General features: G+C 40.7%; 1 protein-coding gene across 1 annotated transcript; it reads left to right on the top strand.

Moving 5' to 3' along the window:
* Nucleotides 1–21683: 21683 nt before the first annotated feature.
* OTOL1 (otolin 1) lies at nt 21684–46506 on the top strand. Its single transcript, XM_067529847.1, has 6 exons — nt 21684–22173; nt 24324–24944; nt 39966–40337; nt 42199–42288; nt 43844–43915; nt 45608–46506. Exons 1-6 carry the CDS (start codon nt 21684–21686, stop codon nt 46504–46506), a joined length of 2544 nt encoding a protein of 847 aa, XP_067385948.1.
* The last annotated feature ends 12114 nt before the right edge of the window (nt 46507–58620 follow it).

The raw sequence follows: 58620 nt of genomic DNA, 5'->3' as shown, positions 1-58620 counted from the left end.
TTTGTTTTGTGAAGAGATAGAAGCCACCAAACTCATTTTCATTTGATACCCACCTCAGCCAGACTTGTACCTGGTCTCACAAGATAGAAAACTGGTATGCTAACCAGCTGTACCACATTGTACCTCTGAGCAGTCATTGATGTCTAAAGAAACAGAACTGCATGCTGTGTATAGGGCCAGCCTTAGCATTTTTGGTCAGACCTTTGAAATATTTTATCACCAAACCAGTCCCCCCATATTTTCCTTTCAGAAAAGGGACTAACTGTGACCACCATTTTGGAAACAGAAAATCCTAATGTCAGACACCCAAGTTTGAAAATGTTGAACTTGATGGCTTGATGAAGGCTGCAGAGGGAAGCAGTGTCAAAACTGGGATTAGTTCCTTGCTCTCAGTTCCTTATTTAATACCCCAGAAAGTCCTCCTTGGGTACATCTACAAGGCAATTAAATACCCATGGCTGGCCTAGATCTTCTGACATGGGCTCGTGAGGCTTGGGCTGCAGAGCCGTAAAATTGCTGTGTAGATGTTCAGGCTGGAGCTTGAGCTTGGGACCCCACAAGGTGGGAGGATCCCAGAGCCCAGGTTCCAGCCCAAGCCCAAATGTCTATACAGAAATTTTTAGCCCCACAGCCTGAGCCCTGGGAGCCTGAATCAGTTGACCAGGGCCAGCTGTGGCCATGCTGCGGATCTTTTATTCCAGTGTAGATGTACCCCTTGTGGCCAGACATCATGCTGGCTACTTATCAGAGGAGCTGTTCAGCAGCAGGCAGTCAGCTGATAGGGAGTTAACAGACCTCACTATAGCCAGCAGTGAGGGTAATTAACCATTAGAACAATTTACTAAGGTTGTAGGAGTTTCTCCATGTCACTGGCAATTTTTAAATCAAGACTGGATATTTTTCTAAAACATGTGCTCGAGGTCAAACAAGAATTAATTCAGGAAAGTCCTGTGGCCTGTGTTATACAGAAGGCCAGACTAGAATCAGTGGTGCATTCTGGCCTTATAATCTATGAATCTGTGAGTAGTAGCCTGGGAAGCACTGCCTTCTAGAAGTGTGAACTGACCGGAGCCTGTCAAAAAATCAAAGGCCCTTTGGCTATAGTTATTTCTGACTCCAAAGTCCACCTGGAATGGCTGAGAAGGGTTCATAATTAAATTATACTTATTAGAATAAGTCAGTGACAAGCTTTCAACTCCAAAGATCGATTTCATCTCTGACCACTCTGCAGGGATACCAGCAGTAAAAAGTAGTCATAAAAAATCTTTGTTTTTTGTCACTAAAGTCAGCAGTTATATTGCAGAATACACACAAGGGAGCAGGACTGTGGGGTAGGAAGGTGCTATTGTTATCCAGTAACTTTTCGGAATAGAACTATTCCTTACCTGTTAGCAGGAACAGTTAAAGAAAGAAAGGAAAAAAAAATAGGAAAAAATAGAATGTTATTTTAGAAAATAGTTTTGGCCAGTGTTCAATGCAACCAATTTCATTTTCAAATTCTGCTTTATTGCAGATTAAATACACCTTTACTGGAATTACTTGTATCAGTGTTTACAGCAGATTGTACAGGTATATGTAGTTAATGAGTCACATATTTAGCCATAATCTATGTATATGTACAGCGTGATGCTGATATATGTGGCAGTAGGTGGTTAGATGAACTTATAGAGTACCACACCCTTATGGTAATGTTAGAGACACTTCACTACTTTAAGTAGGTAATAAATCAAGAGTTACTGTAACAAACATACATTCATGGCTTTGTATGGAAACATTTGTTTTGGGCTAAATGCTAAAGTAAATTCTAGAGCTGGCTGAAATTTTTTTGACAGTATTTTTTTTGGTTTTTTTAATTGGAAAATGCTGTTTTGTCAAAATCTACTTTCTGAGGGAATGTGTTGTTTTTGACAAAATTTCATTTTAGAAAAAAAATTAAAACGAAGCATTTCAATAACGTCAAAATGTTCCATTTAAATATGTTCAGAATGGAATATTTTGATTTTTCAAACAACTTTTCCCTTCAAAATGTATTTTAAAATAAAAAAATTTAAAAAGTCACAGTCAAAATTAGATGTTTTAACTTAATTAAAATGAAATGCTTTGATTGATCCCAAACTATTTTTTTTGAAAATTTCATTTTCTGTAAGTATAATTGCTTTTGCTGGTATTAAAATGTCATACAAATTACACCCTAATTGGCATTATTATACTGGCTCTGCTTTTAAGTTTAGATCTGACCTAAGTATTTGCTGAATTGGGGCTTAACATATATTTTCCTAAAGGAATATACATGGTGCATTACCAACTTCCTTTGTAAGTATTCATTTCAAGAGGTATATGTGCAGTGATGTATGTATGTGGGAATTTTTCTCCTTACTAATTCTTTAGATTATTTAACCCTCAGTACACTGACAAGGCCTAAGGGACTTTATCCCTGCCCTCTTTAACTTGGGGAGGTCAGCAGGTCATGCATGTGTGGAGATGAAGGGAGGTCATGGTTGGAGGAAAAGTAAGGCACTCCTGAATGAAGTCAGGTTCTCTTCTCCATGCCTCTCAGATGCCAAATTTCTGTGTGTGGTGGTCTATGTAAATTAATAAATGAGCTAATTTGGATAGAAGTGTAAACTTCAGTGTATGGTCAACACAGCTTGCTCTGAATAGTGGAGGTGAACAAGCTTGGCAGTGGAGGGTGGCTAGGAGTGCTGGGTTTCTGAGAGAACCCAGGGCAAGTACTGGGCCCTTTTCTCTGTCTTTACTACTGAATCCACCAGCTGCTGCTGGCTCTGATACATCAGTGGGAGCAGCAAAATAGGAGACAGAGAGGCTGTCTGTCTGCTCAGGTGGCTCCTCCAAGGCCTCTGGTGGCTGGGAGCAGCAATTTCAGGCCATTGTTGCTGCCCAGCACAGTAGCCCTCTATTTTGAAACATTCCACTCCGTGATAATTCTGGATATTTTGCCAAATGTAATATTTTTCTTAGGGGGAATATAGGCATGAAAGGGTTTGATCCTCTTTGTTCAGAGAGTGAGATGGGATTATTTCCCCAGACTAGGTGCATACAGTGAAAACTGGGAAGCAATGGAGTACAGAATTGGCTAAGTATCATTGGTATATTGGCCTAATAGATTGAGGCTTTGGGCCACAACTAAAGATGGGCCCACATTAATCCTTCTGATCTAACCTCCTCCAAAACTTTGGAAAAATTCAGCTCTAGATGGAACTCTAATCTTTGAGCCCAGGACCATCTCTAGCCGCAGCTATTCACTCCCTGGCTGCTGCTGATATACTGTTCTACCTTGTGTTGTGGATTTGTTGTTTGCTTACGTGGAGCTATTTTCATTCCATACTCCCTTTTTGATGGTGAAACACTCTTTTTCGTTTTTGTCTTGGAATATACTCTGTCCTGTGGCCACATTCAGACATGGAAAATAAGATGGTGTAAATTAGATGTCAGTAAGTGAGAGTAAGGAAACTTAAACTGGTGTAAATTACATGCTGGGGCCTGATTTTTCACTGCCAGGTAAGTGGGTTCAGTGACCTTTACTGGGGTAAATTAGGTGTAGAATACTATCATTCTGATTAGGTATCATTGCATGCCCACTTTGCACTTAGTTTGTACAGGCATAAATGACCACATAAGGTGCAAGGCAGAGGAAGGTCAGGACCTGAGAGGCTAGAAGCAGGTGTAGGTTAAAGTGTATGTGGAAGGAAGGCTGCGAGGGTGCCCCACACTTACTTTACCTTGCACTTTTTGCAACTTCCAGTTAGTTGGTTTTCATGTTGAATCAGTGTATAGTTTACACTAATTTAGACTATCTTAGGCTTAGACTTCCACTTCTTTATATCTGCTTCATAATCAGAGACTCAGTTGTAGGGGGTGTTCCTCAATCCAAAAGCTATCCGTAACTTTACTATCTGTGAAATCAGAGAAATAAACCAAGGGAGATACAGCACCTCTGTCTGCTATGTGTTTGTCATAAATCACACAGAATCAAATGCTTTCACTTAAAACCTTCATTTTATTAGTCTCCAGCACTCTCACAAGAATGCCTTTACTCAAAGTCTCTACTTAATTTAGACTCAAGCACATACAAACACAATAGGTTATAGAGCACCCCAAACTAATAGTTATCCCCACAAGTTTGGAATGGTCTTCCGGTGATTCAGCAGCAGATTTCCGGTGGCCAGTCTTCCGTCTACTGCTGAAGTTCTTTCCAATGTGTCCATGAAGCGATTCACTTGACCTTAACTACAGTTCCCCTCTTATACTCAAAAAGGGGTATAGCTAGGTATCCTATTGGTAGGGAACGTGGAGCTAGGGTTACGGTTCCTATGGGTAGAGGACTTGGAGCTAGGATTCAGTTCCTAGAGTTAGGGGTCCCTGCCCTAGGGTTAGGGTTCCTATGGGTAGGTGACTTGGGGCTAGGGTTCGATTCCTAGAGTTAGGGGTCCCTGCCCTAGAGTTAGGGTTCCTATTTATAGGGGACTTGGAGCTAGGGTTAGGTTTCCTATGTGTAGGGGACTTGGAGCTAGGATTAGGGTTACTATGGTTAGTGGTTCCAGCCCTAGGGTTAGAGTTCCTATGTGTAGGAGACTTGGAGCTAGGGTTAGGGTTCCTATGGGTGGGGGATTTGGAGCGAGGGTTAGTATTCCTATAGGTAGGGGATTTAGAGCTAGGATTTGGGTTCCTATAAGTAGGGGACTTGGAGCTAGGGTTAGGGTTCCTATGAGTAGGGGTCCCTGCCATAGGGTTAGTGGCTTAGAGCTTGGGTTAGGGTTCCTATGGGTAGGGGGATTTGGAGCCAGGGTTCGGGTTCCTATGGGTAGTGGTCCCCGCCTTAGGGTTAGGGTGGGTATGGGTAGGGGACTTGGAGCTCTGGTTAGGGTTTCTATGGGTAGGGGTCTCCGGCCTAGGGTTAGAGTTACTGTGGTTTAGGGCACCTGGAACTAGGGTTAGTGTTCCAATGGGTAGGTGATTTGGAGCTAGGGTTAGGGTTCCTATGGGTAGGGGACTTGGAACTAGGGTTAGGGTTCCTATGTGTGGGGGACTTGGAGCTAGGGTTAGGGTTCCTGTGGTTAGGGGTCCCCTCCCTAGGCTTAGGGTTTCTATATTTAGGGGTCCCTGCCCTAGGGTTAGGGTTCCCATGGGTAGGGGATTTGGAGCTAGGGTCATGGTTCATATGGGTAGGGGACTTGGAGCTTGGGTTTCAGTTCCTATGGGTAGGGGTCCCCACCCTAGGGTTAGGGTTCCTATGGGTAGGGGACTTCGGGCTAGGGGTTAGGGTTCCTATTGGTAGGGTAGTTAGGGCTAGTTTAATGTTCCTATGAGTAGTTGTCCTCGACCTAGGTTTAGGGTTCTGATGGGTAGGGGGCTCTGGGGTAGGGTTAGGGTTCTTATGAGTATGGGAGTTGGGGCAAGGGTTATGGTTTCTATGGGTAGGGGACTTGGGGCTGGGGTTTAATTTCCTTTGAGGAGGGGTTTCCTGAGCTTGGGTTAGGGTTCCGATGGATAGGGCACATTGGGCTAGGATTAGGTTTCCTATGATTAGGGGACTTGGTGCTAGTGTTACAGTGTCTAAACGTAGGGTATTTGGGGCTAGGGTTAGGGTTTTTGTGGGTAGGGGACTTGGGGCTTGGGTTAGGGTACCTACAGGTAAGGGTGCACAGCGTAGAGTTAGGGTTCCTATAGGTATTGGACTTAGGGCTAGGTTTCGGGTTCCTATGGGGAAGTTTCCCTGCCTTAGGGTTAGGGTTCCTATGGATTGGTGTAGCCGCCCTATTGGTGGGGAACTTGGGGCTAGGGCTAGGCTTCCTTTAGGTAGGGATCTCTGCCCTAGGGTTACGGTTCCTATAGGTAAAAAACTTGGGGTTTGGTTAGGGTTGGTGTTGGTAACGGTCTCTGTCCTAGTGTTAGTGTTCTCATAGGGAGTGGACTTGGGTAGGTGTTCTGAAACGTTTTTTTTTGCTGGAACTGCCTTTGAAAATATTCCAGGTTGTGATTACTGCTCCACCAAAGGTGATGACCTCCCTTATATCGTGCCATCCATCTTGGCATGATCTGGGGCTGACAGCTCATTACAACCCGCTGCCTCGTAATTACCTCACAACTCTCTGGGGGCTCATGACTCCCAGTTTGAGAATCCTTGCCTTAGATTCTGCCCAATTACCTTGTTATCTCAGTGATTTTTACCCATGTGCTCACAGTCCCCCTCCAGAAAGTGTAGAATTGCCCTTAGCTGGGCCTGTAACCATCTCCAGGCTGTTAAGGTCGGTGATGTGGGTAATGCTGATAGCACCCCATCACATCTCTCTTTAGATATATATTTTGAAACTACTAAGCTTTATCAAGAAATAATAAGAAGCTTGTGTTTCACAGTCATTTGGAAACAATCATGCAATGAACAACAATGGCATTTAATTCTACAGCTCCTATGAATGCACCCATAGCCTGGGGAAGGTGTGAGCTTTCATCATAATGTCACATTTTCCATCCCATATATGTTTCATTTGTGTGTGCTCTTTTACAATCAGATGTATACAACCTCCTTTCTTTACCCATAGTATGGATTAATTAATCCTACTCATTCTGATGTGGGTGTATTTTGCATGAGGTGTTTGATATTTGTCCTTGTCAGCTCTAGCAATTTTCTATTCTTCTTTTTTTCCCCCTCCCTACTTCCTCTCATGCCCATTGCAGGATAAATCTGTATTTGTTCTTTCAGTTGAATCAACAAGGTTTGAAAGGCATATCCCTTTCTTGTTTAGTGAAATGTTCTTGAGAGAATCCTGATTTTTAAGAAGTGTTGTTCAGACAAATAATTTTTAGCTTACAAGTTGTTTACGAACTGTTTCTTCCAACGGTCTTTGTAATTGGTATTGTGTGATTGGTTATCTAATCACACGGTAGTGTTTCTGTTCCCTGACTAAAACTTTCTGAAGAGAAGGCAGCAAAATGTTCAGCAACTATGTGGGTGACTAGGGGTTGGTGGGGATGGAAAATGGCTAGATATTTGTGCTTAGAATTTGTTATAGATTTTATTGGCAGTATGCACACTTGGAAGAATATAATGTGGAGGGGGATGACCTTCGATGATCTCTGAGAGATTTGTTATGTGAAGACTCTTTCTCAGACTGGCTCTCTGAATTGTCTGATCTTTCTTGCAGCGGCTGCTCGAGGTTCTGCTTCAGTTTCTGGAGACTCTGATTTTTCCACAGCCACCATCTTCCAGTATGAAGATCTGCTTCTCTGCTCTATTAACAAACAAATGCGCACACACAATCTCTACTGATTTATCAGTTGGTAGGCATATTGCTGCTACTTTTGGGTCCAAAAGTGGGTTGCTGCTGCCATTTTTTTGGAGTCCACAGTAATGGCTACTACCTCACAAATCCTTTTCACAAAGGCCCACTTTCCTCTGTTTCTCCCCTTTAAGGAGCTGCCATGCAAGGAAGGACAATTATCCTGAGCCCAGCCTGATTGGGGTCCTCAAAAGAGATGGTGGTACAGATCACCACCACCATGCTATTCTTATTGGAGGCATATCAACTGTTCCAACCGTTCCCTGCAGACCCTGAGGGTCCCAATATACTCCTTCCCCCCACTTCTAGCAATAAGCTTATTGGTTATATCTCAGTCCACTTGGGGATTGGGTTTTAACACTTATTATTTTTTCTGCTATTGGGACTTAACTAGGGACCAATCCACTATAAGCTGCAGTTACTTGTTTACAACTTTTGCTGGCTTCTAGCTGGCTTAAACTGGTTCTGTGGTTAGCCACGTTTTCTACAATTGACCTAGTTTTCTGCAGTTAGCCTACCTCTGCGTTTCGTCCCGAGTTTATGCACCTAGCTATTATTACTTATGCTAATTCAGGCCTAGTTTTGCCACTCACGCTACCCTTGCGTCACAAAAGACCTATTTCCCCGGGGCTCATCCCTGGGCCATGGCCCAGAAGCTCCGGGACACCGGCTGGCATTGGCTCCAGCTGGAGCAAACCACCGTGGCGGTGCTAGCAGAGCAAGTGGCACTCAAACAGTTTCTCCATATCCTGCTGGCTCAGGGGAGGACCTGGGTGCTATGGTGCCACCCCGCCACCCTGGAAGGGGCGGTCCGCCTGATGGAGGACTTTCTAGCTGTGGAGAGACCCATTGGGCCCGCGTCCCATGCTGCCGGGCGAACTGGGCTGGAGAGACCCACACCACGTCCATCGGGATCCAGGACCCGACCCCACCGGAGTCCAGAGACTGTTCACAGTTGGGCCCCAATGAAAGCGACCCAGGGCCCATCAGCGACCTGCGCCCCCTGAACACCGCCAGGCGGGGCAGGGCCCGAGAAGGACCCGGGGGCCCGGGTCCATGTTTTGCCTGTGGCCAACTGGGACACCTATGCCGTCAGTGCTCGACCCTGTCTTGCAGCTATGGCACGGTATACACTGGCGAAGGGTGGGCCCGGGGCCGGTCCGGCCCCACGATGATGTCACGGTCAGCCTAGCCGAGCGACAGTTTGAGGCCTTAGTGGACTCCGGGTGTGGGCAGACCCTTATTCTATGGAGCCTACTCCCCGAGAATGGGAAGACCCTAGGCCAGGTCGGCTCTGGTGCATCCACAGGGACCTAAGATTTTATCCGACCCTGATCATCGGCTGGGAGTGGCCTGACGGACAGGGCCCCGGAGCTGGAGACCTGGGGGAAGGAATTCAAGGAGCCCCAGACCCGCCAGGGGCCGAGGATCCGCCAGACCCTGCCACTGAGCCAACTGACAAGACCGAGGAGCCAGAGGGGGAGGTGCCGCCAACAGGAGGAGGCACGCCACTCCCCGAAGAGTCACTGGCCAGTTTTTGCTGGGAGGACCCCACCCTTGGCCAAGCCTACGAGCAGCTGTCCGCCATGGATGGAGTGTTAACCAATCCCCAACGAGCAGCCCAATGGCCACGGTTTAAGCTACGCCGAGACTGGCTCTATTGACTAGAATGGGACCCCCAGACACAGAAACCCCGTGCCCAGCTCCTAGTACCCCAGCCCCACTGTATGGCTGTCATGAAGCTGGCTCATGGCATTCCGGCCGCCAGACACCCAGGCATCGATAAAACTCTTGCCCGAGTCCTCACCTGGTTTTACTGGCCAGGGGTGCACCGGGAGGTCGGGACTATTGTGCCTCCTGTCCCGAATGCCAACGAGTGGCCCCAGCAGGAGTTCCATGGGCCCCACTCATACCACTCCCCTTGGTGGGGAGTCCATTCGAACGAGTGGCCATAGACCTGGTGGGCCCATTGGAGAGGAGCGTGGCCGGATTCCAATACCTCCTCGTTATAGTAGACTATGCCACCCCCTTCCCAGAAGCCATCCCCCTGCAGAACGCCACCGCCCGCACGGTGGCGGGCGAGGTGGTCAAAGTGTTCGCCCGGGTGGGCCTGTCCTGGGAGCTATTGATGGACCAAGGGACGAAATTCACCTCCCGGCTCCTGCAGGAAGTTTGTGCCATCCTCAGGGTCCAGAAGCTCCCGACCTCGGTCTACCACCCCTAGACCGATGGCCTGGTGGAGCGTTTTAGCTGTACCCTAAAGCACATGCTGAGGAAGTTCCCCCCAGAAGACCTGCGGCAGTGGGACCAGCTGATCCCACCCTTGCTCTTGGCTATCTGGAGTCCCTCAGGCCTCCACGCAATTTTCCCCCTTTGAATTGCTATACGGCCATCAACCCCGGACTTAATGAAGGAGCAATGGGTGCAGACCCCGTCGCCAACCAAGGGAATGCTCCAATACTTCCTCGAGCTCCAGGAACACCTGCACCAGGCAGGGACGTTGGCCCAGTAAAATCTTCAGGCCGCCCAAAAGAGCCAGGCCCAGACATACAACAGGGGGGCCCGGGCCTGTTCCTTCGAACCCGGGGACAGGGTCTTGGTACTACTACCCTCGATGGAGTGGAAGTTGCTGGCCAAATGGCAGGGACCCTACAAGGTCCTCCGACCCGTTGGGCCCGTGAATTATGAGATCCACCAGCCCAACCGGAAAAAAAAGAAACAAGTCTACCACATCAACTTGCTGAAACCCAGGCGGGACTGAGAGAGGTTGTTGATTAACCTTCACCCGCCTGATTCCGAATTGGGCTCGTTGGTCCCCGAGCAAGAGGAGGCAGGGACTCCCCAGCTCAGGAATGCCTTGACCAACACTCAGAGATGGCAGACCTGACACCTGGTCGAGACCTTCGCCATCACCTTCACCACGACCCATGGGAAGACCACGCAGGTATATCACACTATCGAAACATGGCTGGGGGAAATCATGTGGACAGGCGCCCGTTCGCTGCCCCGCCACCTAAAGGCAGCCATGGAGGAGGAGGTCTGAGCCATGCTACACTTGGGGGTAATCAAGCCCCAAACGAGTGAGTGGTGGAGTCCCATCATGCTCGTCCCCAAGCCTGACGGGTCCCATTGGTTTTGCATCGACTTTCAATAAGTTAACAGCATCTCAAAATTCAACGCCTACCCCATGCCACGCATTGATGAACTGCTGGACTGGCTCGGGGAGGCCTGCTATTTCTCCACCTTGGACTTCACAAAAGGTGGCAGATCCCACTGGAAGCCCGCTCCTGGGAGAAGACGGCCTTCGCCACCTCCAGCGGCCTTTACCAATTCGTGTGGATGCCCTTCGGACTCCACGGGGCACCCGCGACCTTCCAGAGACTCATGGATCGACTCCTGGCGCCCCACGTAAACTACACTGCTGTCTACCTCAATTATGTCATCATCTACAGCCGATGTAGGGAACTGAAGTCCCTGAAGTGTCCATAGGCCGGTGAAGGTACCAGCGGTGCTACGTGGTAGGTCTGTTCCTGGTGCATTCTGCTTACGGGGAGAGATATATGCTTCCCCTCCCTTATTGTGGTAAACGCCTGACTTCCTGACTTGTATTGCTGCTGGCTTGAATAAACAGCTTTTGCAATCAGAGGCTCATCTGTCTGCCTTTTTCTCACAACTGAGATCTCAAAGCACGAACCCTCCATTTCGGTGGAGCACACCGCCGTCGGAACGTCTCGGGACTGATGTCTAGGGTGTACATTATCACGGCTTTTACCGTCGTGTAGTCCCGGGCCTCTTCATCGCTCAGGGCCCTATAGGCCACCTGGGGGGCCCCCATCAAATACGGGGTCACCCATTGGGTAGGGTCCTACCCTGTGGTGGTTGCGACTCGTTCGAAGGTCACCAGGAATGCTTCGGGATCATCAGCGGGTCCCAATTTAGTAAGGCCCGGCTGGGGCCCGGCTGCGGTCCGGGCCCAGCCCGGGGCTTCCTCGGGGCCCAGGGTTACTGGTCCCGTGTGGCTACCCAGCTGTTGCACATATTGCCGCTGCAGCTCCTGCTGCTGGGCCCCCAGGTCCCGGATTAGTTGCTGCTGCTGGGTGCCCAAAGTCTGTAAAAGTTGCTGCTGCTGTTGCAGCTGGGCTACTTGCTGCTGCTGCTGGGCTTCCTCCCAGCACTTGATCAGCTTCTCGGCCACCATCGTCAGACCAGCTGGCATCCGGCGGTCGCTGGAGCGTCCGTGCGAGCAGGCCCCCTATGCATCAGGGGTTGATGCCCGCATTCTCCACCACGTGTAGGCTGGCTGTCCTGTCCGGCTGGGTTGCTGCGGCACTTCCTTGGGTCCAGACTCTGGGGGAGGCCACAGATCCTTCCTGTATCTTCCGTGTCCTTGGGGTCACTGGGGTACTCGGCCCACGGCAGGCTCACCAGTCCCTCTTCGTCCACCGGCGGTAAGGCGGGGAGATCCTCTTTGCGGGGCAGCTCCTCTAGGCCACAGGGCTCCTGGGGTTCTTCGGCATTGGGCAGCTCTTCCAGGTCCTGTCCAGCCTCAGAGGTCATCTCCCATCCGGGGAGCTCGGTCCAGTCACTGGGGCCTGGTAGCCTGGTCCAGTCATCGGGGCCCGGAAGCCCTACCCAGTCCCTGGGCCTGGGTAGGTCGGGGAACTCTGGGAGGTGAGTGCCCCTAGCATCAGCTCGGCTCCAATCCGGCCTAGGCCTCAGCCTGCGGGACAGCACGTCTGCCTCCAGTGGCAGTCTTCCCTCTACTGAGCTACGTGGCCTGTCCTTTATACTTCCCCTTCTTGCAGAGGCTCCACCCCTCTGTTGCTATATGGGCTGGCAGGTCGGCTCTATCACGGTCCGGCCTTTCGGTTGCTGGGCAGACTGGTCTGCCAGGTCTGTTTCTGTCTGGCCTGGTTGCTGCGGCCCTTCCTTGGGTCCAGACTTTGGGGAAGGCCACAGCGCCTTCCTACACACCATCATTAAGGACATGATCCAAAGCTCATTGTAGTAGTCAATGGGAATCATGGAACTGACTTCAATGGACTTTTGATCAGACCTAATTTAAAAATTATATGCCACTCTATCAGGCAATTTCCCTCCCATATCACTACGCTTTATAATATTTTAAACACTTATAGATACTGCACTTTACATGAAATGTATAATCCCATTGATTTTAACAACAAAATTTACCCAAACTCCTGGCAAGTCCTTAGCACTACATGAAGATGCACACTAACCAAGGTTATTAACAATATATGGATTTAAATTGATTAACACACTTGCTGTATAACAAGTCAGACTTGTTTTCCATCCAAAGTGTTTTTCATTCAAAGGCACAGGGGAAGGAAAATATTTCCATTTCCTAATTTCATTTCAAGGTCATCATATCTGTCATTATGCTCTAAAAAAATGAACTACAAGGGAAACCTCATCACTGCCTGTCAACTTTGTTCTGAGAAGGAACAGGACAAGAATCCATGTTGAATGAAATTTGGTCTTGTATAGCATCCATTGTTTCATAAAACAGTTACTAGTCTGGATAGTTCTAGACTGAATGGATTTCACACTAAAAAAGATAATGATTACAATGTTGTAATATGGAATAATAAGTGTGGCACAGTAGCTTTTGCTAACAAGGAACAAGGCTGACTTGAACAATGAGGCAATGTCTGATAGTCTAACATTGCCATCTATTGGACAGATTAAACCTAGAGAATTTTGTGTGGACTAAAAAAATTGTCCACAGAGGCAAAACAGAGTGGATACTAAAAGTGATGCCAGGACTGTGCTTTTCATAGATTTTGTTTTTTAATAGTGGGAGAACACAGATCTGTTTGGACATACTTTTAGTTCCTGTCCATTAATTCAGTAATTTAGCTTGTATTTACTATTTCATGTCATCACAAATTAATCTGTGTGAATGCATTGCCACTTTTCCATTAGGTAGAGGAGAGTTATTTTTATATCTTAATTCTTTGTGTTTGTACTAGGAAGGAAGGAATACAGAAACCCAATACATGTTCATTAACTGACCAGGCAAAAATAGCTTTGTCATATTAAACAGTCAAAGATTTTGTGACTGATAATTCATATTTTCACTCTACTGGTGAGATTTCAGCCTACAAATTCATCATGGTTTGAAATCTCTTGAGACATCATTCAACAGACTTTTGTAATCTATGGTAGCAACTGATCCACATCCAGAAATCAGTCTCTTCCATGTTTTGATCCAGCTTCAAAAACTACAGGGTAGATCTGGGCCAGGGGACTAAATCTGAACATCCCCAAAATCTGGTGGTGGTTCAGATCTGAAGTTACAGTTTGGACCTAGAGTGCTTATTCGTAGGTAGAGAACAGCAAGGAAAAAGTTAAGGGATCCTCTGCCTCCTTGCATGGTTGGATGGGGAATTTTAAGGAGGAGGAAGCTGGGTTTGAGGAGGTCTCAGGAGAAGGGTTTGTCCTCCGTCCTTATCTTTTCTCTCCCCCCTATCTCTGCACAGCTGGTTGAGGCAGGTATAACCTTTGTGGAATATGATCTGTGGGTGCTTTCAGCTAAATTGTCTATTTTGTGGTGGTTCTGATGTTTGTAGTAGTAAGTAAACTTAAAAAGGGCTTGGTTATGTTGTGAGCTTCCTTTCCTTCCCTAGCTGGAGAAACAACTTGCTGTAATCAAACCCACAGACATTGTTTATTATCTCTTCAAATAAAACTGCTGGATGCCTCAGTATTGCCCACTCTAGGTGTTCAGAGATCATGAATCAGGCCCTCCAAAATCTTTAGATTATCTTAAAATCATGAGATTTTAAAAAATTTGGATATATTTTATTTACCTTCTTGTGTTTGAGCCTTTAGGTCTCACTTTTCAAGCTTTTTCTACAATACGATGACTAGAAACTTATTTTTTCAATGAAAGCTGAAAGTCACAGGACTCCAGGAAGTGTGGCTTCCCAAAAACACCAAATATCCTAAAACATGATAAAACCATGAAAGTTGGCAGCACTGATGTCAAAACTGAGTCCTTGACACTGTATCTTTCTTTGTAAAGACATAGTCTCATAATTTTAATTAAAATCTGATTTTCCTAGCGGAAAGTGGCAGGTGTATGGAGATAGAAAGACCTTCTTTGGTGTGTGTAGTAATTAGGTGAAAACTGATCATATTTGGCTTAGTCAACAAAATTGGAATAAAGAGTCTTAAATAACAACACCTGCCCTGTACTGATTAATAAAACACTGCTGTGTAAGTAATCATGGTGTTTACCTTTTGTAAACATTGCCTATTCTAAATTCAAAACCTCTTAATACTTGGCAACCATCCTCTCCTTTGGGATTTTCTAGGAACCAAATATATGAAAAATAACTCTACATAACCCAAGTTCAATAACAGTTGAATGTAGATACTTTCCTTAATTTGTAAAATTTAGCAGAAATCTGAATTTAAACAAACCCATGCTTTAAAGTTTGAACATGTGTTAAATTTTAGGTTGGCACCTCATGGGACTTCAGAATTAGGGCTAAGAAAAGTGTGGGGGCAGCTCTATTGCCATTTTAAAATATCCTAAGTACGAAACATTGGGAAAAGAATAAATTGCATGAAGCTGTGCATTGAGAGTGCTCACTAAATTGCACGTGGAGAGATGATGAGGACAGCATTCTGCTCACAATCATAGGATGGGTTTGGGAAGGGAAGGTAAAGTGGAGGATTCACAAATTTGTTCCTATTCACTGTCTTCACACTCCCACTGAAGTGAATTTACTTCATTACTTGCAACGGACTCATTACACCATATGTAACCTATGTTTGATGATAAACAGAGAAATGTTAGCTCCCTGTTGTTCTGGTCTTACCCACTCCTCACTAAATTATAGCTTGTATCGGATTGACCAAGGCTATACTATATTAAACCACTTTCTCAAGATATTTTATTTTTGATCTTCCTTCTCAGGGTCATTAAAGTTTTAATCTATCCTTTTCCTGATTCCTGAGAAATACAATATTATAATTGCTTTCATGAATGTCTTCACATTTTAACTTATCTGGTTCTTTCTTTCTTTTGTTCTTTTTTGTTCTAAATATACTTGATAGAGACTGGACTGGCTGCCTCGGATGGACCATACTGAGAATGCTACACTCAAGGCATACTGCAAGAAACAGGGCAGACAACCCCCCAAACAGGTGGTTTATTCTATAATTGGATTCACCAAACCAGTATCACAAGAACTTCTGCAGCACCACACTGGTTAGCAAGAAGCTAAATATAGTCCCCCATAGGCATTCCAGCCCTTGGTTCCCATCCAGACAAACAGGTTTTAATATAGTGAGAGGTTACTGAAAACCCATTTAATCATATGTGAAGTTCTACAAGGCATCAGATACTTACCCCCAGGTCAATATATATATATATATCTCAGATCTTATCCAAATATCACACTGCCAGTGAATCCTTAGTAAACTAATTAAAGATTTATTAATAAAAAAACCGAAAAGAGATATTGAATAGTTAAAGAAGCATATACATACAAGTAATTTTCCAATGTTCATAGATCAGGATCATAGCAGTGATGAAATAGTCTGCTAACTTGTGAAAAGTCTCTCTGGAATCACCCAAACAGATTGGAGGTCATTAGTCCTTGCTCAAAGCTTCCTTGTTAGAAATCCAGTCCAAAGAAATGAATCCCTGATGGAGACCATGGTGTCACTTGTTACGATCACTTGCCAAGATTTCCCATCGGTCAGGATCAATTCCAAATTTCTTTATATCTTGCTTGCCATGTGTCTTTATATCTCACTTGCATGTGTCTTTCTTTATAGCGAAGGTTGGGATGTCCTGTTATTCCCTCTCATAGCTCCCCATATAGTATATCCTTAGGTATATATTCATCTTCCAACCTGCTCAGATGGCCCAGCCAGCACAGTTGTCTTTGCTTGAGCAGGGCTGTCACACTTGGTACATTTGGCCTTTGAAGAACCTCTGTGTTGGTAACTTTATCTTGCCATTTGATGTTGAGTATACAGCGTAAGGAGCATACATGGAAATTGTTTAACCTTTTCTTCTGATGAGCGTAAGTTGTCCATGTTTCCCCACCATACATGAGAGTGCTGAAGATGCAAGCGTAGTACACTAGCATTTTGGTCTTAATGGTAAGCTTTGAGGTGTTCCAGACTCTTTTAGTTAGTCTACTAAAGGTGGTGGCAGCCTTTCCAATGCGAACATTTCGTTTTTCATCCAGTGAGAGGTTGGTAGTCTCTGTAGAACCTAAATAGCTGAACTTTTGGACTACTTTTAGCTGGTTTGCATTTAAGGTGATTAAAGGATCTTGTGGAACCCCCTGTCCTAATACAACCATTTTCTTAATGCTGATGGTGAGAGTAAATGCCTGACAAGCACTTGAAAGTTCTTGTAGTAGTTCTTCATTGTGGGCTATAGGGGCAACATCATCAGCGCATAGAAGTTCCCTGATTAGCACCTTTTTTACTTTAGTTTTTGCTTTAAGTCATGAGAGATTGAAGAGTTTCCCATCTGATCTTGTGTGGAGATACACTCCATCTTTCATATCTTTAAATGCACAGTTTAGGAGTACTGAGAAGAAGATTCCAAATAGTGTAGGGGCAAGAACACATCCTTGCTTCACTCCACTTTTCATCACAAAGCTGTCTGAAGTAGACCCATCAAACCGGTATGTTGTCTTGAAATGAACAGATAAGACTTAACAAGACTGATGGACATCTTATCTTTTCTAGTATTGCAAATAGACCTGCTCTGCTGGCTCTGTCAAATGCTTTGGTTAGGTCCACAAAGGCAATATGGATGGATGGTCAGTTTTGCTCTCTGCACTTTTCTTGAAGTTGATGTAGAGAAAATATCATGTCTATAATTGATCTTCCAGCCTTGAATCCACACTGTGATTCAGGGTAGACACAATTTGCCAGCTGTTGTAGGTGCACTAAGATGACTTTTGCCAAAACTTTTCCTGCTACACTTAGTAGTGAGATACCCCTGAAGTTGTTACAATCACCCTTTTTGGCCTTGGCATTTTCTCTGGTTTTTAATGTTAGTAGCGTTGATCTTGGGCTTGCTCCCAAGTTTTGCTCTATATAGTTTCTTAGCTGTAATCTTCACTTTGCTAATGATCAAAGAGTGGTCAACATCACAGTCAGCACTGTGAAACGTGTGAGTGTTCTGCACTGAGGGTAGGTCTTTCCTCCTGATCATGACAAGGTCAAATTGGTGCCAGTGGCCTGATCGTGGATGTTGCCATGACACTTTTTGCAGTGATCTTTTCCTGCAAAATATGAATTGGTAATACACATTTGGCTTTGGGCACAGAATTCAAGAAGCCATTGGCCATTCTCATTAATCTTGCCAATGCCAAAATGTCCTACACAATCTGGCCATGAGTTGTTATCTGCACTGACTTGCACTGAAGTCATCAAGGAGGAAAAGTTGCTCAGTTGATGGTATTCTTTTGACGACTTGATACAAAGAGTCATAAAATGTATCCTTCTCAGGGCTACGTTTGAGTCTTGATGCATAAGCACTAATGATGTTCACCGAGCTGTTAATCATCTGAAATTTAAGTGAGATAATGTGCTCAGTGGGTGTTTCTAGGAGCTTTACTCACTTAATTCTCACAGCAAAACCGACACCATGCAGACAATTTTTTTCTCTGCTTTTACCCAGCCAAAAGAAGGTATAATTGGCCTCTTGGACAGAACCAGCATCTCCAAGTCTTGTTTCCTGAAGTGCTGCAATGTAAGCGTTGAGTTTGTATGACTCTCAGTCTTTCAAAGCTGACTTCCTGTATGCTGCTTGTGTATTGTAGGCCATCATCATCTGTCAATCCTGGGCACATGGTTCTAATATTCCAGCTTCCAAGCTGGAGAGTTCTTAGTTTCTTATTTTTTCCAGGTGGAAGATTTCTGCCACCTTCTGTGTTGTGTCCATGCTGCCAGCATGAATGGAGTGTCCTCTCCTTGTAATATGGCTTCAATAGCTTGGGCAGTTAATATGGAGCTGCTACTTTGTCCCATGTGTCAGTGTCTCCCTCTCGGCTTCACAGGTTTGGACCAAAGGAAGGACAGAAGTTGACACATTTGGAACCAGCTACGCTGCAGGAGTTGCCAGTGCAGAGGAGACCTAGGTCAGTTCAGATTAGAATTGAGAACTTGCTACTGCTATGACCATAAGCAGTACAGCCTATATTGATCAACGCTGAGTGCTGGGTGGCAGTTAATTAACCCAGAACCCTCAGGAAGCACCAGCGGCTTCAGGCGGATGGGATAAAGATGTTATAAATAAGATTAATACATGCAGCACCCTACATTCATTTAATAAAATATAAACACTAACCACATTTTTATAATTCGAATACCTATTTTAACAACACTAACACACAGGTGAGCCAGACTGGTTCCAGCTCTGTATTTGTCAGTGTTCAGTGAGGCTTTGGCATGAGCTGGCACCTGGTCTGCCAGCATCAGACTTAGGTTATAAGATCTTTGGTGTACGGACCATCTTTTTGTTCGGCGTTTGTACAGTGCCTAGAACAATAGGGTTCTACTCCATGACTAGGGCTTCAAGGCACTGTGGTAATATTAATAATAAGAATTATAAAAATATTTTTAAACCATGGTCATATTCTCAGCTGGCATAAATCACCATAATTATGATGCCATGCTGATTTAAGCAGCTGAGAATCAATCTGTCTCTGAGTGTCTCTATTGGAATTATAAAACTATAGGGTCATTGAAATATTTCTGTTAATCTAAAATCTTATTTTTTATAACAGCTACATCTTGTCCAAATTTGACCTAATTGGTCCTTTAAACTCTAGAGTTTTTTTAAATAAATTACTTTCTATCATTGGGCCAAATTATTTAAGTCCTTATTCAGGCAAAATTACTATTTCTTCTGTGGGACCTATGCCTGATTCAGGATTTGGCCCATTGTTCCTTTTAACAGTTAAATGCATTTTCCATATGCTTTTGTGTAGAGGCTGGTTGTCCATTATCCCCATAAATAGCAGGTATTGGATGTAATAATAGGTTTTGAGTTCTGAGGTATTATTTATACATCAAAAAAGAAATTGTGAAGAAAAAAAATTTAATTATGAGGGTACAATGATGAACAAACCACTGCCTTTTGCAGCCTTTCCTATAGATGATTATTTATAATGGAGAAATACCGATCTTCCTCTGTGTGTGTCTTTAATTAGTGTGCTGTATACATGGTCTTTGTTCTCCATTTTGGTATTTAAGTCTGTTAATTCAACTTGGGTTTTCAGTTTTCGTGGATGTCGAAAAAGCTTTTATATCTAAAGATTTTCTTTCAGGTAAGAAGCTTGTAATGAATTTGCTTGTGTATCTTTACCACTCTTTTTCTACAATTCAACATTTTATTAGATCTGTATTTCCTCTTCATCCATGTGAAGAGCTCCATTTAATATCAATGGGGGGAATTATGTGCACAAAAGGAAAGGACTTGTCCTGTGTTGTCTTAATCCTCTTAGCTTCAGTGGGAATTTTCACTGCATATGGACTAATTAGTGCACATGCCTTGTGTTTAAAAGGCATTAATCGCAGCCATAAGGGCTAGAAATATAATTTTTGAATAAGTGAGCTTAGTTTCAGCAAAGGTTGCTGACACTAACCCAGGAGAGTTTCCCAGTCTTCAGGGGCAAGTGGATTTTTCAAGTGTTGGGATTGTTAACCCCTGAGGGTGTGTCTGGACTAGGCCAAAAGGTATGTTTTAAAAACATGTTAGCAAACGTGTTATGCAACTGCTAGGGTTCATCTCTGCCAGCTAACACATGTTAAAATGCAACTTCTCCTGTGTCTACACCAAGGTTTTCAAATGTATTAGCATGTTAACTAAAATATTTTTAAAATATACCTAAGTCTAGATGTAACCTAAGTGCTGTGTTGTCTTTTTTGTTGTATGTGTACAAGACTCACTCCTCATCATTACTGCAAGTACCATAATACTTATCCTGATGATAATGCAATAGTAATTTGAACCCCCCTTTCTGGAAGAATGTACCTGTTGACATTCAGAATAATGTCTAAGGTTTCATTTGAGAGTGCTGTTAAATGCTTGACTAAAATTTCCTTTGATTTTGTACTTCTGGTTAAACCAAACCTTAATCTCATCATAGTTTCTTCAATGTGTTCAGTTTAAATCCTCACTTTTGTTTTCTGATTCCAGATAAACGTACTGTAGAAAGATATTCTGAATTTCTTTAAGTCTGTGTTTTTGCAAGTTACAAACTCTGTTACTTGGTGAAATCTGCCAGATTGTTTTCTTTTGTATTTAGCGCTGGGAAGAGAACAGTATGGAAATTTGGGAGGCAAATTGGATTAATTGTTGAAGGCAGCAAAATCTAGCAGTTAGAACATGGGACTGAGTCTCCAGAGACTTGGGTTCTACTCTTGGTTCCGACAGTGGCTTGCTGTGTGACCTGGGACATGTTGCTTTGCCTCTCTGTGCTTTAGTTGACTTTGTTTCTGCATCTGTAAAATGGGGCTGATAAAACTTGCCACACCTACCTCACAGGAGGGGTTGTGAAGTTTAATTTGTTAATGTCTGTGAAGTACTTTGAGATCTTTGAATGTAAAATGCTTTATAAACAGTAAATATTTTTATTTTGAGCCTTAGCTACCTGTTGCGGTCTCTAGGCCCCATTCTGAATCTATCTGCAAATGGTCCCAGGAAGCTGAAGAGGTTCTAACTCCCAAACTGGAAAGAAGCTCCAAGGCACTTATATTACATGGACATATTAACTGCTTCTGGATGGGCCGCGGGGGAGGAGAGGGGGCGAGGAGAGGTCTCATGCACTGTTTCCTTCCTTTACACGTATTAGCCATGTAGATCAGTGCTGTGTAAAGGCCACAACATATGGCACCACACTGCATTCGCACTTTTCCTCCCCGCCACTCTCTCTCTCTCAGCTATCCCCTTCACATTTCACATCTGTGTGTGTGTGTGTGAAGTCCCCCCTCTTTTTGCCTCCTTATAATACACAGAAACTTATACATTTTAAGCTGTTTTTGGCCTTTATAGCCCCATATGAAGTCCTACATAACTGGGCGATATGGCAGGACTCAGGAGTGTAAGTTACTTCACTGAAATCCACTCAGACATTGTATAGACAGTCATTTTAATTACTTTATGTTGCTATTAATGTGAGTGTGCATGGTTATCCATTCAGATCTCTGTCTTTGATAAGAGCGTAGCTATAGTTCGGTCTCTTTTGTTTTACAGTGTGCTTTCTGACTATTGCCAGAATGATTTCTACACTCCTGACGCAGGCTCTGCTGTGCTGCCTCTGGTGTCCAGTGGCATCTCCAACTATATTCAGTCTAGCTCCCAAGCAGTTATTCACAATGGATTCCCTCAATGGTGCTGCTGAAACTGAAGATCCGAAACAAGCATTTACTGTTCCTCCTGGTCTAGGCCTGGGGACAAATGAAACTGATCCAGTCACAGATGGTGGAACTCAAGTAAGTTCCCAGAGTGCCGTAACATCCCCAGCAACCTCTCTCTTTAACAATGAGGCAGGTGGCCTGGAAAATAACATTAACCTTCAAGAGCTGAAGCCCACTTCTATTGGCCCTAAACAACCAGTCATTTCAGAAGTATTTTCCACCACAAACACTTTTTCAGTAACAGATGATCCTAGAGGAGAGGAGAAAAACAATACCATCTTAATCCCATTACTTCATGCTAACGAAAGCATTGCATTTGATGATCACTTTGCTTCTTTCTCCATTAATACACCAAAGGAAAACAGTAGTACAGCAGAAAAACAGTGCTTCTGTGACAGTACTGGACCTGAAGGACAAAAGGGAGAACAGGATAAAAAAGGGGATCCAGGTAATTTTTATCACTTACTGCCTTTTGTCAGCTACTTTTTTCAAATGAGCTCAGTTAATGTATTTCCTAGTTAAAAGCAGATGCATCCTTATCATGCTGAGCAACCACAAATCTGGATTCTATGTGCAATTCTAAATTGGACACATTGCTTATACACTGTCTATGAACATACATGAAACTACAGAATGTAAACAAAACAAAGCCCACCTTGTCCTATTGTGCCCAGCCATTGTATCACATGTCACACACTGTGTTGTGTGCTAAGTTGATATTCTTGTCTTTCTTGCAATAGACACCTTGGGACAAGCTGAAGAGAGAACACCAACCTGACTGTTCTGGCTTTTTTATGTCACAACTCATGGTGTTACTGATCACACATTGTGTGTGTGTGTGTTAGTTTATAGCACATTTAGCATTGTTCATGGTAGCTAAGAAAAGTGAAAACCTTTCTAGAAGTATATGAGATTCAGCATGATGAGCCATAATGGCTCATTTGGAATCATTGCTGTCTGGAGTGTAAATAAACACACTTTACTGATATTTTAAATATGCATTTAGGGACTCTTTGAGACAAGAGCAATTGATTCAATAGATTGAAATGACTACCATGAAGCGCTTATAGTCTTTCATGTAAACAAGCATTTAGAGTTATTAAACAGTAGCTTTTGGACCTTTCTAGGCATTACACTTTAACACATGTAATAAATCCACATTTAGGAGCAACTAAGCAACATCAAGCAAATTTAGAAAATTTTAGGCACAATTCAGGATAATAGCTGGGCATTTTTTTTTTATCACGGCAATTTTTGTACTGGTTCTAGTCTCCCCTTAATATACAAATTACGATAGCATAAATAGAAATGACTGATAATTAAAAATGAGAGAACTTGTCCTTATTGCAGCCAACAAGAAACCCTGGCATTTTGCATATTTAAAAAAAAAAAGATTATTCCCACATGAGCACGAATGTCTTTTCTAAATAAAAAATGTGTCTAAAAAAATTTTGTTTAATTTAACTTTTTTTGTCACCACAATATACCAAAGTTCTTCCTATTGACTATGGGCTCGCAAAACTTGGATTGAAAGTGCAAGGAGCTGCGAAGATATAAAATACTAAAACAATTTGTAACCACTAATTTATATTTTATTATGTATTTAATAAATTTATTTCAGCTTATTGTAAGCGTCCACCCTATGCACTGGGTCCTTTTGCAAAAAAAATCAGACAGAAATTTGTAAAACCACACAGACACACACAATCATATCTTCCCGTTTTCTCCCTGATCCTTTGACCTGCAGGTCCCAAATGCAGCCCTAAAACTATAAAGGGCTGAACTGAATTTTTCTAATGTTGTATTAAAACGAAAAATCAAGGCGGAGCCTATACATGCAGGATCAGGCCCTATAAATTTACAAACACTTACTCATATGTGTCATCCCAAGAGTAGGTAATGTTTAAAGTTACTAATGTGTGTAAGCCTCTACAGGATCAGGCCCCTTAGCCTTGATTGAAATCCTACATAGGTCATTAAAGCCAGCAAACTGGAGTTCAGAATGGAATTGTTGACCATCTTTAATTGTGTAGCTGTTCAAGTAGCACCACTATTATGTGTTCTTTTGAGATGGCATGTTGACCACCCCTAAATGCTATATTTCATTTTAGAGTATGCTATATTACATATCAGACATACTTCTGGATCCAGCACCCTTAAACTTTGGGGAAATTTGGATCCAGATTTGAACTTTGACCCATCTCTAAATTACATCATTTAAAATTCATCTTCAGAACCTTTAAAACATATACACATATGTATTTTAAATTATGTTCTTGATTTAGGATTTTTTTAAATTTTTTTTTTAAAGGTGGGGTAATGTACAAATGACAAATAACATTAGGTGATAAGACTTTCATTCTTTTAAATAATTTGCCTATTGTAAAAAATATCCAATGGGTATTTTTCACATAGGAAACTTACAGTTTAGCTTTCTATAATCACACACAGTATAGAATGAATGTTATAAAATGAAATGTCAAATGAACATTCAGATATGGAACTGAGTGTTACTGTATGTTTGTTTGGGACATTTCACACTTGACAAAGAGCATATGTAGGATGATAATATCTGAAATACAGCTGTTTTCTTTGTAGGTAAGCTAGGGTTTACTGGGAAGAAAGGAGTACAAGGGCCCTTGGGAGAAACTGAACAACAAGGACTAAAGGGAGAAAAGGGTAATCAAGGACCCAAAGGTGATCTAGGTAAACCAGACCCGCTTGGTCAGAAAGAAGAACAAGGTGGGTCATCTTCTTCTTGTCCAAGCAGCAATAAAGGTGATAAAGGTGATGCTGGAAGCATTGGTTCTAGTGGTCCTCAAGGACTCAAGGGAGACAAAGGGGAGTGTGGAAAATCAGGTCCAAAAGGTGATATTGGACCAAGTGGGAGTCCTGGAGAAAAGGGGTATGGAGGAAAAAGAGGACAAACAGGTAAGAGGGGGTCTAAGGGATATGTGGGGCCACCAGGAGTCCGGGGGGCTCCAGGTCTTAAAGGAGATCCTGGAATTTATGGAAAAATGGGTCCTCCTGGAAAACATGGGCTATCTGGATTTCCAGGACGTAAAGGAGAAAAAGGAGAGAAGGGAGACTGCAAAGAAAGTGACATCACAGCTTTCTCCGTTGGTCTTCAAAAAAGAAATAGTTTCCCATCACCAGGGTCTCCAGTGAGATTTGATAAAGTTTTCCTTAATGAAAATGAAGCATATAATGTTGAGTCAGGTGTGTTTGTAGCCAGCACAGGAGGCATCTATTCTTTCAGTTACCATGTAAGTGTTTCCAGCAAATCGCTGAGGGGTGCACTTTTCCACAATGGTAAAATAATTCTACAAATGTCCAGTGTAAGACTTGTCAAACAAGCTGCATATAAAGTGTGTCAGGTTTCTGGATCTATATTTATTCATCTTAATGAAGATGATAAAATTTGGCTGCAGGTTTTGAACTCATCTCAAAATGGCTTGATAGCTGATGAAACCACTGATTCTGTATTTTCAGGTTTTTTGTTATTTCCTGACTAGAAAATTTCAAAATCAGATGAAATATTGTAGATGTGGTTCCTGTAGTATGTAAACATAGGAACTGGGGACATCCAGCACTCTGCAAGATCAGGCACAAACACTGTGATTATAAACCACAGATTACTGACAGTGTCAACTCTGATCACGAAGACAAATTGCTCTTGTTGGTAATATTTCACTCTATTTCATTTAACTTCTAATTCTGTTTATGGAATCTATGAATGGGAGTAATTTCTTCTGTGTAACTCAAGGAAGGGCATTATTATCACTGTTGTGAATTTATATAGCATCAAAATGTGTCCTCTGCATTTTAGAGAAATTTAAGAGCACCGGTCCCTGCCCCAAGATGGTTACAATCACAGAATCTAGGATCAGGCTCTTAAAAGATGACATATTATATGGACAACAGTGGGAGAAAGGGTGCAATGAGAGCTGATCCACATGAGTATATTTCTTAATCAAACATTTTATCTGAAAATTTTCATTTCTGTCAAAATGTTTTAGTTTTTCAATGTAAAACAGAAACATTTGTGTGACAATGCCTCTGGAAAAGGACAAAAAGGGGTGCAGAAAAAACAGAAAATGTTTCAATTTGTGAAAACTGAAATTGTTAATTTTTTTTGTGAGAAATTTTGAAAAAAATGAAAATATTTCAAAATTTTCTGCAGAAAACAATTAATCACCCAGCTCTACCTTCATTACCTTTGTTTTGTTCTGTTTTTGTTTATTTAATCTGATTCCCTATTTTCCTTTCAATTTTTTATCATTCTGGATGTAATTGTTTCTTGACATTTGTCCATTTAGCATCCATTTTGTTTAATTTGTTTCAACAAAAATCCTGGCCTATTTTCTATGACGTTCAGTTATTCACCTTTTTTCTATTTTTTGTGCTAGATTTTTTTGTCTATTGGTCTTTGTGTCTGTAAATGAAATTTTCCAATTTTGTTTTTTACATTTAGGTAACAAGTAGAAGTGAAGTCACTTGTAAGGAACCTTCTGTAGCTCCTTTATTGATCTGCCCGCTAAATTGATATTAATACCAAATATAGTCCAACTGTTCAAATATGTTTAAAAAAATGCCATCACAGGTCTGATCTTGCAAACATCTCCTGAGCATAGTGGTTACTGCTGTGAATAGCCCTGATAGTGAGGTCCCTGCTTCAAGCAGCAACTTACATCCTGTCCCTTCCTCTCAGGCCTAAAGACACCAGTAACCCCCATGAATCTCCTAACATCATTAGGAGAAAGAGCATCCAGAACCCATATCCAAGTTCAACCATCCCCAAATGTCCCTTAAAAAATCTACCTGCTGAGGGTGGGGGAGAATTGGGAATTGCTAGGGGTGTTTCTGGTCTGATAATCAAAAGGGTGGACAGCTTGTGTATAAGAGCTCACAAAGAGCTGATTTTGCCTTTAGGTTTGTGTTTCCTTGCTTTTATTGGTCTGTCTCAAATTTTGAACCTGATCCTGCTTTTGTGATGCACTAAATACTGAAGGGCTGGAAGGAATGCAGAGTGACCCTTAATATTACTTAGGCATAACCTTATGTACATTAATGATCTTTACTTGGCTGTGCAAATAAAAAATAGTCTGAATTATTTTATTCTGCCTTGGGTTCTTATTGAGCCGCACAACAATGTACTAGCTAAAAAGGAGAAACGTTTCTTTTCATACTAGACAAAATAAGAAAAAGTTATTTGTTTGTAGTTTGGCTATAGTCTCAGATTCTTTCTCAAAGGGCCTTATTGGTATATTTGTGATTAAACAGAGGTATAGGCTGAGATTTTTCAAAGAGGAATAGGCGATTTAACCACACAATTCCTACTCTTTTAAATGGGAATTGTGTGCCTATATCTCCTAGTCATCTTGGCAAATCTCAGTTTATGCCGGTGAAAATGCATGATACTAGCAATGTCGGTGGCATATACTTTAAGGGATTTCATGGCCTACATGCCTCATTTATATCAGTTAAATGCGAATTCTAGAATTATATTAATAATTAAAATGATATAACTGTAGTTAAACATTAATTTACATGCTCTGCCTATGGGCTCTCCACACTGTGCCTAAAATTCAGTAATTACTGCTTAATGTGAAAAAAAAGACAAATTCTGAGTTGTGCGTCTTATCAGTTGCTGGTGGTAACGTGCAGTCGACTCACTGATCAAATCTTCCATTTACCTACCCACCTGATATTGTCACAGAACCAAGTAATAGCCTTTCAATTTCCCTCATGGATAGTATTCAAGTCATTTAAGCAAATACCAACAAGAGATTGAAGCTGTCTTTCTAGCAAAGATAATACTCTAACCTTAACATGCCACAAATATGGCATTACACTGGAAGCCAGGAAAGAGTAGCTTTGGTGAATACACAGGCAGCATTGTAAATGGTAATAATCTTGATTAAAAAAAGTTGCACTGTTGAAAAAGTTATTTAGCTTCTGATGGATTATGATTAGAAATTGAAACCAAGGTAGGATTTTATTACAACCAATATGATAGCTGTTTCCTGATATGTAGCTCCTGACTGAACAGATGTGACAAGTTCTCCAGTCTGATGCTGCTGTCTTCTGCTCATATGAGCTGTCCCATTGGCCCACATCCACAAAGGAATTTGGGTGCCTAAACCCTGGAGTTAGGCACTGCTAACATCCGCAAAACCCACGCTCAGCTGCTGCATAATCCTGTTTGTGCCTGAAGTCACTTGGTGCCTATGTTTTTGTGGTAAAAGTTCCCGAGGCACCTACGTTTCTGCCTCTAGGCATGCACACAATACCTCACTCTAGGCCCAGATGCCTATCTCACACGTAAGCCCCAGCATGAGCCTCAAACCAGGGGAAGATATCTTGCCTTTTGGGTCCGATCTGGTAGGCATGCTCTGACCACACAGAGAGAATTGGGGCCCATTCAAAAGCCAGGTGGTGGTGGTTGATCTGGGCCATCGATATTAGTGGGACTCTTTGCAAGAACTAGGATTGCAAGATCTGGTCCATGATAATTCACAGAATAGAGTTCAACTGGAGCACATTTTTAAAAGTGTACCCCCATGACTTCTCAGCCTGCATTAGACCAAGTGACTTCTTGTGATCATTTTGCTGCACAGCTCCTTCATAATAACATGTAAAAGGCCCTGAAAGGGCTTGCTGTCACATGACTCAACATGTTACAATGCTGAGTTGTTAAACAATGGAAACTGTTATAATTCTTGCCTCTCTTTAGACACTGACACTGTCAGGTTATTTGAACTAAGTAGTTTAAAAAAAAAAAAAAAGGAAGAAGAAAGAAATGAATCATCGGCTGAATCTAGCCTTTTCCAAGACATTTAAAATGTGGAGTAACTTTGGTAGCATTCAAGAAACAATTAAATGTTTTGACCCAAATACTCATAATTGTAATAGAGTTGATTAAATTAATGCACACAATTACAAGTGCAAATTACCTTGTTTGTACCAACATTCTATTTTTTGTATCTATTATCATATTTCATTTGACTTCCAGTTATAGAATGGTCGTCTTTTAACACAAGTAATTTTCTTCCTTAATCCAGCAAATTTATCAGTGTGGTTAATGAGAAGTACTTTGCAAAACAGCCTCATTTTATTGGTTTCCCAGTTATTTTTGGTCCTTCCATATAGAGGAATATAATACAGTGCAATTAAAAAATGTATAAACGTACAACACATTAAAAAGAAATTACAGACTTTCCAGGTGTCATTGTTTCTCATTCTGTCAGGGGCTAAGACCTTCCTGCTTGTTGGCTTCCATGGGAGTTAGAGTGCTCAACAACTCTCAGGAGGTGTGTGGGAGTTGGCATGATCGGGCCCACAGTAAGTTGTCAATTCTCTTCCTGTTCACTACTGTCCATAAGTAGAACAAGAGTCTAAAAACTTAGCAAAAAAAGTAGAATGTAAAGACTGCAAAATGTTGTAGATTTGGACCAAATTTTGGTGTAAATCAGTTGCTCTCAAAAGCACTTAAGCAGGGTCTCTCTGTATTTACATCAGTATAACTGGGAACTGAATATATCCCTTCATCCCTAATCTATTGTGAAATGATGCAGCTTGTCTGCAGTTCACATATATGCTTCCTTTGCCTCTTCAGGGTTTTAGCTGCTGAAGACACAAGTATTTTGAATTTCAATGTGAAATATGCAGAATTGGGTCCAATTAATGGATACACAAACCAGTATTATTAAAAATGAACTGACCTTGCTGAGCTGAGGATTTTAGTCCTATTTCAGCTTATTAAGCTTTAACTTTTAGCGTCGCTCTTAGTGCTTACTATTCTGCGATATTGTTGGGGTGCGTGGACTAAGAGTGGGCTATAGTGGATTTCACAGCAAAACTCCTCTTTGACATCAACAGGGTATTCTGAAAAACTGATGAATCAATGTGTCTTAGTATGTTTAATAATGTGGCTTCATTGCTGAGCTTTTTTTCTTGCTGAAAGTCATAGAATGTGCATGTTGGGGAGAGAAAGGGCAATGTTTAAATTACAAATAGATTGAGGAAGATTACAGTTCCAACAGTTTATATCAAAGGAAAATTGATTGGTAACTTTAAGAAGGTCTGAAGCAAACTCATTTTTTCTTGTCCAATGACCAAACTGAATTTTGAAGGTACTGTAATACAGTAAATTCTGAATCATTACATGATCTTTATTTCTGGTTTTATTTTCACCAGGATGAAGATCCCCACAGAGTCCTAGAGACAGGGCTCCAGCCCAAGCCCAGAAGTCTACACAGCAATGAAACAGCCCCATAGCCTGAATGCCATGAGCCGAGTTGGCTGGCAAAGGCCATCCGCGGGTTTTTCTTTGCTGTGTTGACGTACCCTCAATTAACCTGTTACGCTCTTTGGACAAAAATCCAAAAAGTTATTGCTGTAGATAAAAATCTAGACATAACAACCTGCTACACACACAGATACTGAGTAGTTCTTTATTCCAAGGAAGTACCAGTGGACCAGGTTGCAGGTCACCTCATTCCACACTGTTGTGGGTCTCAGCCACTTTCACAGAACCATCTATACCACCTAGACCTGATGGAGACGTATCCCTGTGGAGTGGGGGCTTGAAGGTGCTGGCTGTTATGTTCATAGCACGCACACAGAGAAGTTAGATAAAACATCAAATACACGTTTTTGGAAGGTTGCAACATGACACTAATTTATTTCTTAGAATCTCGAACCCTAACCCACAAGAAAAAACACCATCACTACCACCACAGAGAGACAAAGCAGGCTGCTCCCTAACTCAACTTCCATAGCTCAACTGGCCTTACTCTAGGCTGGCTCTTTGCAGACTGACTGTACAAGACCCAGATTGCACACTTCTCTACAGAGCTCCCTAGCCTGCCAGCAAGACCAGGACACTGCTTACAAACTGAGTGATAGCTTGTAGTTTTAACACAGTTTTCAATACACCACACAGGCTTGAAGGGAAGGCAGAACATCCCATCCCATCCATGCCAGTCCTGCAGATCTTACCTGGTTATGGTAATACATCTCAAGGCTATGGCCCCATTGAGGAGCCCCAGGAGCAACTATGCCCTAGTAATGTGACTCCAATAGAACTATGCAGCCAGGAAGTTTGTGGGGTGGACAGTGGGGGAAGACGCAGGGGAAGAGGGTTTCTGCATGGATCCCATGGGATCTGCCTGATGATACAATGTGGAGTAATTTTCACTAGGGAATTCAAATGAAAATCTACTTGTAAAAAAAAATCTTCTCCCACAATTTTTAATATGGGAAGGGTCAATCTGGCTCAGTGATTGGTATTGCTCAGCGTGAGTAAGTGTAATAGAATTGATTATTAAAGAGTGTGTGGCTTTGGCTGCTTAATTTTCTTTGCTAGAAGCAATGGGGAAGGGCATCAGTTGGTGGAAAGAGTAAAATAAAGAACATTTAAGAACATAAGTATGCCATACTGGTCAGATCAGTGGTCCATCTAGCCCTGTATCCTGTCTTCTGATTGTGGCCAGCACCAAATGCTTCAGAGGGAATGAACAGAACAGGGCAATTATCATATGTTCCATGCCCTGTATTTGATGTATGCTGGTGAGGTTTTCCTCACTGCCACCATTTTATTTTCAGAACAGGTGCCTGATCAGTAGCTGATCTTGGCTTTGGCAATGAGGGAAAGTGAGAACACTCAAATAAAATATGAAAATTAGCATTTAAAGTAATAGGAACTTCAGATGTGTCTTTATGGAAGATAGTGAATCACATGTGAACTAAACATCATGAGAAAAGCAATAACTTTTGGGATCCTGGCTGTTAATGACATCTCATATCAGTCTGACTTTTTAGTTGAAAAGCCTTGCTAAGAAACTAAAAATTCTTGTTGCCTCAGTTCATTTCCAACATCGTTGTCTCCTTGCCTAGTCACATTAAACCCTCCATTGCTGTAATTCAGTCCTGCTTTTATTTAAAGGCACAGTACTCTATGATGTCAATGAGTCACGACCCCTAGCTTCCTTTTAAAAATGAACAAACAAGATTGGTGAACTATGCAATTGCCAAAATTTAAAACAATGAGAGCACCAAAGTGGACCTTGTTTTAAGGGAAAGGGAAACTACTCTTCATAAAGGCAGTTTTGTGTTCGGAGCTGGAAGAACAAAAAGTAATTAAACATCTTTAAACCAATTCAAAACAAATTTTTTCTATAAAGATTGGTGACCCAAATCTACCAAATGACAAGATGTTCAGTTACTACAATGGGAGCAGGACCAAGCCCTGAAAATTGATGGAAAAATGTAAGTTCTGACATGACCAAAAATACATATTTTTATTATTTTATAGTCAAATATTGTATATATATGTCACAGTTTGACTTGACATTCAATCTTGCTCCTATTGCAGTAGAGGGATTTGGTCCTAAATCAATAACATGTATTGCTATTGTAATTGCTATTCTTAGTCATCAGCAGCCAAAGTGTTATTGGAGAAAATCATTAAAGAGTCTTAAGCAGGAAAATGATTCTTCTAGAATCGTGGAGTTTGCTAAAAAGAGATGAAAATGTCTTGTAGCGAGAAAGTGGAAATAGGTATGAATATAAGTATTGTGGAAACTAAGGAGGGAACAAGAAGGAACTGAAAGCAAATATACTATATATTACATTTTTCATATGATCAAAAGCATCTAATAATTTATCCTGGTAGAGAAACACAAATTATATTTTCCCAGTCTGCTCCACAGTAAAATGTTGACTCTGATGAAACATAGCATATACCAAGAAACAAATGAAATTTCTTCTATCAGAATGAAAGTCAGAAAGCTCAGTGGGTTAAAGGCAAAAACAAAACAAAACAAAAGAAACAACAACAACAACTCATAACTCCCCCTCCAAAAAAACCTTCTGAGAATAGTACTGTTTTCACTAAAACAAATGGTTTCAGGACTTGGAGTCTATCCAAAACCAAACATAAAAGTATTAAAGTGACTGCATTTATAGTAGTAGCTGTTTGCTAATGGGAGTATACATTGATAGCTGAGATATAGAGTTTCCCTATATACTTAAAATACGATATATCTGCAGTTACTACATGGTGACAGTTGGCAAATATTAACATTTAAATGGCTTTTGCTGTAAATGAAATGTTCCAAGTATTACAACATAGTGAGAGGCCCAATTTGTGACAATTATCGATGGATCTGCTATACAACTTGGATGTTGGAAATGTATTTCTTGCTTGGATACGTACAGGAAAGAGACAAGGTGTGAAAACTAAACTACCATTGCACCCCTAAAGGTGATCCCTCTGCTAAGGGCAAAAGCACTTAACTTGGTTAGCATTTACAGAGTGCTTCTCCTCTCTCAGAGCCCTTTACAAAATAGGTTAAATATAATTACTGTCTAGGAACACTGAGGTGAAGTGACATGCTCAAGGTCATACAACAAGTCTGGGGGAATGCCAGGAATAGAACCCAGGTTTCATGACTTCAGAAGCTCCAGGATTTTTGACCACACTATTGGAGCACTAGGAAAGAAACCTGTTTTGTGTGTGTACTACATGTCCTAGAGCTGTCAGTCTGACACATTTCACTAGCCCAAGCTCAGCAACACATTCAGCAATGTGAGATTTTTGGCTTATTCTCACTGGCTTTCTTACATCCACCCACACACCCTACAATTTATTTCTTCACCTTTCCCATAGACACTGAAAGGGGATGGAGTTAAGCTAAACAAAATCATTCTTTACTTTGCAAAACCCTACACATACCTAAATAGAAAGTCTCAGTGACTGTTAAATCCTGGGGGTGAAATCCTGGCTCCACTGAAGTGAATGACAAAATTTGCATTGACTTCAGTGAAGCCAGGATTTCACCTGAGACTTGAGTGAAGAGCAGTGTGCATCTCTCACACTGCTCATAATGGATAATCTCAAAGTGTTTCTTCCCTTCTGCCCTTCTCATCTGACGCTGGGATGTGGAGAATAGCATGCCATAAATTCCCATCTGTCAGTAGAAGCATAAAGGAATGTGTAAGCGTCTTCTGAAATCATCAAAAAGCACTGCAGTGCAAGGAGAATCCTTTATGCTTGACTGGCTGGTAGTAGATGCCTGGAGAGTGGCCAAGAAAGGGCCAGGTGAAGAGCAGTGTCCCAGCCTGCGGACAATATTTGCATTTCCTCAAATTTCGGTGTCATTTCAGTTACTTTGAGGAGAATTCACCAATCCCACTTTCTCTTTGCGCAGTGCCCCATCTCATTGGTTACAATAAAAGTAATTAAAGAAATAAAACAGATAACTGCTTGATTGAGGATAAGATTAACTTTTCCAATGTGCCATCCTGGGCGGGTATTCCTGATAAAGGGAACATTCATAAGGTAGGAGATAACAAACATTGCTTCGTTTTATCTTCAGTATGGCTTTTGCAATGAAATCGTAGAGTTTAAAAGGTACTATCAGTATAATTTGCCTCAAAAAAATCCTAGTGTATTTATTGAATGTATAATTGTGAGGAGACTGTTCTACTTCCCTCTGCCTCCCTTTGATAAAAGCTTGAACTGTTATTCAAACAAAGAAGAAACACAGCCATCTGCCCATTATTTAAAGTTTTTTGGTTGTGGATAAACTTCTGTTGTGAACTAGAATATCTGTTTTCAGTTATTAAGGGACAAAAACAAAAGCACAGCTGCATTACGAATGTATAGCTGTGGGACATATGTTAACATTTCATGGACATTTAGACCCAGTAAAGGATAGACGTGCTAAACTCGACATCATTACAGTGAGGGATAATTGCTCTCATTCTGAGTCTATTATGAAATATAAACTTCTTCAAGTGAGTATAGTAGAGTGAATTATTTTAGAGCAATTGGCAAAGAAATCTAGTATAATTAAAAATGAACCATTTCACATTTATTAAAATGTATGATCAGACATCAGTCTTTAGTTTAGCAACACCATTGTCCACAATAACACAGGATTCAACAGTTTAATTACCAGCCCTATTTTTAATGGTGTAAAACTCAGACTTTAAAACACACCACTAGTTGAAACATACACAAGCTCTGAGCATCTAGGCAATTTATTTTTTTTATATTCATTTTATTCTGTTATATTATCATGTAAACCCATTAATTTGAATTTGGCCACTTAAATGTACAGTATCTCTGTTTTTAGAAATAGTTACAGAAGCTCTTTATGACTGTCAAATGATTTTGATTTGAAAAATTAATTTTTTTTCTAAAGATAGTTATTAGGTTAAAATCTGGCAATTTAACATAATTAAGCTATTTTGGTCATGAATTAAATATATTTTATACCATTCAGATTTTTAAATAAGAAATAAAAATAAAACACCACTGCTACTGACATTTTATAGGAATGTAGAAATTGCCATACTGGATCAGACCTATGGTCCATCTAGCCCAGTATCCTGTCTCCGACAGTGGACAGAACAGAACCAGCTACTTCAGAGGAAGGCGCAGGAAACTGTGCTTTAGGCAATTATAGAAAAAAATGCCCCAAGTTAAAGTTTCTTCCTCATGTCTAATACTAGAAGTTGGCTTTGCCCTGAAACATGAAGATTTATATCCCTTCTGACACTTTAGGGGGTGAAAACCTGCCCCACTGAAGTCAATGGCAGTTTTGCCATTGGTTTCAGGGGGCCAAGATTTCACGCTAGGTGTTTTTAATCTTCATTATAAGAGCTCTTGCTCTTCTCATTATAACAACTACATTAAAAGTAGTCCAATGTCTAACTTGAAAAAACCTCAGGGAATTAAAAATTAAAATAAACAATTTATGCTTTATGCATGTTGTAGCCTTTGTGTTCCCAAATTAATGCCGAAGAGACAGACTGTCAGCAAGTGGCATGGTATTTCTTCACTTTTGTGGGATGAAGCTAGACCCTACAGGTATTATTTTGCATTTTTTATTTATTATGTCCCTATGATGTGCACAGAAATGAATTGACAATTCAGATAGTACTGTACTGTTCTGTTTTCTAGTCCCCAGGAGTAACCTGACAGTGTAAATGCTACTGTCCTTCTGTTCTGGTTGCTGGTTTCTAGCATTTGTAAGTTATGGGTTTTCCAAAGCATCCTGCCAAGTGTTTAAACTGATGTTCTGCTCTAATGAACCACACAAGCCATTACTTCGCTAATTGCCTAAGTTACAGTGCCCTGTACAAAGCCATGGATTGTTCTTAGTTATTCGGAGTATAAAGTAGCAAGGATATCCTGAAAAAAGAAGTCACATCTTACATTAACCTATTGCTAACATCTTAGAAACAGTCACCCTCTGTTCTGTTCTTGGCTGGTGCTGAACCTGCTGCTTTGAGGTAAATGTATTATTATCAACTTCTTGGCTTCAAAGCCACCCGTCACATTGTAATTAGATGGGCACTCAGAGGTACTTATGCTCTGTAGTTCTAGGTTATTTCCACTGGGATGGCAAGAGCAAGTTTTGAAACAGTAACTGTTGGCTGGAATCTGCAGGGTGCCTTCTTTAAGGTGAAGAGGACCCCCAAGTTGCACTGAAGTTGTGTGAATTGTAGAGCTTGTAAGATTAGATCATACACACACATCAAACAGTGACTGTCCCTTGAGGTATGCATTCCTGACTTGGCTACATGTAGCTGATCAGATGATACAAATTTTACTCACTGCTCCAAATAAACACCCTGAGTATTTCATTATATAGTCAGTTTTCTCTTTTTGGACAACCGTAGGAAAGTAAGGTGGAGTAAAACTTGCACAGAGGAATAAGTGAGTGCTGTGTGTCCATTATTCCTTCACCAGATCAGGTGGGCAGGCAGAGTGGGAAATGGGTGGAGCTTTGGCTCTGATGCCCAACTGCCAACAAGCCAGCCAGCACTCCTAAACCATCAACAGATTACTTCCCTCCTGGAACAAATGGGAACCAAGGAAGGAACAGAGTCTGATTCACTATTCCTTCCTTGGCTGCTCCTGGGGCGGTTCAGTTACACACTTCTCCCCTTTCTTCCCCTTAATATAGTATTAAAATGTGACTGGGTTAGGATTTATGCATGAATTGTGTCACTTAGGCCAGAAGCTCCCTAACTGTGGTTGGTGGGTGTCTGGTGGTCTGGGAGGAGCTAACTGTGTACATGATGCTGGCTCTTCTCCTGGTTTGCAGCTAAAAAAACAGAGCAAATAGAAGGGAAAGACAGTCTTTCAACATAGGCAGTAAGGCTGGTTGAAAATGTTCTGTCAAAACAATTTTTTGATGGAAAATTGGGTTTTTGATTAAATGTCTGTTTTCTGTGGATTTTTTTTTTTGTCAAAAACCAAACACCTGAAAAGAAAAGAGACCATATGAAAACCAAAATGTGGAGCTGCTGCTGCTGTGCTTTATGGCAGATGTAGTTTGGTTACCTCATGTCTCCACTGTTCTGTGTGGGCCAGACTCTGACCGAACGACAAGTCTCATGATGCACTGTGGACAGGTACTTCCATGATGCAGAAGAGGACATTGTGATGAATCATGGTCATTATAGTCTTACCAGGGAGCCCAGCCTATAGAAGAGAATAGGAGCATGAAACACCTGAATTACAATGCCCATAAATTACCACACTGCATTTTCAGATTGAAATATTTTGGTTTTCAGCTGAAGTATTCAGTTTTCAAATATCTGCTGAAAATTATAATTTTCCATGGAAAGTTTAGATGAAAATGAATTTTGTTTTCATTTTCATCAAAATTTTCTGTAGACAGACTCCTTTATAATACCAAGGACAGCAAAAATACATAAATGCTTTCCTAGTGTTAGTTTTCAATGTATCGAACTGCTGTAGTTACCACTGCAATGTTATAAAGTTAGTTAGCGAGGGGGGATATAGTCTTCATATTAACCAATTGGATGTGAGGTGGCCAACACAGTCATTGACAGGAAGGAAAGAGGAAGTCCACAAGATCATCTCTCTTTTGAAATGTGGTTCACACTGTGAAAATGTTTGCAACCCCCCCATTTAGGCTCCCCCTCTTTGCTTAAATAATTAGCTCTATGAAAGATAAAAAAACTGAGATGAAAATTTAGACCAAGGTAGAGCATGTAACTGGAAAATCTTACCTTCTTTGAAACATTTACTTCAGAACACTTGGAATACTTAGGGTGTAATTCTGTTTCTATTTATTACTTTAGAATAAAGCCTTTCAAAGTGGGTAATCGTGCTTGATTCTGAAGTTATTACTGAATTATCTCTGATCATTTCAGTACATCAGGCACGTCAAAATCTGGCTTTCCTGTATTCTTGGAGCCACCCTGAATGGTCTTGATCATCCATCCCTCACACCAGGTGTTTCACAAGCTTCATAAGAAATATTGTGGTGTTATTAGGTCGGGGAAAAGCTGCAGAGAGAGTTGGGGCTCAAGCCTATTGTTCCTCCCCACTTGGGAAGGGGTTTTTGGGTTAGATCTTGCAACTCCCAATGACAAGAATAGTCCCATTAAAATCCCAATGAATTCAACTGGAACAATCCCAAGTGAAATCAGTGGAACTACTCATATGATTTGTTTTGCAGGATCAGATTTGATGTGTGTAGTAAGGGAGTACCCATGACGCCTTTGTAAATATGTGGATTTATTTTCTACAGATAAAAGTCAAGGGGCAATTTCTGCTCTCATGTATATTCATATAACCCACATTGGGCAGCTCTAGTGTAACTGAGAAGAGAATTGGTCCTAATTGCTCAGATAACACAAAAGCAGAGTTATCCAGTGTCTGCTTCCTTCTCCATTTGCCATTCCCATCTCGGTTATCTGAAGGTGACAGTTTTATCCTGCAACCTGCAGAGATACAACAGGCCCCATGAATGCAATGACTTTAGTAAACTTATTAGAAACAAAAAACATCTGCCATTAGCGTTAAAAAAGTAAAATGTATTTATTTATCTAGGAGATTCAGCATTGCAGTGGGGAAGGCACAATTTCAGATCTACCTGTGCTTCTGCATATAATTCCTCCTCTCCTCTTGCAGCTCCCTAGCTACTGCTTGCCAGCATCTCTCTCTTTCCTTTCCAGGGAGCTGGGGCCCAGCTACCTCCAGCTGTGATGAAACATCTGAGAGGCTTCAGCTTCTTGCCCTGAAATCACTAGTACCAACTTCTTCCTGCATCCAGCAAATGCTGGGACAAGGCATTCCATTTTCAGGCTTTTCTCCATAATGATGAGGGCTAGAAAACCGACTTAAAAAGCTGGAATTCTCATGTCATCTCTTGATTCCAGGAACTGGGATTCTATGAGACACCAAATATCGGCAGAGTTGGCAACACTGTAATGCCGTGGTCACTCTTAGTGACCCTCTTTCTGTACTGCATTACACCAGCTTTATGCTACTTGACATCTGGGGTGAAGTTGCTACTGGCACATGCTAGCACAGACAATATTCCCTATTTTAAATATAGAAAATCTCACCCTCGTGAAATCTTTCGAAACAGAATGAGTGTGACCACTCTAGGTTTAAAGCAGAAAGGATTGATTTTGCTAGTTTCAAATTACTACTATTTCACTGTGGGCTAATTGCTTCAGTTATGTTACTAAGCAGAAGAATAATGAGATGTAAAAACTTTTAATAAACTTTATTTTCAATTTACAGATGGCATAGAAAGTGTCTAAAAGGAATCAAAGATTTTCCCCTTTAACTTTGTTTGTGGCATTTATGTTTTCTTGCTGTGCTACAAAGATAATTCTTGTATTAGGACAAAGCCTACATCCTCCCAGTGTGTCCCACTTGAAACCTCTGAGATTGCAGGAACAAACTATTTCCCAGAGCTGGGCATCTTGCAGTACTGTCTGTTTGTGTCTCTACAACAGAAGTGTATCGACTCATTATAACATGCAGGGTTGCAAAGCAGGAATTCTTAACTTCTTTTACTTTCCACGTCACTTAATGCCAATCTGACAAATTGGCCCATGTACATGAACCCTGTGGCTGCATGAGGAACCACTGACATCAGCAGGGCTCTGTACAGACACAGGCCTCTCCACTTAGATCAACTGACAGGATCAGGGCCATGAGCTGTTTTTAGTTAAGAAGAAACCCGCCTAACTGACAAAAATTTAACTTTTGCTCTTTTACTCTTTGCTGTTTACATGTCTAGCTGTTTCTCCTGGATTTAAAAATAAAAAAGGTTAACAATGAAAAGTACAGGAAAGCAATAATGAATGCAAAACAAATGAACCTTACAGAGAAATTGCTAATACCAGAAGCCTGCTGCAATGCTTTATTATTGCATTAATCTTTTCTTACAGTGACAAAAATGTGGCATTTACCTTGGCACAGCGCCACACTCATTATACTTATTGCTGCTGCCGGGCACACAGAGGCGAAAGCTACCCTGCCTGCAAAGTTTACTAAGATAAAGTCTCCAGAGGTGGAGGTCACTGATGGCTTTGACACATCCATTGTGCCACCCACTGAAGAAAGCCCATTCACAGAAATATCGGAAACAAGCGAAATGCCGGTGGAGTTATCCACGCTGAACCCAGCCTTCAGAACGGCCACCACTCTGTTTCCTTTTGAAAACTTTACTCTTGACACAGCTGATTTCTTCTTTAATTGCTGTGATTGCTGTACCCCTGTGTCAGGTCAGAAAGGTGAACCAGGAGAGCATGGACTGCCAGGTAGGGAAAAGCAATTATTATCATTATTCATTTCTCAAGCAGCAGGGGCAGCTGTAGCATGTGCACTAAGAAGAAAGTGGCATTGATTCTCCAGTTTTAATTAAGTCTTGAATAAATGATCTTGCAGGCCAGTTCCTCATGCTATGATGATTTACACCAGCTGAGGATTGAGCATAAAACATTTATGTTACATATAATATCAGATAAAAAATCTAATTATTCTTAAGTTCTACAATAAAACAATGCTAACTGAGGGCCCAGATCTGCTAGCCCCTCACATGTGGAACTCCAGTTTGAAATCAGTGTTCTGCATGTAGAGGACTTATAAGGTCTCAGGTTTACACTCAAATTAAGGAGAATCAGAGTTACTGTAACACACAAACTTCTGGAGAATACTTTCTCTGCCTCTCTCTCCCCTTGTATTGTAGAAATCTCAGAAATCTGTGCTATATATGATATTACATTTCATATATGATGTTGTTACAGAGAGAAGAGGATGATTATTATGTTCTATTATTTTTTAACTGAGTATTAATAGAGCAGCTGGCATCAGACAACCCACAGAAATAAACATGGTCCCTGCACAGAGGCTAGCTTACAATCTATAACAGACAGACAACACGGAAAGGCCCAAGGTGCACTAAGACAAAGGTTCTAGCTCACATCCCCTTTATTGCTTTATACTGGAGTTATAGCTGAGATTTGAAAAGAGAAAGAGTGGCCTTTTGGAGAAGGACGGATCATCCCAAAAAGCTTTAACCTTCCCCCCAATTTTAATTTTTCTTATTTTCCTGCTTTTTATTATTAAAATACATACCCAGAAAAGGCCCGATTCTAACACCCTTATATTGAGCAGTACCTTAATCTGCAAGTATTCAGTTATGTTAATGGCACTACTTTTGAAGAAAGATACTTTTCATCTGAGTAAGGGTGGTAGAATCACACCTACAGCTTTTTAAATATACTGTATTCAAGTCTCCCATTGTTAATAAGGGACTGACTCAGGGACATTGTGTTAGCTATAGAAGGAGTTCCATGTATATATCTTCTGAGCACTGATGGAAGAAGAGCTCACGTCAAGTTGCTTGTAGTGTGACAATGCATAGGGTGAGATATGCATCAGCTATCCCTAGTTTTTAAAGCTTACTGTGAATTAAACCACTGAGTATCTTGCTTGCTTGTCTTTCTGACATTTCTCAAGAAGTGTGGCTTTGATCTGCCCAATGATCATACTTGTATTTACATATTAAAAAAAAGAAAGCCAGGTGGGGGAATTAATTAGGTATAGGATGTTTTCAGATGCATTTAAATATTGGACACACGAATTCTGATGTGATCGATGTGTTTGGGCTTCAGTAGGTTGCTTTTCGACTTCTTCAGGCTAAGTAATATCTCCAAACTCAAAAATCAAGGTCTCAAGGATGGCATGTGGATTTGTACTCTAGGTGAAAGACAAAGGTCCATGGACCAGTCAATAGATATATCATGAAATATAGGTTGGGATCTTCATAACAGACTAGAGCATTTAGCCACATTATTTCAGTGCCAGCTGTATAGCTAAACCCCCTAATTTGCTTTGAGCAATTACAGTGTTGTTCATCTGTGAAGACAATAGGACTCAGTCCTGAGCCCTGCTCTGCTTCTTTTGTATTACTCACATGTTGCAAAGAAAAATAACCAGTTCTTCCCTTCTGGAAGGCTTCTGTTTTCGTAAAGCACCCATCATCATGTGGCACTCCATGTGACTTGTAGCTTATTACTTACCTACTAGTCATAGGTCACTTTATAAAGTTCATTCTTTTCAGTCACGAAGAAGATAGAATTCAATTGCCTAATGAATTTTCAAATGCTCATGTTCCAGGTCCTAAAGGAGAGATGGGAGATACTGGTTCTCAGGGCCTACCGGGAATTCCTGGACTTCAAGGTCCAAAGGGCTTCAAAGGAGACAAGGGTGAGGAATAGTAGTTGCGCATTTCAAAAGCCCATGTGATATTTGCTCATGTATATTTCAGTCCAATAAAGCACAATTGTAGGAGAAATTATTTTCCAAAGCAATTGAAACAATTGGTACAAATTAATACCTTGTAATTCCTATGGCATGTAATACCAATAGCTTATAACAGTGTATTTAGACAACATAAAAATGGGCATTCACAAAAGCCTTATCCAAAACCCATTAAAATCAATAGGAGTCTTTCTCTTTACTTCAGTGGGCTTTGGATCAGGCCCATGTGTAATGAAGATCTTCATGAAAGCTAAAGACAGGCATACAAGCAGCTTTTCAAAGTCAAATATCTCAAACCAATTTGACTGCACCCATCAAGAGAGTAGAATTTAGTTTATTAACCATAACTTCCTGCAAAGAATCCCATTCACTTCAATATTTTTGGATCAGGCCCTCAGTGGTTACTCTACTATCATGTATTACTCTAAATATGGTCCAGAAGTTGTCTTGCTCGTAGAGAAAAGATATTTAAAAAATTGCTTAAAAAGTTGGTCCACTAAACTAAATGTTATTCAGAGAGATGCTTCTCTGTTGGCAACAGTGAAAACACTTAGCACCTGCACTTGGTAATCACTTGTCCCAGGGACTGCTGCTGTAGATGAAACAAACGTAGAGAGTTGTGTGCAATACAAAAGTGAGGAAAAAGTCAAGCATGGTCCCATTTGGAATACTGGCAATAACCATATGCACTGTCAGGTTGTGCATCCCCTTCTAAGTCATCCTCTGATCAAGTAGTTTGTCTGTGTGATTATTGTTTCTATTAATCATTTGCCTTGGAAACCTGTGTTCAGATCTTAAGTGAAAATGGGTTTGATGGTCATCTCAGAATTCTCATTTTGCATGTCACTAAACTACCACACACTGGACACAACTCAGCTCAGTTGCCTGTTTCTGGCCAGAGGGTTTAGAGTACCGGAATAATGCACAAGGACTGGATTGTATTGACAGATTTATGAGGGGCTGCTTGCGCAGCATTATGCTTTGCTGAAGCCAGTGCAGTTAATTTCTATTTTCAGTAAGTACTGAATGAACCTGACATTTTTTTCAGGAAAAAAATAAAGCATGACATCCGAGTGTCATTCAATCGATGTCCTCTGCTGCGATGGCCTCTTTTGGCTAAAGCTTGCTTGGGCTGTCCAACTAAAATGAAAGTACTGATTCTGGTGGCTATCAGCTTCTCCCTCGGGCCATTAAATGACAGTAAATGCCCTCCCTATCAGACATTACTGATTGCATACAGTATATTTATTTCTTAGGCATTAAGATGCACTGGATAACTACGGAAATTCTACACGGTGGGTAGCTTGATGTGTGCTGCTGTTTTGGAGTTTTCAATTAAGGGTTCTCAAGGAACTTTCTTAGGACTGTCATTCTTTAAATTCATTTTTACTAAAGGAGAGAGAGACACACACACATAAATGATGTAAGCGCCATGCTGCATAAAGACTGTTGTGCCACCAATAATATCTATAGCAGCATATTAATGTTTATAATGTCTTAGGAGATAAAGGGGAACATGGTGACCAAGGAACGAATGGAATTCCAGGGTATCCAGGCAAACCTGGTGAACAAGGTATGTAAGGCTATATTAGAGTACTCAGGAACAGTGACCTATCTTCCTCTTTAATCTGGTTTTCTAATATTTAATCTGTTTTTTCCAATCTGGAATTCACTACTTAGTTATTATTCAGTCCACATTCAGGAAAAATGGGAAAAACAGTCAGTGGGAGCTGTGTGTGAGTAAGAAGTGAATGTGGACTTCAGTATTTAGATCACCATTTGCATATGAATTGTGTTGTTTATCTGTCTACCTACCTGTCTACTAATGGTGCAGTTTTAGTCATTTCATTTTAAGTGTGTAGATACTATAAACTATAGCCTGTCCTAATGTATGATAGAAACAGAGCCCCAACTGACAGATGCAAACCACCCAGGCAATATCTTTGCGCAACCAACTAAACTAATAAATAATTTTGGGGAGGAGGGGAGGAAGAGACAGAGACAGTGTGTGTGTGAGACAGAGAGAGAGTGTTCCTGAAGGGGAGCATGTTTCCTTTGGAAAATGTATTGGAGGTGGGATTTGTTGCAAGCTGGTGCATTCTGAAGGCAAGAAAAATTATTCTTCAGTGAAAAGTAACGTTATAAGTCAGAGATAAAATTCACACCTAGCAGTGATGCTTTTAGCCATATTTAGGTAGTGAGAAAATCCCATCAGAGACAGATCAGATCCTCTGGTGCAGCTTAATGACACAGAATGCACACGGGTTTTCGTGTGCACAAATGTGGTTTAAAACTCTGCTCCCCTGGTCCTGCTGCTGCTGCTCTGTGCAGGCCAGCCCCCTTGTGCGTGTTGGAGGAGCCTGGGTGTGCAATCCAAGGATCAGCATAGTGTCCTGGCCCCCTGCTTTCCTGCAGCCACAACCTTTTTTCCATGCTGCTTTGATAACCCAGTGAGTGTGTGATGTAGAGTTCCTACGTTGGCTCTATGCCACCAGAGGATGACCCTCACACTGGGGCAATCTTCTTTTGACTAAAATGGCTGTAAGGTCAGATCACACCAGCAGATAGATGGCACTGGAGAGTCTCACCCTGTATAGAATACAGGTCTTTTATCAATTACTTTTAATACTGTGGATTTTCACTTGTATGTCACCCCTCAATTTTATGGTAAATACATTTTAAAAACTGACATACTATTTCTGCCTTTTTTCCCCCTTCTTTGATGCCACTTTCTCTTTCCTATCATACACTATGGCACTGTTTTTCATGTCATCACTTCTCTCTTTTTCATCAAGCCGGCTTCCTCCCCACATTCCCTGTGTTGTATTCTTTCTGGTCTTCTCTACATTCCCAGCCTCTCTCTCTGCCCTCAGCTTTTATTCCTATTTTCTCTTGCTTACTAATCTTTCTAAGCCTCCTTAACCACTGGCTCCTCCCTCTTCTCTCTTCCACCTCTTGCCTCAGTTGCACTTGTTCCCACCAACTCCACTCAGCCCATGATAACTCCTTTTCCCCAAATCCACTGCTCCCTTATTCACCGTGCAAGTTAGTTCCTCCACTCACCCATCCCATTCCAGAGGAAAACAGAAAGAAAACACTGAGAATGGAACATACAGTGACTTACTTTCCAACCCCAAACATCTGCCATTTACATCTGCTCCTGCTAACACTTCCGATCACAGTGACCAGCCCAAGGCTAGTAAAGTTGCCTGGTTTGGGGTATTTATTCTTTCTTGTGATTCTGTATTTCTGTCTTTTTTTTTAGGTGAAACTGGAGTTAAAGGAGATAAAGGAAACTCTGGCCTTCCTGGAATGAAGGGACAAAAGGGAGGGAAGGGGGACACTTGTGAGAATGGGACCAAAGGAGAGAAGGGAGACAAGGGAGAACTGGGCTTACAGGGGTTGGATGGGGAAAATGGAGACAAAGGGGAAAAGGGAGACATGGGAGAAAAGGGAAATTGTGGGGAGACAGGGGAGCGAGGAGAGAGGGGAGAAAAAGGAGAAGATGGAATAAAAGGAGAAAAAGGCAGCAAAGGAGACATTGGAGTTGATGGTGTTCCTGGTATGAATGGACAACAGGGAGAAAAGGGTGAACCAGGCAGTAAGGGTGACAAGGGGGACCCGGGACCAGCTGGTGAGATGGGACCTCTTGGGCCAAAGGGAAATCCTGGTAGTAAAGGGGCACGAGGAGCTAGTGGAAAGAAAGGCTCCAGAGGTATCAAAGGCTCCAAGGGTGATAGTTCAAAAGCCCGAAGATCAGCTTTCAGTGCTGGCTTGTCAAAGTCTTTCCCTCCACCTAATGTCCCCATTAAATTTGACAAGATTTTGTACAATGACCAGGAAGATTATAATCCGTCTACAGGCAAGTTCAACTGCAGCATTCCTGGAGCGTATGTCTTTGCTTACCACATGACGATCAGAGGGCGGCCTGCTCGAATCAGCATCATGGCACAAAACAAGAAGATAGTCAAAACCCGTGAAACACTTTATGGTCAAGAGATAGACCAGGCATCTTTCCTGATCATTCTTAAATTAAATGCAGGGGATCAGGTTTGGCTGGAGGTTGCACGGGATTGGAATGGGATCTATGTCAGTGCTGAAGATGACAGCATATTTTCAGGGTTTCTTTTGTATCCGGATGATATTTTTGAGACCCTAACATAAACATATGATGATAAACACACTAATAAGAAACATTTGTTTCACTCTGATTGTCAGTAAGGGGTGGAGGGAGAAAAGTGAAAGAGAAAAAGTGTTAATTTAGTGAAATAGATTTCATAATCTTTCTATACAAATATTTATATTTGTAATAAACTGATTAATTTTAACTAAAGAGCCCCCAAAGGTGCAACCACCCTCTATGGTGATGCCTAATTTTCATGATGATGTAAGGAAATATTGCACAAATGCATTCAGGAAGGCATAGATCCCAACAAGATTCCATTTACACTTCAGACCCATGCTAGATCAAATAATTAAAATTACACAGAAAAAGTCTATATTTTAGTTTGATTCAGATCAGGCCAAATCTTGGAGTAATTACAAGTCAAAATGTCCATGGGAATCAGTTACTGAAGTTATGTCCAAGGGAGTCAGTCAATAAAGTTAGTTGGAGTTTCAAGGTTCAGCTGTTGTAGGATTCAACTCAGAGATTAATCAGATACAGTTGCAAGTAATAGGTTTCTTCAGATCATGTTCATAGATTTAAAATTGTTTGTTGTCAAACCAGTATTATATGATACTTTATATCTGGTAATGCATGGAATAAAAGTTTGACTTAGATATTGTATCATGATCATTCAATCAGTGCAAACTTCTCTGTTCATCAAATTATTGTTATATATACAAGAACTGAATATCTTTGGAACAGTAAAGAATAAAATAAGATGATTGCCTCATCCAATTTATTTTTGCTTATGCTACACAGAGAAAAATACATTAGTGTGCTGTGTGACAACATTGCAGCTGATGGAATGATTAGTTCAAATGATTTAGAGGGAAAAGTGCTTCTTGTGTTTGGCTGCCACATAACGTTGTATGATCAGAAAAGTCCTATAATTCAGTGAATGTTTAATGAACACATGGATAATTTTTTTAAAGTTCCTTCACTAAAGCCAACCTGAATTTAGGGAAATAAAAATAAGAATTTTTTATTTCCCTAAAGGGATAACAGAATTTATCCAGTTCCTTACTAGCTTAAGAAAGTGCTGTATTGGAGGTCATTCAATGGCTTCTCTCACACTGATTAACTTCATAATTCCTTTGAGAACTTCAGAACAACATTGGACATATTCAAATGATACATAGAATGGTTCTAATCACTCTCTTGTTATAGTGAAAAGTAACATCACATTCCACTCTCCCAGTTCTTGGTGCTGGACCCATCACTCCTCAGGAAATCACAATTCAACAACTACCTGCACTCACAAACAAAATTACACTTAGAAAAGAATGACCAAGAAAGCATCTTTGTTCTTGGGTGGTAGGATTCTAAGGCAACCATTCAGAGGGGTTTCACAGCTATACTCTTGCACTTTGTGCCAGTGATCAAGACTTTATTTCACATGTAGTCTGGATGGTAACACCTCAATGCCTTCTAGAGTATGATGGAGAATTGTTTCAATAGTGACTCAGAGGGAAGTCTGCTATATACTGATTGACCAACACTGTTTCTTATCTGTGGAGCAGATGACTGTCTTTTAAATAGATGGAATGTTGCACACACTTTTTTGCTGATTCCATTTACAATCATTTTCAGGTAGGTCACTTTTTTGGCCCAAACAGTTCAACTATGACCCTCCAAAAGGGAATCTATTTAGTTGTTCAGCGCTTATAACATGTACCCAATTGTTTTGACTTATAGCTTTACCTTGTACATATTTGAATGCTGTTATTATTTGTAATACAGTAGCACTTAAAGGCCCCAAGCAAGATTGGGACCCCTGGTGGTAGGTACTACACAAACATATAGTGAGCCAATCCCTGCCCCTTACAATTTAAACAGACAAGACAGACAAAGGATAGGAAGGAAACAAGCACAGAGAGTTGAAGTGAATTGCCCAACCAGCCCTTCAGTTGCAAAGCAAGGAATAGAAGGTAGGTCTCCTGACTCTCAGTTCAGTACTCTATCTGCTAGATGGCGTTCCTACTCAGTTAAGGACACGTGCTGTGATTGGTAAAAGTTTTCTTGTTATATTATTATATATAAAGTCCTGATCCAATGTTAATTGAAGTCAATGGGAGTCTTTTCAAAGGATGCTAGATCAGACTTTAAGGAAATACAGTGAATTGGAGAGGTTAAGTGTTCTTTTCACACTTGATTCTCTCACTTAAACTGTCATCATGCCTCAATATTTTCTTTAAATAGCACCATAAATCATGTCCTTCATTTCTACTTCCTTTTATATGGTGTTAAGATTAAGGCATACCAAGGCTTCTTATGTTCACTGAGAAAATTAACTTCAGAGGACTTCTGTTAAATTCCAAGATAAAAGACAAGCCAGTTTTAAAAGACTGATCCTATCTACCTGCAAAATTACAAATGTCTGTCAACTCATCAGCCTCACAGCTCAGTTTAAACACTGGTAATTCAAATATAAGAGGTACAAGCTTTATAAGTAGTTGCAACCTAATTTGGTACTTATTCTGAGCATGTTAGTATGTGGTTTGAATTCAGAGTGCTAATCATATAAAGGAAGCAGGCTCTGGTCTATGAATTTTTTGACAGCTGTTAACTATTTGGGAAAAATATTACAATTATAAGTTTGGGCTCCTGCTGTCACAATACTATTTAGTTACGTGTTTATGCCCATCACTACACATGTGGGTCTCTGTAACAGATGGCTGTATCTGGACACCCAACAATTTTCTGTTCTTCTTCTGAACTGTTATGTACTTTCTGTATGAATAAACTACATGTGAATTCCTGGGGAAAACATCTCATCAGGGTTTAGGGCTCTGAGGAACCTGCCCACATAATCCTCTCTAGAAATTGGTTGGCTCTCTGTGGAGAACAGAAGCCAGTAACTCAATATGCAAGTTTCAAGGGAGGAAGGATGCAATAGTAAATGACTTATTGTTCATGCAGGCCAAGTATTACCTGTGAGCGGTTTCATTTGGAAGATACAAAGCCCTTGCTTCCTTACAAAACTCTGTGGGTGAAATTCACCTCTGGTGTAGAGGGGCAGCACAAGTTCTTCAATACATTTAAGCTGTGCAGAAGGCACGTGGTGGGAATACTGCAAGCTGAGCATTTATGCAGGAGTACTGTGCACCCATACATGCTATGGAAAGAGCTTGGGCTAGCACTGAAGGACATATGGGGGAGGGCTGGGCCAGGCCAATGGAGGGGCTGTAGGATGCACTTTAACATAAATCCAGTGGTCCCTAAACCCTGTGCAAATGGCATGAAGGGACTGTGATTGCTACTGCAGCTTGTAGGCAATAATAGCTGCTGTGGGTGGGAGGGGCTGTGCAGCAGCCTTGCTTGCTGACCCAGGAATGGGATAGTGGATCTCACCTCCCCACTCCCTCTGCATTCCACCTGGTCAGAGTCTTTAGACTCTGCTTTTATGCAGGTGGAATGAATTTCACAGAGAACCACTTCCTGGAAAGGGAGAGAGGAACACTGCATGGGTCACTGATAAGGCAAGCAGCTTTCCTGAAGGCTAGGTATCAGTTGCATCCTGTTGGTTGATGCTATTTCATACTTGTAAGTAAATTTGATTCTCTAGCTTGCTTGGTGATATTTAAAAAAAAGTGAGCTTGAGGCATATTTGTGTGTATTCTATTTTTCCCCCTCAAATAAACCTGATTTAATTCACATAAGCTAAATGGTCTCCAAACTGCTACAATTTAGTCAGGGTTAATCAGAGCTGGGGTCCAGGAGAAAAAGAAACCTGTCTTCCAAAAGAGAAGGAATATCATCTAATATAAAGTAACATTAGCAACAATGTTTTGAAAAACACTGTTCTTCTACATTTAGTATCATTCTTATTTCAGTCTCTTGGCCATACCAAGTGTTTGTTTATTAGTCCAACTTCCTTTAATTGGATCAATCTACAGATGGGTTTATAAATTGCCCAAAACTAATCTTAATTTTCCACATGAACAAATATGCACATTAAAACCCAAACTCCTTTTGTAAGCAGAGATTTACAGGGCTATTGCCCTGTTAGTATTTTCCTATCTCTGAGAGGCCATGCAAAACTTTCCTGCTCAAAAGGCTCAAGTGCTTTAAACCAACAAAATGGAAGGAGGATGGAAATTGAAAGAAATGTATAGATTTGCTGTCTTGCTATGTGTTGCACATGGCAAATCAGTTGACATGTGGCAGGTTTGCAGAGCTACACTTTACCCTTGTTATTTAAAGAAATCCCATTCATATCTGTTGCTTCTGTGATAAGGTGAGCTAGGAGCCTCTGTAAGGAACTGAATTTTTGCTGGATGCAGAGTAATTTAGAGCTGGTTAAAAAACTTTTTTGCTAAGCTTTCTATTGGAAAATGCTGTTTCAGTTTTTTGCAAAAATTAGTAGGCAGACAAGGATTCCCATGGGGGCAAAAATCTTGAAATGAATTTTTCTTCATTTTGAAAATTTCATATAGGAAAAAAATAAAATTTCATTTAAATAAATGTAAAAAGTTTGTTTCATTTTATTGTCATGTCAGTAGTATTGCATAATGATGTATCAAGTCCTCTCATTATGACAATATAATAGAATGTTTTACTATTATACATATAAAAATAGTAAGGGAAGCTGCTACTTAGTCAGACTGAAACATATTACCTTAGTTTCTAGGTCAAAATGTTCCTGTTTTACTCTTTGACATAGAAAATAAGATAAGTATTCAGTATATTAATGGAGGAGCAGTTGTTTTCAATATCCTAGAAAAATGATTCTAGGCTATCATCACCTCTAATAATAATGGTTTGCATTTCTGTAGTGCCCTCCATCTAAGGATTTCAATATTCTCTAGAGATACTAGTGAATGTATCCTCAATGGTGTACAGGTTAGGGCCTGATTATGCCACCCCTTGATCATGATGAGTCATATTGCAAACCACTATAATGAGATTGCCAGACTCTTTCAATTCTAACTTGAAAATATCTTATTTCTAACTTGCGTATGCTTCTCAGCCCCTCCTCAGTTATTATTTTAATGACTTAATGGTAATATGACTATTATAATGTATATTACAATACTAATATTGTCACCCTACAATAAGCTAAATTAACCTGTAGTTTGTACTTGGGTCAATTTGACCTGAGGTCTCTATGCAACTTTCCTGCACAGTTTATGCCATATCCTGTCTGCAATCTTGTAATTTCTGTTCCGCACAATGGGGGAGGCTTCACATCTGACACTGAATAACTTGATTCTGCTGGTGTTCCTTGTTGCTCATTTATCTTCTGTTTAGGAGGATTGTATTTGTGGGTAATGTGGCTTGTGTTCAGACATGTCATCCCACTAACTGATCAGTTGATATGCGCTGGGACCAAGGCCATCTGTAAAACTGCATCCTTTGACTGCTGGTGTTGCCTTAATGTACTAGCTGATGTAATCTCTCACCAGCCACACACTCCTTTGGGATGTACCATTTGTCATTGTCATTAAGGTGCAAATCAACAAGATGTTCATGCTCAGTGGGGCTTTTTTCATCTTTTCTTCCAGGTGTATCAGGGAGGGCATGACTAAATGGCAAGTGCGTAGGAAGTAGCCCGGTAAGCAGGCAGTTCAAGTGCTGTAGTCTAGACCAGTTTGAACAAAAATGAATGTGTTTCAGTGAAAGCACAGTGACTTCATGAAATAAATTCATAATGGTTTCAAAGACACCATGAGACAATCTTACATTAAGGAGTTCGGCTGATGTGTGTCTTAAAGACTTGTAGCTGTACTATGACTTCAATTGTGTGGACAAAAAATATTTAAGGGGGAATAAAGAATTTTTCAATGTGAATTAAAATGGGTTCAAATGCTATCACTTTCAGTTGATCAAATGTGTCTGTGAAATGCGGAAGATTCATGATAAAGAATATTTATCAAATGATGGGGAGGTTGGCATTGTTGTTTTGCTATATTCACTATTATTTGTTCATGGTAAAAGCACTGCCATAATCTTATGTGCCTCTTCCAAAGAGCTGTACCTCTGAAAATGAGATGAGCGCACCAGAAATGCTACTTGAATTAGTCTTTTTGGAATGCTACAGCATGCCACAGTGCAATGATTTCACAAATTTCAAAATGCTCATTTGCTTACTATTGTACAGTATAGCTGGGTTCAGTTTAACAGCTGCTGGGTCCTTCTCCAGAGGTGTCTGCATTGTATGTTTAACTAAGTGTGGCAGTGGCCATTCTGGGTAAGCTAGAAAACTGTTTCTGTTGTAACCTCCTTTTCTGAGTTGCTTCTAACTTTATTAAACTAATTCCTTTTGGGTTGAAATTTTCCATTCTTGGAGCACAGAGGTGGAGAATTGGGGAGAGAGAGACCGAATGACTTTTTTTTTTTTTAAATGCCTGAATTCATTCCTACGTGTGTCTCTACCTTCCTGGATTCTAACAAAATTATAGTTCAGATCCTCAGCTGGTGTAAATTACTGTATACCAGCTGAAGGTCTGGCCCTATGATTTTAGAAAATGTGCAGCTGAGTGCCATTGAAATTAAAGGACCTTTTCAGTTTTCAAAGGAACCCACAGTTCATTCTTCTTGAAATCAATGAGCTAATTTTAATGAATCCAGTTGTAAGCCACAGTACATTGAATTTAAGGGAGCATTGCTAACTGATCTGGTTTCTTCATCCTTTTTAGATTGGGGTTGTGTCTTAGTAAAAGCAATACTAGGAATTTTTCACTAAAAGATAGCCATTGTTTAAAAAAAAGTTCATCTTGTATTTTGAATTAACAAATGGATGGAAATTCATAGTTACAAATCATATTCTCCAAACACCCTCTAATACGTAGTCACAACATGGTGCTGAGTTATCTTTCTATTTACATTGTTTCCAGATAATTTACATAGCACTTAATATGGGGTAGACAATTCAATGAGAAATATAAGAAGGGGTGAGACCCACAAAGGCCCTGGCATTGCAATGCTGAGCACCTAGAAAATCTAGGAAAAACACTGTGATCCACAAAGCTAAGTATAGGGAGTCTAGGTGCCTAAGGATGTGATCCACAAAAGCAAGCATGCTGTATGGGGTGTTGCCTAATCCAGCCAAAGGGAGATGCAGATGATAAGCCCCACCGCTCTCAGAAATAGGCACCTCAATCCAGGCTGCAGGGTGGTGCCTTCCTCTGCTTAGTGATCCACAAATGGAACCCAGTGGTGATGCCTGTGCCCTCCATATAACTTCTGGCTGACTGGTTAGAGCAGACTCCTGGGATGTGGGAGACCCAGGTTCAATTTCCCCCTCTCTGCCGGAGAGAGAGACAGGACTTGAACAGGGGTCACCCAGCTCTGAGGACTCTAACCATTGAGCTATAGGACAGTCTGATGTGGGGCTTCCTCAGTCTCTCCTTTGAAGCTGTTCCACCATGGATAAATAATGAAAGTGATAGGAGCATAATCACTGGACATTTCACTGCGGATAAATACTTAGATACAGTTTAGGTGCCTAAGTCTTTCATTGATTCCTCCCCAGGTCCTTCCTCTGAAGTTGTTGCAAGATAAATTTAGCAGAGCTGTGTTACATCAGATCCTCATTTGGTATAAACTGGAATAGCTCTAGTGACTTCAACAGAGCTATGCCAATTTTACACCTGTTGAGGATTTGGCCCCTGACTTTTAACGGTGATATTTTCATTTTAGTTATAATCTGTGTATTATTTTAATGCAGGTCTTGTCTGTGAATCTGATCATCATCTAATTAAAAACAAGTATTTTCTTAAATAATGAGTGAACAATATTTAGCTGTTTGCAATAAAATAACATGATGCAGCAATTTCTGCGCTATGAATTAAAAAAAAAAATAGATGTGACTAAAGAAGCTAACGAAAGTGTAATGTAAGGTTATTTGCATTGGCTGCAGTACAGTACAACAGTACATTATAGTTATTTTGGACTCAATTGCCTTTCATAATTACAAGTGTGTCCATTGCAACTCTGAGCATTTAATTAGGGAATTGGAGCTTTTATTCTAAACCAAAAACAAATTATAATACAGAAATGAGTTGAGGAACAAACATGGGACCCCCAAAGCCCAGAAAATATCAAGATTTCTTTAAAAGGACTTTTGAGGAAATTCAGAACCACCCCTCAATTTTGAAATGTTTTACCTTTCTGTTTCAGACCATAATGGTAATATTGATTAGATAGCGATGGTTGCAAAGTTTGACAGAAGAGTTTTCTGTCAGAAAATGAACTGTTGTCAAAAATGAAGTGTTGTCAAAAACAGAATGTGTCAATTTTGCTGGGCTTTTTTTTTTTAATTAAATGAAATGTTTTGACTTTGTTTAGTTTTGATAATGTAAAATGTTTCATTTAAACTTTTATACAATATTTTATTACTTTTTGCTATTGAAATGATTCGATGTTTTGATGTTTCCAAATCAACTTTAAAAAAAATATCTGTTCCATGAGAAATTTTGACCTTGTTCCAATTTGGAATGAAAACAACATCAAAATGTCAGAATTTCCTACAGAACAGAAATTCCATTTTCTGACCTGCTCTAATATTGTAGTTGGGACTTAACTTATAAATGTCAGCCTTTTTATTATTCAGAAAACACAATTTCATTAAATTATGCTGACCGTGTTCTCCTCATGGGAGTGGGAGTAGATAGGTCCTGAGATATCATTAATTATGTATTCTTGTTCTGCAGGCTCAGAATCTGATCAGAGGATATCTACAGGTGCAGTGCCCCAAAAAGAAAATCATATGCACTGCCCATGATTTCTTGGCATATGCCCTAGTAATAGTGGAGTGGCACTACTAATTACCCAGTTAGGACCATACTATAATACAAGACTTTACTGCATTAGATCAGCAAGTCAATCCCCTGCATGCAAATAAAAGATATATTCTCCTGATAGAAGACTTACTCTAAATTGATATTAAATTTGAATTTTGCTAAAGGTCAAGCTGTAGCTAAACAGCAAATGCTTCTCATGCAACAGCTCACAAGTATTTTAGGGTTTGGTATCTTTATATTATCCCTTAGATCAGTGGGCACGTCCAACAATAGAACAAACTGTAGTTATCATAGCAGCACTACTGGCTGGATTTGTAGCATATGCACTTGAGTCCATTGCTAGAGGAGTGTTTGGCCTTTCATCTCTTTTATGTAATGGGACATAGATCAAGGAACAATTCTGTTTGCTTCAGGTAGCCTGATTCAATTGCCAGTGTTATCCATGGAAAGAATCTCACTGAACTCAGAGGAGTTATACCAGCTCCACAGAAAATATTTTGTGTCACTGTAAAGCAGGCTTCTGGTTCTTCCACTATAGTATTTCCTCTCACTGTTGTATCAAACCACCTGTCTATACAGAGTTCTCCTCATGTTAATGTGTTGGATTATACAAGGGTTTGTGTTACAATTTCACTTGTGTATGGACCTCTCACACTTGCTGAGGTACCACAAACATGTTCATTCTTAGCCCTTATTGGCCCCTAGCCATTTCCTGTCTCCTTTCTACCATGCATTACAGAGTAATTACATATTTGTTGTATACATATAACTCATTGTTGCATATTTGTGCAACTACCTTCAACATAACCTTTGCAGTCTCACTTTCCAATTGTGTTTTCATGTGTTTTGTGCTATCCAGAGGATGAAGTAACTTGCAGTTTCTCAAGTCAGGTGTGCAACAGGGGAGTAGCTATGTATTAATGTCACTCCAGAGCACACAGAGTTGGAATACCAGCCCAGCATGCAAGATCAGATGTAATATATAGCATGAATGAATTATTCTTAGCTTCTGTGCTTCATGAATATCTAAACTTTTAAAACATTATTTGTACTGTGGCAGCACCTGAAGGTCCCAATTAGGGACCAGGTCTCCACTATGCTAAGCACTGTATTGACGTGGTTTAAAACCGTAATTGCCCCAAAGAGCTTTCAGTTAAAGCATATGGTGAGAGAGAGGCTGAAATGGGATTGTCACAAAAGCTGGCATACCGCAGGCCTGTTCCCTATTTCTCTTTCAGGAAGCAGAGTGGGTATGTGGGAGAAGAGAGAACTGCAAGTAACTGTTTTTCTTTCCATGTATTTTGGTGGGGATAGAAAGAGGGGAGGTGTAAATGTCTTTCCTATCAGACAGTGCAAGATGGGGGAAGGGGAGGGAAAAGCAACTGCATCTTCTCTCCTCAAAGGCATTGACAAGATGGTGAGGATGTAACCATTGCACCTTTCTCTCTGACTGGGGAAGGGATCATCTACTGAATTTTTAAGTTGTCATTTACTTTCTCTGTACTTACCTCCCATCCATCTTTATCTTTCTTTCTGTTGTTCTGACTTTGTCACTTTAAGTGCAGCCTATCACCCTCCAATGAGAAAACAGTTTTCATTAAGTGAAATTTAGGTCTCTTGAATTTATTGTTCTCCAGACTAAAGCTCCAGTCTGTTCTCCAAGTAGTAGATACTCTGTGCAGGGAAATTGGATTTTGCGAAGATGAGGACAAACTAATAAAACAACTACTGGTTTTATTTTACTTGGGTCATGAATTAAGCGAGTAATGCTCCATTTTATCATGCCTTTGGAGTACTATTCTGACATTTCTAGTGATCTACATAAACTTTCATTGCCCCATAACAGTTTATTAAACTACAGTGTCTTCATAAATCTGCAAACTAGCTTAATAAGATTCTGTCATGATTGCTCATCAATTTGGTATTGAAAGGGCACCAAACTAGTCAATAAAAAAGTCTGTCTATGGTCCTCTTAATCTGAGTTATTTCATTTTAAAGGGTCAATAAAATGTTATATCACATTGCTTATATAAGTGAAATTGTTGTTTTATCCATTCTGACTCTCAGCTTTGTTCTGTTGGTATTTAGCTAAATATCACAAACCTGTAATTTAGTTTTATGGGTGTGAATTTGGTGTAATGTATTATTAGTTTGGATAAATCCAAACAGAACAGTTGTATCCCCAGAGAGCAACTTCTGGTGAGCAAAATGATCAGAGTCCATTTTCAAAGTTTCTTTTTATTGTTCCTAAAATGTTTTGTTAGTAAGTGAGGAATGGGGCGAAACAAGGAAATACACATCTAATAAGCACAGATACATTTCCACACGTTATAATACATCAAGACTGATACAGAGCTTTGATATTGTAAGTTGTTGGACAACACAGTTAAATTAATCTTGTTTCTAAGAAGTTTGATCACATCTCCTGAAAGCCACCCACATTTCAGTATAGAAGAAAAGTGTTTTCTACCAGATATGCCAATTTACTTCCCTCACTCTGAAATTTCAGTTTTTAGCTGATTTTTACTTTTGTAGAATCAACTACACTGCTAGTATAATAGACCTTTAAGGATATTTTTTTCTGAGGTTCAGATACAAAGCTAAAATAATTAATCTTCTAATACATTGGAATTGTCCTTCAAGAATTTCATCAGTTTTTACTAGAAACAAAGCAAGTATAGGCTAAAACATAGTCAAAGTTTTCAGAAACCCAGTAGCATGTAGTAGCAATATAATGCAATGTACCATTTCACAGAAAATTAGAACTTATAAAGTCAGTCAGTCTTACAGTGACTAATTTTATCAGTAAGAAAAGGACTGATCCTGCTCTCATTAAAGTGAATGGGAAGTTTGTTATTGAATCAAGTGAGAGGAATCATCTCTGAAATGACAAAAATATTAGCTTGATCCTGCTGACTTTTACACAAACTGGCACCTGCCTCAGCTCCATTATAGTATTATTGAGGTCAATGTTTGGAAGAACTGGAGTGCCCTTGTAGACGTGTGCATGCACCTGAGGAGGGGAGGGGGAACCAAATGTAAAATCCAAGCCCCATTGAAGCCAATGGGATTTTTGCCATTGATTTCACAGTGGCCAGGATTTCATTCCACATGGTCAAGCAACAACAGAATGGTACCAATAGAATAATCAGAGCTTTCAGGTATCTGCTTCCTTCCCTAGGGCTTCCTTGTGCATCTTTACTCATAATGAGAAGTATGTAGACAATTAGTCCTTTTAAAAACACTCTTACAAGTTGTTACCTACATGAATAAAGATTGCAAATTTGGGCTAAGGTGTTTGAAAAGGTAGTTTTATCTAGCACCTGCAGAAACCATACAGAGTACAGAATGAACTTTTAAAAAAAG

Source organism: Emydura macquarii, unplaced genomic scaffold, assembly GCF_026122565.2.
Source record: "Emydura macquarii macquarii isolate MOO-44397 ecotype Brisbane River unplaced genomic scaffold, CSIRO-AGI_Emac_v2 contig_337, whole genome shotgun sequence".
Lineage (NCBI taxonomy): Eukaryota > Metazoa > Chordata > Testudines > Chelidae > Emydura > Emydura macquarii.
This window is presented reverse-complemented; position numbering and strand designations above follow the sequence as displayed.

Excerpts from the sequence above, each read along its gene's own strand:
- OTOL1 (XM_067529847.1), top strand. The coding sequence starts at position 21,684 with ATGGATTCCCTCAATGGTGCTGCTGAAACTGAAGATCCGAAACAAGCA. Across the intron at positions 40,338-42,198 it reads AGGAGAGCATGGACTGCCAG|GTCCTAAAGGAGAGATGGGA; the intron begins GTAGGGAAAAGC and ends CTCATGTTCCAG. Across the intron at positions 43,916-45,607 it reads AGGCAAACCTGGTGAACAAG|GTGAAACTGGAGTTAAAGGA; the intron begins GTATGTAAGGCT and ends CTTTTTTTTTAG.